The 55688-nt window shown below is 33.1% G+C and overlaps 9 protein-coding genes and 1 non-coding gene across 11 annotated transcripts; 3 read left to right on the plus strand and 7 right to left on the minus strand.

Moving 5' to 3' along the window:
• Positions 1-10544: 10544 nt before the first annotated feature.
• On the minus strand, positions 10545-10618 carry TRNAI-AAU (transfer RNA isoleucine (anticodon AAU)). Its single transcript has one exon. It is a non-coding gene; the product is annotated as a tRNA-Ile (tRNA).
• A 1693-nt stretch (positions 10619-12311) lies between these two features.
• LOC148767758 (transcription factor ORG2-like) lies at positions 12312-13916 on the minus strand. The gene is made up of 3 exons (XM_088824477.1): positions 13546-13916; positions 13058-13420; positions 12312-12409 (listed from the first exon to the last, which is right to left on the minus strand). The coding sequence occupies exons 1-3, from the start codon at positions 13849-13851 to the stop codon at positions 12347-12349; spliced, it is 732 nt and encodes a 243-aa protein (XP_088680603.1). The 5' UTR covers positions 13852-13916; the 3' UTR covers positions 12312-12346.
• A 1969-nt stretch (positions 13917-15885) lies between these two features.
• On the minus strand, positions 15886-18091 carry LOC105949312 (transcription factor ORG2). Its single transcript, XM_012972601.2, has 3 exons — positions 17229-18091; positions 16486-16842; positions 15886-16100 (listed from the first exon to the last, which is right to left on the minus strand). Exons 1-3 carry the CDS (start codon positions 17532-17534, stop codon positions 16038-16040), a joined length of 726 nt encoding a protein of 241 aa, XP_012828055.2. The 5' UTR covers positions 17535-18091; the 3' UTR covers positions 15886-16037.
• Positions 18092-19210: 1119 nt separating this feature from the next.
• LOC105949383 (P-loop containing nucleoside triphosphate hydrolases superfamily protein) lies at positions 19211-27685 on the minus strand. Of its 2 annotated transcripts, XM_012972682.2 has the most exons (29): positions 27338-27685; positions 27156-27245; positions 26619-26737; positions 26360-26473; positions 26188-26269; positions 25754-25821; positions 25601-25675; positions 25227-25372; positions 25052-25154; positions 24767-24847; positions 24498-24566; positions 24332-24391; positions 24091-24252; positions 23839-23895; positions 23119-23355; positions 22982-23047; positions 22729-22911; positions 22349-22453; positions 22112-22189; positions 21859-21993; positions 21540-21653; positions 21369-21455; positions 21093-21296; positions 20823-21005; positions 20481-20684; positions 20306-20395; positions 20069-20209; positions 19731-19802; positions 19211-19607 (listed from the first exon to the last, which is right to left on the minus strand). In XM_012972682.2, exons 1-29 carry the CDS (start codon positions 27459-27461, stop codon positions 19380-19382), a joined length of 3477 nt encoding a protein of 1158 aa, XP_012828136.2. In that variant the 5' UTR covers positions 27462-27685; the 3' UTR covers positions 19211-19379. The 2 variants fall into 2 exon arrangements, with proteins under 2 accessions (XP_012828136.2, XP_088680448.1); XM_088824322.1 differs by lacking the exon at positions 22349-22453.
• Positions 27686-28049: 364 nt separating this feature from the next.
• Positions 28050-30375, minus strand: LOC105949416 (Haloacid dehalogenase-like hydrolase (HAD) superfamily protein). The gene is made up of 6 exons (XM_012972724.2): positions 29908-30375; positions 29409-29515; positions 29192-29300; positions 28941-29102; positions 28666-28839; positions 28050-28295 (listed from the first exon to the last, which is right to left on the minus strand). The coding sequence occupies exons 1-6, from the start codon at positions 30184-30186 to the stop codon at positions 28266-28268; spliced, it is 861 nt and encodes a 286-aa protein (XP_012828178.2). The 5' UTR covers positions 30187-30375; the 3' UTR covers positions 28050-28265.
• Positions 30376-33046: 2671 nt separating this feature from the next.
• Positions 33047-37105, minus strand: SSL2 (strictosidine synthase-like 2). Its single transcript, XM_012972723.2, has 3 exons — positions 36473-37105; positions 34549-34815; positions 33047-33753 (listed from the first exon to the last, which is right to left on the minus strand). Exons 1-3 carry the CDS (start codon positions 36811-36813, stop codon positions 33183-33185), a joined length of 1179 nt encoding a protein of 392 aa, XP_012828177.2. The 5' UTR covers positions 36814-37105; the 3' UTR covers positions 33047-33182.
• A 2614-nt stretch (positions 37106-39719) lies between these two features.
• LOC105949269 (F-box protein At5g07610) lies at positions 39720-41231 on the plus strand. The gene has a single exon (XM_012972555.2). It carries the CDS (start codon positions 39744-39746, stop codon positions 41091-41093), a length of 1350 nt encoding a protein of 449 aa, XP_012828009.2. The 5' UTR covers positions 39720-39743; the 3' UTR covers positions 41094-41231.
• Positions 41232-42471: 1240 nt separating this feature from the next.
• On the plus strand, positions 42472-44933 carry LOC105966932 (E2F transcription factor-like E2FE). Its single transcript, XM_088824375.1, has 6 exons — positions 42472-42695; positions 43399-43469; positions 43551-43626; positions 43724-43785; positions 43877-44240; positions 44653-44933. Exons 1-6 carry the CDS (start codon positions 42611-42613, stop codon positions 44655-44657), a joined length of 663 nt encoding a protein of 220 aa, XP_088680501.1. The 5' UTR covers positions 42472-42610; the 3' UTR covers positions 44658-44933.
• A 641-nt stretch (positions 44934-45574) lies between these two features.
• LOC105949270 (F-box protein At5g07610) lies at positions 45575-47065 on the plus strand. The gene has a single exon (XM_012972556.2). The coding sequence runs from the start codon at positions 45689-45691 to the stop codon at positions 47063-47065; it is 1377 nt and encodes a 458-aa protein (XP_012828010.2). The 5' UTR covers positions 45575-45688.
• Positions 47066-47150: 85 nt separating this feature from the next.
• Positions 47151-48708, minus strand: LOC105949398 (Calcium-dependent phosphotriesterase superfamily protein). The gene is made up of 3 exons (XM_012972700.2): positions 48355-48708; positions 47980-48243; positions 47151-47886 (listed from the first exon to the last, which is right to left on the minus strand). The coding sequence occupies exons 1-3, from the start codon at positions 48639-48641 to the stop codon at positions 47316-47318; spliced, it is 1122 nt and encodes a 373-aa protein (XP_012828154.2). The 5' UTR covers positions 48642-48708; the 3' UTR covers positions 47151-47315.
• Positions 48709-55688: the final 6980 nt, after the last annotated feature.

The following is a 55688-nucleotide window of genomic DNA, read 5'->3' on the forward strand; positions in this document are numbered from 1 at the left end:
AATAAACCAAATTGCAGTTGATTTATATTAAACCAAGTCTCATAACCACAGATTATACTTTAAATTGATAATATACGGTTTATATAAGATATATATATTACAGTCACCTCCCGAGGTAAAACTAAATTACGAAAAAATCCTTATTGTGTGGTTAATTATAACCATTCCTCAACTATATATTATCTTACAAAAATTCTCCTAATTCAATAGATAAGTTTGACTCTGTAAGCGCAATCGTATAAAATAATACATAGTTAGCAAATATGAGAGAATTTTCGTAATTTATTTTCATACAAATACGTGCGTACTCTTACGAATACATGTAAATAATAATTTATTCCCAACTCACTCATCCTTAAAATCACATCCACTCCAGAAAATAACATTTTATTTCTTTCCATTCTTCGGGCTCTCCATACTCGTCCCAGACCTCCGACAGTCTAATTTCTGTCACAACTATTTTCAGTCAAATTTTTATATTCTCATTTATAATATCTATTTTCATTCAAAATTAAATTCTCCAATTAATCTGTCAATTTTCAGTCCAAAATGTCTATTTTTAGTCTAAATTCTTGGAATTGTCTATATTCAATCTAAGCTGCACGAGGGACTTTTAGCAAATTCAAAATATCCGAACAAACGGTTCGCTATACAAAATATTTTTTAACGAACTTTTTGCCAATTTTTTCAATAAAAATATATACAAGTAAATAATATGTGGAAATTTCCAAAGAATTGCTTATAGCTAGGCTTGAAAACGTTAGTACATCAAACTCAGAAGTGTCACCTCTAAAACATCAAGCACACATTCACCATGCTAATCCGAACTTAATTTATTTATAGAACCTTAATATTTATTTAATTTTCTCAAAAAATATTTGGATAAGTCAAAATTAAAATTTGTGAACTTGGAATAATAAAAGACAAATGTTTCAAAATTGACTTTAATTCAAAATTGAAAATTGGAAGGAAATGAATTTTTAAATATTTGACTTTTATTATATTCAATAAAAAAAAAAACAAATCATTTTAATTTGGCAAATATATATAATAAGGAAAAAACCAAGAAACTTTCAAATATTTTCTGTCTTCTTAACTAACTCGTTATCTTGCTAAAACGAATTCATATTTAATTACACAATTAACTATATGATTAATATGAATTAAATTAGAACGGTGGAACAAAAAATAAAATAAAAAAATAAAAATAAAAATAAAAATTGTTACATACAATGCACCTGGAAAACTGATACATTTCCCCTCAAAAGGGTGGCATTACGAACATGACTTTTAGCATTAATCATTAATTAATGCGTAATTAAAGTATAATTATTCAACAAGAACACTAATTCAAATCTTGAATTAATCCCACTCTTCAAGCCCACACTTAATTTTCACCCAAATTATAATCTTAATTTATCCGATAATTAGAAAATCTCTAAAATCAAAACAATTTCAATCGTTACACGATAAAAGATGATTAGCAATTAATTAATAACAACATTAAGACAACAAAAAAATAAAAATAAAAATTAAAAGATGATTAACAATTTATATATATCTACCTAAAGAAAATCGTCTAAGCATCTACTAATTAATTTTTTTTTAATTTTTTTTTTTTTTTACCGTCAAACGGAGTTAAAAGCGACATTGGGCAGCTGCGGCGGCGTGAAGGCCAGGAAAAGTAGAAACGCCATGATGGCGACGGGGAGGAGGAGGAGCGTGAGCGGCGGCGGCGGAAGCGGCGGCAGAACGAGCGGCAGTAACAAGAGCGACGCCGTGAAGAGGGCCATCAAGACTAGCCATCTCTTGCTGAAATACCTGAACATCAGATTAGTAGTGCTATTCAACCGCCGCGGCGGCGGCGGCGGCGGCGGCCTCCGCCTGATCTGCAGGTTGTATTCGGTGGTCTTGTTCACACCAAATGATAGCCTTTCTTCAATAGTACTGTACATCTTCTTCTTCAACCATTACACTGAAATATGCTTCACAATATATATGAATATATATATAATATCTGTATGTATATATTATATGTATAGGCTTGTGTGTATATATATATATGTTTCAGTAGAGATGTTTTTATTTGTGGGGGGTTGGGGTAGATAAATGAAGATGCGAATTTTTGACTTTTCCATATATTGGAATTTATTATTAATTAAATTAATTAATTCAAATACACTGAACAAGTACAATATATTACTAGTAATATTTAATAATTATTTTCAGGTGTGAGAATTGTTAATACTTTATGTTTCAGGTTAACAGTGGATGTATAATTTTTTTTCTTCGTAATTTATATGTCATTATAAATTTTTAATTGATTCATTAATTATTATTTTTTCAATATTGCTCTTATAGTCATTAAATATAAGTTTGGTGTGTGTAGGGGAGTATTACGCTTTTGGTCCCTCATATTTGGTTCGGTTCCACTTTTTGGTCCCGTTATTCCAAAGTGAATAAAGTTCACCTCCAAGGTTTAATTTTAAACACTTTTGGTCATCGCCGTTATATGTCCGTCTACAAGTAACGGAAACACTATTTTGGGCCCATAATTGGTATATTAAATTTTTTTGGGGCTGGGAAATAATTAGAAATTAAAAATATACCAATTATAATTTTTTTTTAATAATATTAAGTATAAATGAAATTTGTTTAGTTAATTTAAAAAAAAAAACTATAAGTAGTATAATTATAATAATATTAAGTATAATTAAAACTAATTTGTTTAGTTAATTTTTTTATTATTACAAATTTAATTATACTTGGTATATTTTAAATTTCTAATTGTTTTCCGGACCCAAAAAATTTTAAAATTCAATTCTTGGTCCCAAAATAGTAATTTTTGTTACTTGCTAACAGGCATGTAACATGTTACGGCGACCAAAAGTTTTTAAAATTGTACATTTGAGGTGAACTTTGTTTGTTCACTTTGAAACAATATATAGGGACTAAAACTGAAATGAGGCCAAACATTAGGGACCAAAAGTGTAATTCTCTCGGTGTGTAGTGTGTGTATTTTGATGTCAAAATGACACGTTAAGCAAAAACCAGACACAGACGTAACGTCAAAGTTTGGGGGGTGGATTCATAGTACCAAAAAAAGGGGTGTGTTTTTGTATTGTTTTGGGGTGACAGAAAAAACTTACCAGATTTCTCAGGGGGGGGGGGGGGGGGGGGGGGGGGGGGGGGGGGCGAGGGGCTGGGGGCCAATCGGTTTTTCAATTTTGGTTGAGAATTCTGCATTTTTTCAAAATATCAAAATATTAGGGATTTTTCCTAAATTCATCATACCTTATAGAGGTAGCTGTAATTATAACTAAATAAAAATAAAAATAATAATAGGGTCTATTAGATATAACCTCCTTAAACATTCAAATAATAGGGGTAGACCCAAACTTAAATTTGTCATTTTGATAAAAACCCAAACTTTTCTAAATTACATAAGTACCCTCAATCAAATCCCACAAATCCCGTTACTTTACCTTTTGAAATAATATCAAATCCCACCCTATTTTCCCGTTAAAACACTATCCCCACAAACCCACTACCAAAAAATCTGCAAACCTCTCAAAACCAGAAATTTATACGGATCTCGCGGACGGTGCCGGGGGAATTAGATGAGGAAAGTACTTGCTCCTCGCCGGAGTCCGACGGAGACACCGTCCGCTGTGGTGCAGCGTCGTAGCAATTTTCCGGCGCTGGATTTCGCACAACAGCCTTTTCTCGTCTTTTCGAAAGCATTCATTGGAGAACTCCCACCGATCAGGCATAACCTTCCCAAATCCCTAAAAATTCATCAAATAAACAACTCAATCGATAACCGAAAAAAAAAAAAAAAAAACCTAAATTCCTCGTTACAGATCGAAGGATTCGATTAGCAAAAGCTCACGTAAGTATTCAGTTGCCGAACGAAACTGGAGAAATTGTTGTGCTTGAAATACTTGGGCAGCAAATCTCTGGCAAACTCACGTAATTTGGCCCAACGAAACCGACAATATACGAATAAACTATCCCACTGATATAATTTGACTATGGATCTCGTTAATCGACTATGGGCCGCCCTCACTGCTCCAATCTAGGGTTACTCAAATCTAGGATTACTCAAATCTAGGGTTTTGATAATTCTTCGGCCCATAGTTGATTAACGAGATGCATAGTCGAATTACATATGTGTTAATATACTATTCCATATCATTTAATAGACTATCCCACTGGTATAATTTTACTATGGATCTCGTTAATCGACTATGGGCCGAAGAATCATCAATACCCTAGAATAATAATAATAATAATATATATGAAAACTGAATAATATGTTTGTTTGAAATACTAATCAATTAGGGTAATTTTCCTTATTATATGAAAACGATTAGGGTAAATAATAATATATATGAAAAAATAATAATATAAATGGAAACTGAATAATATGTTTGTTTGAAATACTAATCAATTAGAGTAATTTTCCTTATATCATGTAATAGACTATCTCATTGATCTAATTCGACTATGGATCTCGTTAATCGACTATGGATCCCGTATTATTCAACCACATAGTATATTAATAATTTCAATATAGTACATTAATCTGCTATGATAGTATATTACGGTTATAGCAGTGATATGAAATTGTGTTACAAACAATACACCACTGAAATGACAAGAACATTGAGAACACAACCAACGTAAAGTTCCAGCATAACCAATAAAATAGTACATTAATAATCTCATAATTTCAATCTAGGGTTTTGATAAAATACTTAAAACACATCATAACACAATCAAACCAATATGTCGAGTTAAAAAACTCTAGTACATTAATAATCTCATAATAGTATAATAAAATGATAATGGTAGTATCATATGGTATTCATAATAGTATACTACTGTATTACAACGGTTTAACACTTAACCGACGTTACCGAGCCATTACATCGTAAACACCTCTTTATAGCAACCAACCCACCAAACCTCGAAATCATGTCCTCATCGTCAGCCAAGATACATTCACCAACGCCTTCTAGCCTATATGTCATGCTTATATCCCACCCATCGAGTTGTGGCCACTTTGAAATAACAAATGCAACCAATGAACCGCGAGTAAACCCATTCGAACACCTCTTTATAGCAACCACCCCACCAAATCTCAACAAGATCCGTACAAAATTCGCCATCGATAAAAACCTTGAATCAGGATACGATATTAAAAATGCAGAATACTAAAAAATATATTAATATGATCAAAAATAAACTTAAAATGCAAAATTCATACGATATCCCAAAAAAATACTACAAAATATATTTTAATGTACTACCCAGCGTCCTAAAATCCGCTGTAATAAACAAATAAACCAACTATCGACCGGGATCAGACTCATTAACTCCACGACAGCGGACAGTTATTTCAATTAATGCGTAAACCAACTACGATGTTCATATAAAACAACTCTGGTCCGATATGCGTGAACCATCCTCATCTAACTCTGTCAATCCTCTTCCAAACAAACATCATCCGCCAAAAATAACGATGTATATATGACGGAATAATTTTGTTAAAAAACGTTCTACTTAATAGAATTAAGTATCAACACAAATTTTAAAAATTTCTAACCACCGTAATCGACAATCCTAGACATTGAGCGAAAAATAAAAACGAATAACGCATTCATACCCGGTTAACAACGTCCAACAACGAACGCTCAAATTCGATCCTATTTCAACGACGGTGCAGAAATCTTCAAAGACGATAAAAAACCGCTGGAACGCTGAAGAGAACCTTCGAAAAATATTGTACACGATTTGATATAACGGCCAATGATCTCACGTAATTTTATTCCGTGATTTTAGGCAACGTATCAGCAAATCTCAAATCACGTAGTAAAGGAAATAAATGCCGTTTAAAAATAAAACAGGGGTATTAAAGGAAAATTATATAATATATTTTGCCATGTTGGCAAAATTGGGTCTATCTCAAAAAGGGGAAAAAAAATTGGATCTACCTCATTAGAAAATATGAACAAGGGGGTTATCCCTAATAAACCCATAATAATAATAATACAAAGAAACCTTGAGTAGACAATGGTGTCGGAATATATGGGGAAGTGGATCTAAGGGGTTGCTGGTATAATTAGAGACATTGCGTGAACTGAAATATGAAAACAATATAATTAATAATTAATTACTTAATTAATTAATTAATGGAAAACTTGGAAAGTCTTGCAGGTTCATACAACATTGTCAGGGAAATTACAGTTTTCAACCCTCAAATTTGCATGGATTTCACATTTGGTCCCCATATTCTAAAAAACACATTTTGCCCCCTAAGTTCCAGTAATTTAACACTTTTTGTCATTTCCGTCAATTTACCGTTAGTCCATTAGTTCAGAAAGTCGTGTAACACGCTTCATTCCGTTAGTTTTAACGGAAAATTGACAAAAATAACTACAGTGTTGTTTTTTGAAAAATAAGGGACCAAATGAGTTTTTTGTAAACATAAGGGGACCAAATGTAAAATCGGTGCAAACTTGAGGAATGAAAACTGCTTTTTCCCTAATATTTTCTTTTAAGTAATTGGTTAACCCTCTCTCTACTTATTTGTCATTAATGCATTTTACCAGCCGTAACTTGTAATTGAATTGATGACATTTTTTCCATAAAAATAAAAAAAAATACATTTTATTATTTATATTTCTATGATTAATAGAAATTCATAAGTAGAAAGATGCGTAATCATTTTGTTTACATGCTAAGTAAGCACAATGTATGAAGACTAAATCTTTTTGTCTCATTAAATTCTCAATCATGAAAAAATTTACTTTTCTTGAGTAGCTAGGGTTGGTAAATGGTACCACTCCCCATGCCATTTTCTTGTACCTTATCACTTTAATTCACATTAATTATATTTCTGAAAAAACAAATAATGTAAAAAAAAAAAAATTAAAATAGTAACTCAAAATATTGAAATTCCATTAAGAATATCTGAACATATACTAATGAATTAAAAAAATAATAAAAAAATTAAACCTACTAGAAATCCATCAATCATACTCTAATGTTTGAGATAGCAAAAGTAATTTCTCATTTTAATTAATAATGATAAAAAAAATATATATATAATTAATTAATTAGGACAAATTAAGGACACTATTTACTTTACGTACACAAACACTTTGTTGGGTGGAAAATTAAAACCGAGACTTGTGCATGCATGTACTGCACGAGAAATTAATATGCATTCATGCATCTTTTTCAAAATGTACGTACAGAAAATTAAATCAGCACCAGCTGAGAATTCATATCTTCATTCAGTAGTCAGTACTAATTAATAATTAGAGTAAATTACAACTACTCTATGTCCAATTTACAAAAAACATCTCTTGTTTGGATAATTACATCCAACCCCCTCAACTATGATTTTTTCTTACATCTCCTCCCTTATGGTGTCAAATTCAATATAATCATCTACGTTTCGTGGAATGTGCTCTAGTTTGTACTCGTTTTGTAAAAATACAGTTTCTGATGCACCATAATCTGATATATACAAGCCAAAAAATACATATTATGATTATCTTGCTTCAAAATTAACGTGGAGTTCGAATGAGATAAAACGGGTACAAAAGTGATAATCTTTCATATAATCTCGAAGATTCCACTAAATTTGAAACCGCAAGGATGGACGTGTAAGAAGATTTATAGTTGAGGGGTGATTGTAATTACCCAAACAGGGGGTGGGGGGTTTGTAATTTAACTATACCTCAAGGGGTGGTTGTAATTTACCCAAATAATTATTATTATTAATTACAGTACTGAAATGGCGTTCTTGAATTTCTTTAATCATGATTTTCAACTACTCTAATTGTTACAGTGCTCGATTTTCGTATTAAGTTCTTGCAAAAGAAAATTTCTTTTATGAAAAAATTAAACATGGAGTTGTTATAAACAAATTTATCAGATTTTCGTATTAATTAAGTTCTTGCAAAAGAAAATTTCATTTATGAAAAAATTAAACATGGAGTTGTTATAAACAAATTTATTAGATCTCCGCTGGAAAGCAGAATCTATTTGGTTGAAATTAATAATTATTTTATTAGAAAATCGTGTAAATTACGGTTACCCCTAAGGTAAGGTTAAATTACGAAAAAACCATCTTGTTTGGGTAATTACAACCATGCACCCCTCAACTATGATTTTTTTTTTACATATTCACCCTTATGGTTTCAAATTCAACATAATCTTCTAGATTATGTCGACTATTCTCTAGTTTGTACTCGTTTGTGTAAAAATGCAATTTCTGATGCACCACAATCTGATATTTGCAAGCCAAGAAACACATGTTATGATCATCTTGTTTCAAAATGTGGAGATCGAATGAGATAAAACGGGTGCAAACTGGAGAATATTCCACAGAGTCTAGAAGATTCCACTAAATTTGACACCGCAAGGGTGGGCGTATAAATTGATTCATAGTTAAGGGGTGGTTTGTAACTACCCAAACAGTAGGGTTATTTTCCGTAATTTGACCTTATCTTAGGGGTTGGATAGTAATTTACCTAGAAAATATTGTTGATTCTATGTGAAGTTATATATATGGACATGATTCAGTGAATGTTGATGAATGTCATTACATATTAGGCCAGACAGTCTACTCACAATTATTTTGAATTACTTAATTATATAAATTAGGTTAGTTTCTATTGTGACAAAATTGTAATATATTTAATTTTAAGAGTGTCATATTTTAGGGGTCATGGTTCATTCTTGGTCAAAGACCAAATACAATGAACTTGCCATGATAGCTATATATAATATAATGATAGATACATGCTTTTTGTCATAAAGTTTCAACAATTTCATAGATTGTCTCATCCACTAGCAATTTGATATTAATTGTTAGCCTCTAAATATTTAATAATAATACTATATATTAATTTGTGAACTAGCTAAATGGATAATATATTAGATATATTATTAGAGGACATGTAATTTTTAAACTTTTATTTTATTAGAGAACATTTTTTTGAGAAAATATATTCAATTTCAAAAAATAAAAATAAAAAATCACAAACCAGGTGTAGTGTGGCACTCCTTCTGTTCCGAATTAATCGTCGATTTTCAACTTTGTACAAGTATTAAGAATCTTAATAACCGTGTCTTGATTTTAGAAAAAAAAAGACATTAAAAAAACTAAAATAACCTTGATCACTTAATGATGTAATAAGAGAGTAAATTAATTCTTAGAGTTCAATTACTAAGATTAAAACGAGAAAAAATGCAAAATTGAAAATCTAAAATTGCTGTTAATATGTTCATGGAATATTTATTGAATAATTATTAATTATTTAATCCTTATTGCACAATTAATTTTCAGGGTACATTTAATTTGATGCACCATAGTCCAACATGTAATATACATTAGTACAAAAACAATTATGACTTCTTGGTCGAGATTCAATGTTCATTGCCTTTTTATAAATTCTCCTGAAATTAATAGAGACTAATCATTATAATTAAGGAAAACCAGATAATGATTATGCTCCTAACCCAGCCTTTTAATCCAAATTTAGATATTGAAAATCACATTTGAACAACTTTTTTATTGTTGGTAATTTTGTTGTTTATCCCAATTTTGGCAATTGGAAAACCATACGTAGTATCAAATTAAATAATTCACTAACATTTATTAGAAGGCCGGAAAGCAAATGAATTGAACTGATAAAAAATCGACATACACTATTTTTTATTTAAGTTTGGTTCTTTATATCGATAAATACAGCTTTTCGACATAGAATTTTGGGTCGAGTAGCTTGATTTGATTTTCAGTTGTAAATTATGCGTTGATTGCTTAGTCGAATAAACTTACCCGAAAACCCGACAAGTTAGTGCAGAATAAATTATTTTGAACATTTTCAATAAAGTATATTTTGGTACAATAATTTGTGGTTGATTTATCTCTTATTATTCTTCCAAATGGGAGGCATACAGAAAAAAGTGAATGGCTAGAAATGATGAGACAAAAATCAGACAGCAGTATGTATATTCTGTCTTAATATCGATGTGGAATATTAAAACAAATTTTTATTTTTAGGAAAAATACAGTTTTCATCCCTCAAGTTTGCCCCGATATTCAAAAAAACCCTCATATTTGAAAAATTCAATATTTTCGGTCTTTCCTGACAAGTTTATGTTAAAACTGACGGAATCAATCATGTGTCCACACTACCTTAACTAAAGGAGTAACGATAAATTGAGGGAGAGGGCCAAAAATGTTAAATTACTGAAACATGGGGATCAAATATATTTTTTTGTGAACATAAGGGATTGGATGTGGAATAGATGCAAACTTAGAGGATAAACTATAATTTTCCGAAACAAAGCATTATTAATAAAATTGGCCCATAAATTGAGGGAGAGGGCCAAAAATGTTATATTATTGAAACATGGGGACCAAATGTATTTTTTTGTGAACATAAGGGATTGGATGTGGAATAGATGCAAACTTGAAGGATAAACTGTAATTTTCCAAAAAATAGCGTTATTAAATAAAATGGCCCATGCAGGTCTCGAACCTGCGACCTTCGCGTTATTAGCACGACGCTCTAACCAACTGAGCTAATGGGCCAGTTGATATAATAGCGGAATGTATCTTATATATAATATTAGTAACAAAAAAGACCCGGTTACAGCTTCTATTGAATAATGGGCCAAACAAGTGGGCTTGTTTGTGGGTAGACACCTAACTTGGACCCAATTAAAGTTATTTTTAGTTTTTATAATCTAACTTGGACCCAATTTAAATTTATGCCAATTAATTAGTGATTCGCATCTCCAAAATTATTTATGAAAATAAAACTTATACATTTAATTGCATGCGAAGTTATAATGCCAATTAGTAGAACCGTCAATTGAGCCGGACATACCTGAAGCTTCTCGATAATTTCACAATTTCAAGAGTTGGGATTTATTCGACCCTTATACCTAATTGATATGCATAATTGGGCCAACCCAATGGGCCTACAAATTATTTACCTACTGGGCCACGAGCTCAATATCGAAGACCACTATCACCGAGGCCCAATCACCTTCAAGTAAGGTTTGGGCTCGACAATCTCAACTAAGCTATAAATAAATGTTTGAATTCATTCCTTAAGGTACGTCCTATTAACTGAGCAATACTACAATACGTATTCTCTGGACTATTTCTATGATCAGCACGTCTGACTTGAGCGTCGGAGGGGTTTCCGCCGGATCAAACCCCGGCTTAGTTCATGTGTGCTCATTTTGCAGGGACCTCAGGATCATCAAGTTGTTAAGCTACTGATCTGCTTTGATCTCCCAGCTCATTTTCTACACCACCCTAGGTGAGCTATATTTTAGCATCATCACTAATCAATTCATTGACCAAATTCCGGATCTTGATCCGACCCGACCGAAGCTTGTTCAAATGCATCTATTTAATTTGTGGCTCTACTGTCTGCAAGTCTACAACGTAGCCACTAATTAATTAAATAAACAAATATTTGCAGTTGTTGGATATATGCAATATGGTTTCCATCCACAAGATAATCTTTAAAATAAAACCTAAAGTACATTAGATTTAATTAATTAATTAATTATTAATTCATCACCTAAGTCAATTACATTAATTAATGGGAACCGTACAGAATTTGATACAAAAGTTGATATATTTTCTAATTGTTTATATATAACTAATAATTACTCCCTCCGTTCCTAAATAATTGTCACTTTTCATTTTTCACAAAGATTAAGAAACTCAATAAATATATCTTAATTTTAAAAAAAAATCATATAAAAATTACTAAAACAACCTTCAATATTTAATGATTTATAAGAGAAAATTAATGAATAGAGTTTCATTAATAAGGTTAAAACAGGAAAAATGCATTTAATGCAGTATTGGAAATCTAAAGTGACAGATAATATGGAACAAAAATATTTTAAAAAAGAGACAGTTATTATGGAACAGAGAGAGTATATTGTTGGAATATTTTCAACATAGAGAGAATATTCTTTTAAGTAATAGTATTAAATACTCCCTCCGTTCCTAAATAGCTGTCGTTTTTCACTTTGGCACAAATCTTAAGAATCTCAATAAATATGTCTTGATTTTAGGAAAATAGATATTGATGGACCAAAATACCCTTGTTTATTAATTAATGCAGGAAGAGTGCTATAGAGTTAATAAGGGTAAAATTGAAAAATAGCAATTAATGCAGCATTGGAATTGTAAAGTGACAGATAATATGGAACAAAAAAAATTCTTAAAAGAGACAAATGTTATGGAACAGAGGGAGTACATGTTAAGTGTAATTTAATTCTTCCACTTGTCTCAAAATGGCCACAATTTCTCCTTCAATATTTCGGCATTCATTACTTGATGACTTCCTTGTGCCTGTTGAATAAAAAAAGAATAAAAAAAATTATTAATAATAATAATAAATAAAATAAATAAATAAATAAATAAATAAGATAAAAATTATAATTTGTTTTACATGATCTACATGTAATTATCATTTCAAATTCATAACCGAAAGAACAAATCACTGTTTTCCAAAATTGAAAACTAATTTTCTAATTCAATTTCAAGAAAATTGAAAAATAAAAAATGAGATCAATTTTCTGTTTCCTTCCGACATTGAACGTTTTCGAATCGAAATCAGCGGAATATGAAAGTTTTATACGCATATTATATTAAAAATACATGAAATCATATATGTGTATACTAATGAGCTTCACTTGATAGTTTGTCAAGAAAAAAATGGAATTAATTTTGATTATTAAAATCAGAATTAATCTCATATATATATTTCCAAAACCAATCCGAAAAATTCAATAAAGAATCAGAAATTGAAATTTCAGATATTGCAATGAAGAATTTTTTTCCAAATTCGAAAACTTTGGATAAAAAGATTTTATTTCAAAAGTGCGAACCAGAATAATTTCAAAAGAATATAGACTTAATTAAAGTTTTTAATGGTTTAATTTGTATATAATTGAAAAAAAAATAAAGTGCAAATGATTAAATAATAATAATAAATACCTGAATATGCAAATTAAAGAAAATTCTGCCATCAAATGATTGAAAAGAAGTGGCATTGGTGAGAAGAAACCCTTGTTCCTCAAAAGTCGTTACAGCTTCAGATATTTGTAAAGCACGCTTTTGATAGTCAACTTTTGATATCTGAAACACGATTTTCTCTCCTATCTGTGTTGCCGTTACTGCTGATGAATTTATATTATTACTCCGATTTTGTTTCTTCTGACCAAATGATGACGATGCAGATGATGACGTAATCTTTGACGTCAGCATTTCTTTCTTGTGAGTTAGCCTTTCAACTTCTTTCTGTATTTCTGGTATGTATTTCACTACTCTTGAAACTGTGGCTGGAATGCTCAGTTTTCTCTGTCATCAAATAATTAATTATTGATTATTAATTATTTATTTTAAAAATGTATAGAAATGCAACCAAACAAAGGAATAAAAAAAAAACGAGAAAAGTAAAATAAAATAAAATAAAAATAACTTACAGAGCGATCGTCATTCGGGAGAAGTGACCTAAGAGAAGAGTAAAGATTGTTAATTTTCTTGCGACGATCACGTTCGCTCGCGTTGTGGTTGAGCTTCTTGACGGTCTTGTTTCCATCAACGCCGTTGATTTTAGGGTTTGTTCTTGATGAATTCGGAGAATGAAGATCGATGGAATATTCCGAAGTATCTTGTGGTCTATCTGCAGACAAATAGTTGATCATATTGTCTTGTTGATGATGATCATGGCTTATGGATTCATCCAAAAGCCATCCTACAGAACAAAATTGATGAGATAATCCCAGCATTTTAATTCTCACTCACTTAATTAATTTTTTTTTTTTAATTTGTGATCTTGGAATTGTAGTTATGATTAACAAGTCATGTTAGTATATATATATATATATTTGGATAAGTTTAGCTGGCATATGACGTCATCAGCACCAATTCTAGCTAGATTACTGTAATAAAAATATTTTGGTGTTGTTTATGTTGGTAATTAAATAAGGGAAAATTAATTAGATGGAAGTAATCAAAGTAAACCAAGAATCGAATATATTGCTAAATAATTAATATTATTTATTTATTATTACAAGAGTTTGGAGGGAATATTTACATAATTACATCCATTAATACTATTTTTGCTAATAATTAATCACGAGAGAATTTTTTTATATATATATAAAATGAGAAAATATTTTTTTAATTATCAACAACAAAAATCCAAACATTTATTTATTTATTTTTTATTTTTAGTGCTGATGAAAGAAGATTATTGTTGTGGGAACCAATTATATGATGACACATAATCGTCATGGTAATATTAAAGTATTAAGAGCACACGATGGCTTAAGGCTAACCCTAGTTAATTAAACTAATCACGCGATTAGTGCATGGCACACACGCCACGTAGACCATTGTGCTTGAGTCATCCACGTGGAAACACACTCTTCCTGCATTCTAGTGATTTCAACTTTGCAAATTATAAAAAAAATGGGCTTCATAATTTTTTTTATTTTTTGTCATTTAATTTCTCTCTCTTGTAATTTATATTCAACTGTTAGCTAATCATCTATCTATACCTAATATTTTATTTATTGAATATTTTATTTCTTCAGGAAGAAAGGAATCTATGGGTATTTAACAGTACTGGTATCAAGATGAGTTTATATATATATATATATATATATATATATATATATATATATATATATATATATATATATATATATATATATATATATATATATATATATATATTAGCCTCTCCAAATTAAATTTGTACCGTTCGTTAAGTCCAAGTGATCAGCCAAAAACTCCTCGTAACTGACACGAAAAGTAAAACGAACTTTATTTTCAATCAAAGCAGCCCGATGAACAAAACTCACGAGCTTATTAATTTTCTGACGACCCGATATTGTTTAGACTCAAAAAAGTCACTTTTTTCCCGAGGATTCCGTAACTTGGCATTGTTCCCAAAATTACGATATCTATAGTTAAAAGTTTAATCATTTGACGTATTTTGTAAAAAAAAAATCGTGTTTTTAATTTTAGTTTTATTAGGACTTTTTTTTTCTATTATAAATACAGTTAAACCTCTATAAATTAATACAATCGGGAATGACAAAGTTCTATTAATTTAGTGTAATATTAAATAATCGAACTACTAATTTAGAATATTTTTACCGAATCGTAGTTCTTGTGTACGTTTGAAATTGCTAGGTTTTAGCAAATTAAGCTTTGATTTTAATATATACATCTTTTAGATATTTCTCTCATTTTCGGTGGATTACGAACGTTTATCTATTCTAAAGGATTAATTCGACCAACCGTATTTGATCGAAAATACGAACTTTATCGCAAGAATAATGTCCCAATGTTAAATTTCATGAGAAACACTCACTTCTGATCTCGGTGATCCGACAACATATAAACTCTCGAAATTCTATTTTTGCCATTTTAGAAAAGTTACCAAAAAAAAAAATCATATCAACTCATGAAAAATCAGACGAGTATTGTTTATTTGTTCTACAAGATTAATTTGACATAATTAATTCTTTAATACATACACATACGTATCTTGAATCACGTCAGATTTCAGCGATCCGACATCGCTTGGACTTCCGAAATAACATTTTTGCCATCTTAGGGAATTTAAAAAAAAAAAAATCATAGCAAAATCATGTGTGTGTTCCGTGAATTAAGTTGTTCCCAAAATTACGAAATTTACTAGAATTAGGGTTTAACTCGTTTTTAACGGCTTACGTGCACCGGCAAAGGTAAATTCCTTCTATTTATGTGTTATTGTTTGTTGGTGAAACCTTTTTTTTTAAATATATATATAACTTCAAAACATTAGATTTAATATATATTAACACAAATTGATACACAAGTTGTTCGAACTTTTACACATATATAGAGAATTAATCTCCTTTTAAGTAAGTAATTAATTAATAGTTAAATATTAATTAGTGTAATTTTCTTCAAACTTGTCTCAAAATGGCCACAATTTCTCCTTCAATATTTCAGCATTCATTACTTGATGATTTCCTTGTGCCTGTTGAATCAAAAATATAATAGGATTATAATTAATTAATCTTATAGAATCTAATATGTAATTATCAAGTTTCGAAATTATTTATATTCCAATCGGAATAATAATTTTTTTCGAAATTGGGAAAACTAATTTAACCTCCTCCACTCCGATAAAAATGTAAATTCGAAATTAATTTGGTTTCTATATACACCTATAATATAAAAAAAAAACGAAGGAAAAAAAAAAACATGATCGTATTGATATAATAAGTATAAATTTTTACGAAAGGTGGAATTACTTCGGAAATTAAAATCCAATTTTTTAAAATTATTTTTGAAAATTAAAGTTAGTATATAATTGAAAAAAAAAATAAAGTGAAAATAATTAAATAATAAACAATAAATACCTGAATATGCAAATTAAAGAAAATTCTGCCATCAAATGACTCAAAAGAAGTGGCATTAGTGAGAAGAAACCCTTGCTCCTCAAAAGTCGTTACAGCTTCAGAAATTTGTAAAGCACGCTTTTGATAGTCAGCTTTTGATATCTGAAACACGATTTCTCTCTCTCCTATCTGTGTTGCTGTTACAGCTGATGAATTTATATTATTTTGTTTCTTCAGACCAAATGATGACGGTGCAGATGGTGACGTAATCTTTGACGTCAGCATTTCTTTCTTGTGAATTAGCCTTTCAACTTCTTTCTGTATTTCTGGAATGTATTTCACCACTCTTGAAACTGTGGCTGGTATGCTCAGTTTTCTCTGTCATCAAATTATTAATATCATATTATTATTATTTATGTTATTATAAATAATGTATATAATTTTTAAACATTTAAAAAATACATTACACGAAAAAAAAAATTGTTTTAATTTATAGATTTCATTAGGATTTTATTAGGATTTTAAATATCTATGTAATTCAAACTGAGAGAGAGAGAGAGAGAGAGAGAGAGAGAGAGAGAGAGAGAGAGAGAGAGAGAGAGAGAGAGAGAGAGGTATTTTTAATTCATCCAAACAAAGCTCAATTTTTTTTAATAATTATTATGAATTTTGAAATATTTAGTCGTGTAAAATGATTCTTCTCGAAATGCAACCAAACGAAAATAAAACGAGAAAAAATCTAAAATAAAATAAAAATAACTTACAGATTGATCCTCGTTCGGAAGAAGCGACCTAAGAGAAGAGTACAGATTATTGATTTTCTTGCGACGATCACGTTCGCTGGCGTTGTGGTTGAGCTTCTTGACGGTCTTGTTTCCATCAACGCCGTTGATTTTAGGGTTTGTTCTTGATGAATTCGGAGAATGAAGATCGATGGAATATTCCGAAGTGTCTTGTGGTCTATCTGCAGACAAATAGTTGATGATGTTGTCTTGTTGATGATGATCATGGCTTATGGGATCATCCAAAAGCCATCCTACAGAACAAAATTGATGAGATAATGCCATCATTTTAATTTCTGATCACTCACTTAATTAATTTTTTTTTTTAATTTGTGGTTTTGGAATTGTAGTTATGATTAACAAGTTATATGTTAGGTTAGTTGGTAATGAGGTCTATTTATATAGTTTGGATTATAAGTGTTGCTGTCATATGAACTAATCCTACATCAGCATTCATTCCTAAATTATTGTAATAAAAAAATTTGTGTTGGTTTATGTTGGTAATAAAAGAAGGGAAGTTAATTAGATAGTGGAAGTAATCAAAGTAAACCAAGAATTGAATATTGCTAATTAAAATCATTTATTAATTGTTACAAGAGTTTGGAGTGGATATTATTTACGGGGAGTGGAGTTCGATGTTGCACATTGAATGAATTTAAAGAGCATATTTGATTAATAACTATCCAATAAGCACGCATACAGATGAATTTGTGTACGTGTGATTATGTGCAGATCTACGGTTCAAAATTCATCCAGTGTAAATAACCGGGCGTACCATCTAATTTCGCGATGTTATTTACATTAATACCATTCTTTTTGCTAACAATGAGAGAATCTACTGTGAAAAGTTTCCCATATATACAATCTTTTTTATCAACACAAAAGAAGAAAAATAATATTTTAATCTTTATGGGCCAATAATATATAAATAATTCCCATATGTTTCCTACACTCGAAGAGCACGCGCATGGCTTAAGGCTAACCCTAGTTAATTAAAGTAATCACGCGATTAGTGCATGGCGCACACGACACCTGGACCACTCTGCACGTGGAAACACGCTCTTCCTGCATTCTCTGTATTTCAACTTTGAAAAATATAAATAAATGGGATTCAGATTTATTGTTTTTGTCCTTACCGTTATAATTCAACGGTTAAGTCAGCTATACATATACATATTCTCTATATGTATATGTGTGTTTCGTTATAGGAAAAAGGAATCTGTTGGCTTTTAGCTAACCATTGAAATCAAGATAAGAATGTGCATTTACTCCTTTATAATTCTTATATTGTCGGTTTGCACCAGGGTTAAGGATCTGTGGCTTCATTTTAAACAAATATATATTTTTAGACTAAAATATTCTTGCCAAGGGATGGCAATTTAACCCGTCCCACCGGATAACCGCCCTGCCCCGGATTTTCCGGGTAGTCCCCGTCCCATTAGTTAATGGAGCGTGTACGGGTTTTTTAACATATCCACCCTTACCCGACCCGTATCCAACCTGTTTATATATATATATATATATATATATATATATATATATATATATATATATATATATATATATATATATATATTTTTAGTAATTTTATTTATTTTTTGGATTATAAAATACTAAGTTTTAAATATATTTTCATTAAATAAATTACAAATATAAAAAAAACAAAAAAAACTAATTTTTACGGGTCCGAGGCGGAGCGGGTTTTACAGGGGGCAGGTAAAATCAAACCCGAAACGGGTATGGGTGAGAAATTTTGCTAGGAGTGGGGGGCGGGTGCGAGTTTTCCAAAACCCGCCCCATGGCCATCCCTATCCTTGCCCACTAATTAATATAAGATAGAGTGTTGGAGGTAGTTAATAAGGGTAATATTGGAATTCTGAAATGACGGATAATATCGAACAGAAAAGAGGTTTTAGCTCGTAAATTCCTTATCCTTAGTTTCATATAAACATAGAAATGACAACTTAGTCAAATTTTCATTGAGATAAATAAGAAAATGATTGCATTACAATTTACAGCCTTAAATTCTTTTCCAAAGCCAAAAACAACTTTCGGGGGATAAAATTTACAATAAATAATTGGTGAAAAGGTTAAATTCCATCGACAATGCTCGAAAGTTGTTTATTTATTGTGTTATTGTCCTTTAAAGCCGGCAAGTTGTTTCTTAAGATTAAGGATTTCGATACCGTATGAAGCTAATTGTTTCTTGAGATTTGATGAAGCCTCTCCAAATTTACGGTTCATGTACGCCAACTCATCTACAGACTCTTCGTATCTAACACGAAAAGTATCCAGTTTCGTCTGAGCTCCCCTCAGTCTCATTCTCAGTTTCGCCTTCTCTAAGTTGTACTGAACTTGATCCTGTTCAAAATCACCAGAAAAAAAAAACACGTTTTCGGTTATGAAAAAAAATTGCTATATTATTTCCGTTGTGCAGACATAAAAAACATCAAGAAAGTAGCGTTAAGGTGTAAGATCCCTTACATTGTGCATCTTGCCTTCCATGCTAGCAATTCTATCACTCTGCTGCTCTAATTCGTCTTTTAACTTTGATACCTACGCAAATCAACATCATGTCATCTTCGATATTAACATAATGTACTAACATAAATCAGTCGGCAATATTTCTGACTGTGCTATTATATCGCATGTATAACAGAGGAGAACAAATAAAATCCCAGACGAGTTAATATCTATTTTTTGGTACTAATCATTGCAATTTTTCGTACAATTTCCAGAAGAAAAAAGTTTGTGGGCATTCGAAATCTTAAAACGAAATACTATTGTATTTTAAGAATTAATGTGTCTAGTTTGAAGATTACCTCTGACAATTGTTTAGATAACGAAGCGATTTCAGCAGTATATTGTTTTTCCTTTACTCCAATGACCTCTACCGAAGCTTTCTCCTTGGATGACCATATTGCTTTCTCCTCTTCCATTGTCATAAGGGCTTCAGTGAGTTGCTGCAAGAAAGAATAATAGCATAAAAAATTTAACACAATTATTAATTATAGATTGATTTGTAAAAAAAAAAACGGAACATTATTTTACTTCAGTACCATCGACAAGTCCTCCTTTTCTTCCGACAAAGTTTGAAGAGAACTTTCCATTTTCTGAACATGAAAGCTAAATTCTTCCAAACTTCTTCTCTGAAATATTTTGACGTAAATTCGAATAAGCCAATCATAATTCAAGATTTGTGGAAATGTGAGTGTAAACTAAGAAAAAGCTTACAAGAATTGGAACTTCTTCCCTCAGTGTAGTCAACTCCGACTTTGACAAGTGCAATTCGTCAGACAATGCCTGCAAATCGGAAGCCAATTCCTCAGCTCTGGAAGTGGATATATCCTTTTCATCGTTTGCCATTGCCAGTTGTTCTTCTAAAGATGCAATTGTGATCTCCATCTCAAAAGCAAGCACTTCCAGCTTCTTGTACTCCTAAAGTTAAAGGATCGATTAAAGGGAGAATTAAAAAAAAAATAAAAAGAAACAGACAGACTGAGTTGAGTATCTAGTTTCTCTATTTTTCCTATAATTTCTTGATTCCTCTAATTATAATTACTGATAACTAACTACCTCCAGTTCAGCCAAAGCAGCAGAGCCCTTTGCTCGCTTTTGATCAAACACGTTCGAGCTCCTATCAGTCGTTGGATCGCGCATTTTTCCAATAATAGATTCACGTTTGCTCATATCACGTTCAATCTTAGCTTTTTGATTTTGTAGTCTTTTAAGTTCTCTCTCTGCACATGATTTCTCACCCTGGCATCGAAGCAAAACGCATTTGTAAGTTAAAAGATGAAAGGGCATACGAAAATCAAGAAAGCAAGAAAAATGGTATAATAATACCTCAAGCTTAGTTTTCTCCTGCACTGCATTCTTGAGCTTGGACTCCGTGTCTTTTAACTTTAATTTTGTTTTTTCCAAATCTTTTCTGATACTTTCCTTTTCTTTTGCCAAAGAAGAAGATGATAAAGATTGATTTTCCCTTTGGAGCATTTCAAGATGACATAACACATCAGCCTTTTCTTCTTCGTGTTTCTCATTTAGTTCCTAAAAACGAAACTAATGAGAAGTTTTCGACTAAGCGAACAAGAAACTATGAAACAAAGTAAAGTAACGTACCACTAATGCGTTCGTAGAATTCTGAACTTCTGAACTTAATTCTTCTATCCTAGTACGAAGCTCTGAAGCTTGATCGTAAAGAGAAAGCTGTATATCTCAACAGGAAATGTGGGTTTCAATTTTCAACAATTCCAATTATTAAGTAAGTAATTAACATGCAGTGAAAAATACCTTCTCATCCTCAAGCTTATGAACTTTGTCTCTCAAGCAAGACTGCACCTTCTCATGGCTCTTAACAATCGATTCTATTTGAACCAAACTTTGCGAAACTGAAGGTTTAAGATCCTGCACTTGCAGTTAAAACAAAAATAATTTACATTGTCATATAATAATTTACTATGCCAAAACAAAAATATATTTTTAACGATAATAGACGAATAAAACAGCAAGAAGTAAATTTAGTCCATATACTTGCAAGTCATCTCTAAATTCTTTTATTTTCTGAAGGATATACCCAAAAAGAAAAGATTCTCTAAAGATGCCTACTTACGAGCAGGTTTGGCAAGAAACTGAAAAGTTCGTCCACAACTGAAGAGAGAGAAACCACAAGTTGTTTTGAACTTTCAAACTCTTTCTTTAATTCCTCGGATTCTGCTAATAAACTGATCAACCAATCAGATTCTTCCTGAAAAAAGATATAAACAATGAACTTTACATCTCTGCATATAGCCACGGTAAAAATCTTCTACAAATTCAAGTACGGAAAATCGTTGGATGCATAAGGTGAAACGCTAGCCAGTTACCATGCTAGACACTGTTGAAGCAAGGTTTTCACTAGCTAGAGTTGCTCCTTCTTGTGCAAGCATAAGTTCATCATGAAGCTGAATTGAACAAAAATATAATAACTGGAATGAATATATTTCAATTTCAATTATATCAATTAAAGAATCTTAAGGCATTGTAACTGAACTGATACTTTATCTACATGTTAAAACCGCATGGAAAATATAGGTATCCGTATCATAAATTAGAGAATGAACCGTTTCACATTTCTCTTGTGCAGATACAGTCTGCTCAGTTCTCAAGCCCGATTTACAATCTAGATTTTTTTGGCTCGAGGACTTCTCCATCTCTAAAGCTGCAATCTGCATAACAATATTCAGATATTTGCACAATTGAAGATTCAAAGCATGATTAGAAGGGAATTAGTGATACGTCAATCAGACTTCTATATAGCAAGAGCCTTCATGCAGCTATTAAATACCAAAACACCTACTCTTTGCAGCTATAAATCTTACTTGACAAGCTCAAATAATAGGAGGCTTTACCTAGTTGAGTTATTCACAATATTTCTACTGAGAATAAATGAAGTATCAAGTGAGGCAAAGACTAAAATAAACGCAATAAATAAGAGGAAAACCTTTTCTTGAAGTTGCTTGATCACAAGAATAGCATCCAAGTCCCTCAGACTGCTATTTTCCTCTGGATTAGATACAGGATTGATGTTCTTTGCAGCACACTCTCTGCATTTCTCATCCACAAGAAGATCGGCCTCAACAAGCTTCGTCATCAAGTAATCAATTTTGATGTCACTCATCATCCTCTGCAACGAGGAAAAGTTAGTAATAAAAAAAGGTTTAATGCAACATTGTACAATAGTAGGAAAAACTAACATGAGTTTCGAATTCTAAGAGCAAATTTTCGTATTCCGCTTGCATTTCAACTGAGTTGTTGCTCTCCTGCATGAGAATAAATTAGTCCCAGAAGCAAATTGAAAAAGGTAAGGAAAAATATGTGACAAAGTATGAACCATTGGTAAACTTCTTTTTGATGGAACTTTTCTCCGACTGGTAACGTGCAGCAAAGCATGTGGGTCAGGAAGAATACAGTCCTCCAAAGCACTCTTTTTACAATCTTGATCTTGTTTGTGAAGTTCAGAAGTACTTGTTTCATTTACCAACTCTTCAAAAGGAAGAAGTGGCCCCGTTGTGCAATTTGCTCTTCTTGGTTTGACTTGGGAAGAGTTTTCTTTAACCGCAGTAGGCAACTAGAGCACCAAGTAAGAACATTAATGAATACTCGTGCACATATAGCTATTGTAGTTTGAATGTTCTGGGGAAAAACGTTATGCATAAAGGGCTATATGTAAGTCTTAGAAACCGAAGGTGATAAGTTGCTAACATAAAACAAACTTACAATGTTAAACCTAATATTTAGTACCACAAGTTCGTCTATACAAGTATGTCATGGGCATTTGCAAATATTTCAAATAAGCAGCAAAGCCTTATATCTGTACCAGTAGACTGTGTATACTTCTGAATAGCATATATTATAATTTCTAAGCAACTCTAATTGAGGTTGTTTGTCCCAACATTATACACTTGACTTTTCCTGGTGGTTGACCATACATATCCGTAATAAGAAACATTCATTTTAATTAGGGAAAAAAAAACGATCATCATTTCTGTCATACATCAGTAGATAGTCCTAGAAAATGTGAATTCCATACTATCTGAAGTACAAGTATTACCTCTTTTATTTTTTTCCTTCCAAGATTTCCAGGGCACCAGGTATCACGCCGTTTTTCCTACATAGAGAACCACCCAGAATTAAAAAAGAAATATGGACATAAAAATTATAGTTTTTAGAGGGTACATGTAGCAACAAAAACACATTAAGCAAACTAGAGCTACAGTAATAATAGCTTCAATATTACTTCTACTCATGTTTCTAAGAGGCAAAGTACAAACAAGCCAAAAGAAGACAGCACAAGATAGCAGACCTTTTTATAGTCATCACCGGTTTCTTCTCTATTTGCACAGAATACCATAGAACTCAAGTTCTCGATTTTCTTGGCTTGCACTTGCAATATCTTCTCTCGTTCAGCCTGAGTTCTCTTTTCTTCCTCCAGCTCTAGAGCCATTCTTTCTCTATCCAATTCACTCTACAGATGGTTAAAGTAAAAAACAATCTTAGAACATATACATGTACCTTCATGTGAAAGAATAAGTAAAATTAGTAACCTTTAGCAATGTATTTCGCAGGTTCAAGATTTCTTCTTCAAGATGCTCCGAGTGTAAACCCTTGAAAATCAAACAAGAATAAGCATGCTATCATACACAGTAAAAACTAATAAAAATCTTAGACCTTGACCGTGATTACACATATACACCTATACCAAGTATTAACCTGCAATTTGGCTCTAAGTTCCTCAATCTCCTTCTTTTGACGTTTTAGCAGGGCAGCATCAGTCAAAATCTGTCATTATAAATAGATTATGTCAAGCTCAAATTAGAACATCGAAGAGAAGGGATATACAAATTACTTACTTCTTCAATGCAAGCATAAACAATGTGTGCTTACAAAAAAAATCAAGAAACTTGATTTAGAACTTCTGAAATGGTGAATAATGCGTATGTAAATACAACTACGAGGAGGATACCAGTCAAGGGTAATACCTCATTTACATGAGCACAGTTTGTCACACGGAGTGCTCTGCTAGCAAACTGAAGACTACTTTTAGTCTCATCAGCATGGATCTGCGATTAAATAAAAATCGAAATCCATGCATATGAATATGTTAGATACTTCTTACTCAGACTGTCGAAATAATATTTATACCCAAAAAGGAAAAAAAAAAAAAAAAAAAGAGGCCAGTACAGATCATCACATCACCAATTCTTCCAGATATCAACACAAATTTTCAAATTTATTTAAGGTTTTATGAAGCTCCAAATATTCACCTGTGCAAGCGTAATATTGCATATCATAGCAGTATTTGCATTTCCACCCAATGCAGGTTGCAAAATACGCGTGAGTTTGCTGTCTCGGTACGGAACATGTCCTCTGAAATATTATGATATATGTCATCATTATAAAATCGCTGTATGTGATTTTTAGTAGTATATTCATACATACCCTTGGCTTTCAGCACCTTCACTGAGTTTCTTTATGACAGTTCCCAAGGTCATCAGGCTTTTATTGATGTGGGAGCCCTCCTTTAATCGAACACCTTCTGCTCCAGTCTTTGCAGCACGTTCTGAACCAGCAAGATCCACCAAATTCTGCAAAAGTTCAATCAGGAACCAAAAAACAAATAAGGAGAAAAACAGGACAATGTACAGAAAAGTGATGGTCATACTACTTTCTTCTTGAAAGAAGAGGATAACAAGATAGGAGAAAGAAAACCAAAAAAAAAAAGAAACAGAACTCAAGAAGAATAGAGTAAAAAACAGAAACAGAAATCAAGACTTTGAATTTGTATTATGGATGAAGTAGAATAAAGATAATACCAAGACAGAAACACGAACTGCATCACATGAGAATTCTGCTTCCGAATCACCAGTTTTCTCCCTGCTCTCGATAATCTATCTTGAACAAATTCTTGATTAGCTGAATCAATAGGTCACACAACTACGAAATGAACAGATAAATAATCTACATACCATGCGGAATATTGTGTGTGATCTGCTACTGTAGACATTCATATTTGTTTCTCCAATATGACGATGAGCTGTAAATAAGAAAGAGAAGGCGTCAATTTTTTTGTGCAAACCCTTTTTCGTAAAGACAATGGACTCTATGTGTACATAAAGATTTTGTGCAAACCCTTTTTCATAAAGACAATGGACTCTATGTGTACATAAAGATTTTGTGCAAACCCTTTTTCATAAACATCAAAAACTGAAACAAAGGTTCAATTTCTTTTGATTTTCTCTTTCATTCTCATATTTAGGATGGAAAGAAGTTGGCAATGACTTGGGCTGTTAAAGAAGCTATATGTAAGTCACACTTTAAGCAGAAAATTTATCCTTATCATAAATAACAAGAAAAGGAGTACAATGTTTCTTAAATTCAGAATATGAAGTTTAGAACTTACATTCTCCAAACTCCATAAGTTGAAGGACTTGATCAGCAGATGCCACGATTTCTTCTCTCAGCCCAGCAACAAAGATTCCTCGCTTCATTTTCCCAAAACGCATTTTAACATACACTAAAAATACAGTTCTCCGTACAATATCCAGACAAACAAAATAATAGCCAATTATTACCTCGATACTTTCATGAATCTGAAGTTTCCTCTGCTCGGGGGCTAACAAATCATTTATTTCCTCATTGTAAATTTCCATATACGACATACGTAAAAGAAACTCTCGATCCATTTCCTTAAGAGAAAGAAAACAATATTAGACTGCATTAAAAAACAAACCATGTATGTAACAAAAATTAGATAAAAAATATAGTTACTACTTGCTTGATCTATGGCCGGAAAGGGCATAGTTAACAAGAGGGTACGAAATGAACGAATACCTGATGTATAATGTTAAAAACATCATGGACAGAAAGGGGGATAACTCCAAGCTCAGAACTTGATCCTCTCATTGTATGCGTTTTTCCACTACTTGTTTGTCCGTATGCAAAAACAGTTCCTTAAAGAATCAACCAGTAAGACATACAAATACATACGACTTCTAAATTATTGGAAATTGAATGCCCCATAAGAAGTTGAAAAACATGGATAACGGTATAAAAATGATAATCGCAGTTGCACAACTTACTCAGCTTAACTAGTTGTTAATCCATGTGGCCTATTTTAACATTGTCATATCATGGATTAGGAGAAAATTTAACTTGTCATACATAAATGGCCATGAATTATCTCTAGAATAATGAATTTGAAAACTATTCATGACTCAAGCAAGAAGACGTCCACATAAATTCTTACTCATTGCCTCAAGTTTCTACTTTACTGCATAACAAAATCGTAATTCTTTCGAAAATTTCGTTGGAACAATATCATCAAAATAAGCAAAGATAAATAGTTTTGTTTTAGGGGGAGAAAAATACCATTGAAGCCCCGAACTGCAGCAGCCACAATATCTCTAGTCCGAGCACTGTATACATCTCGAGTTTCGCAATCTTCCCCGAATATCTGGTCTACAGATCATCAAAATCGAATAATGACACCGCGCACAAAGTTGTAAATGTCGAGCAAAAAAAAAACCTAAAATACAGAATCGAAAACGTACCGAATTCAAATTTGGAGGGTTGGGTGGGTATGGAGATGGAATTGCCGGAAATTCGCCATGGGCTGGCCTTGGCATCCTCGGGGGAGAGTGGCCTAGCTCTTACTGACACGTGTATTCTCTCCATTCTCTCTCTGTACCACTCTCTCTCTCTCTCTCTCTCTCGATAGTGTGTGAGAACGTGAGAGAGAAAGCAGAAGAGTGGAAAGGGGCTTTGGTGATTTTCCCGCCTAGTAATTGTTGTACTGCTATTTTAAATTGTACATTGTCCCAATTCATTTTGTTCTTCGATTTATTTATTTGTTGAGATTCTCAGGAGTCGAACCTTGGTCATTCGACTTATTAATGACGGCAATAATTATATTATATATTTACACAAATATTCGGGCCTGAAGAATTGGATTACTTCGAATGGGCTTGATGGGTATTAATGGGCCTTATTACGTCATTTAAATTTTATTACATCACCTATTCGTTTTGCTTAAGAAAATTATATATTTTATTTAAATTTGTTTCATTTACCCATATAGGTAGATTTGGAAATTCATAAACGAATATGCAATTTTCAAAATTCCGTTACTCATAATTTCGTTAGATTAGACGGAAAAATAGCTCGAGAGGATATTTGTAATTAGCAATACTACAGGGGTCTGTAAGTTATGTAATCTTACCTCAGGAGAGGAGGTGCCCGTAATCTACCAAAAGAATAAAGATATGAAACCGAAACTGAAACCTTAAGCAAACCTCAAATATTTCCTAAAAATATTTACAAAAATATTTAAATAGTTTTGCAATTTATTCTATTTAAAATTGCACTCGTACATAATACAAAAAAGAAAAAGAAATTAAGAAAGGAAACTAAAATATATACAGAATCTGATTCCTCCTCCATACAAAAAGCCTGCATCTCTACAAATTGTGGGGAGCCACTTCATACCTGAACTCCAATTCTTTGAGCAACCTGAACAATCGAATTTCGAATTAAACCACCTTCCAAACACAAATCTATTAAAAAATAAAATGAGAAAAATATTTGGAGAAAAAGTGATTCTATATACATATACAAGAGATGTATATTCGATATCAATAGTGTAACATTCGATATCTCCGAAGTTAGCTCTCTTACTAAATTACGGAGTCCTAGTAACATGGTATAATTATTAAACTGAAATGTGAATATATTCACTTTAAGAGTCTGCAATTGCCATGATTTTTTCAAGAAAATATATGAAGAAAACGATACATAGTTCACAAGAACAATCACGAGTATAAAGACTTTTAGTGTGTGCGTGTGTGCGCATGTGTATATGTATTAAAAAGAAATTCAATACCTCTTTGAAGGATTTAACATCACTTCCCCAAAGCCAAGCATCACAGCCAGCATCTCTAGCACCCCACACATCGTTTCTCCGATCATCTCCAACATGTACAACATCTTCCGGTTCTACCCCCAAGAACTCGCAAGCTTTCAAGAATATCATAGGGTTTGGCTTCTCTGCTTCAACCTATTTTTTTAAATATAGAGACATCATGTTTAATATAAGTTAGATTGCATACATTTAAATAAAAGTTACGGAAAATCGAAAAGAAACGAGCTCCCACTTACTTCAGCAGAAACCGCCACAGCATCGAACCAGTGATCACATTTAAGTGCTCTCAACAAAGGTCTTAACCTAGTATCGAAATTGGACACAACAGCTACCTTAACTCCTGCTTTTCTAAGAGCTTTGAACACTTTCTCTGCATCTGGATCGCATAGATGCCAAGCCTGTAATATATTAGCTCGTATTAGATACAAATAAAACGTATCTAACACTACCCCTGTTTAGGATTACAGAACACACGATAGATAACAACCTTTTCGGTGGTGTAATAGTTATAGAGTTCTTCGAAGTACTGAGAATCGGAACAGCCCGTCGAAGAACTGACTATGAACTGCCAAAACGGTCTTCCGTCATCCACATATCTGCGCGTTAAATCAAGAATCACCGAAAATCGTTAACGAGTACTGCTATTGATCATTGAAAATCAAGAATGATTATAACTTATAATCAGAGACAAGAATTTAATTAACCTGAGACGCGATCTACCCCAAGGCTGTCCATACGCCCATCTGTATCTGTTCAATATCTCGCATTCGGAGTATTCGACTCCATACTTTTCACCGATCTGTCTATATATCTACACATCGAAAATTACGGCGATTTTTAGTTGAAATTCGATATGAACAAATGCAAGGATTAGTTTCAATAAGCATGGTGACACTGTAAACAGATCTGCAACAGTAATTGAACAGTGACTGCTGATTACAACAGCAAAAGAGAACAGTGATTTATCCTTGTCAAAAACCCTAAGTCATAATTACTTTCTTCGATTATCAATTATCATCATATTCATATGCATGCATAACTAATTTCAGGCGAATCATAAAATTCATCGGAAAAAATCTAGGGATTGCAGATTCGCAATTACTTCCTGTATATTTGTTAAGGCATCAAATCCACTCCAGAAATACCATAAATCGCACAAATGGAGGAAAAACAAAAACAAAAATTCAAAATTCAAAATTAAACCTGAGCCATTGGCTGGGAAGGAACAACGAGAGTACCGACGGCGTCAACGAGTAAAGCCTTGTGCGTCAGCCCGCCGTACAAATTCCTCCGGTAATCCTCGTACTCTTTGACCATCCCCAAAATTCTCGGCCCGCTCAGCACCTCCGCCGGCGGCGGCGGCGGCTCCGAAGCGACAGCAGCTGAGGTCGAGAAATGCGGAGATCCAGGCCTCGGAGTCAGGGAAAAACGGCGGCGATTGAAGAGTTTGCTGATCGTAGTTCTCGCTGAATAAGCCATCATTTTTTTTGTTTTGTTTTTTCACCTCAAATGCTCCTACATTTCACGCTGCCTTTTAAAGGTGTGTGAAGCTTTGCTAAAATAGTGCAGAGTGTTCTCTCTCACTCACAGTGCGTGTATGTGTGTGTGTGTGTATAAGTGTGTGTATATCCAGTATATGGGTGCTCTGTGCAAAAGGAGACAAGTGGCATCAAGGCATGGGGTGAAGATGGAGGAAGAAAATGACATGAAATTACTATTTACCCCCTTTATTTGATACTGGGATTAAATTATAGTCGGTATTTTAATTATCAATTTATCAAAATAATATTTATTATGATATTCGACCAAATAATTAGACCTTAAATCACATCGGTCAAATTTAGATATGAATAAGTTAGATTTTCAATAAGAAATTATTACACTCAGAATCTCGATAAATTAATAACATTGCTTAAATATATTTTTTTTCTAGATCCGATACGGTAAAAAGTTTATGAACAACATATTTTTCGATTTCAATTAATGATTATACCACTGTATTTTAAAAAAATATATTATTGCAATTTTATTAGTCTATTCGATGTCTTTTGATTAAGCTAAGTTACAATATACGCACCAACGTATTTGTCTTCTCGATTTCAGTTGAATGAACTGATTAAAATTGATCGAGTCAATCTTAACTCATTTAACTCAGTTCTAACTTAATTGACTCGGTTATAAATCAGTCGACTCAATAAGAGTATACATGATAAAAAAGAAAGATGATGTAAGAGAGATAATTGCTTGAAATCAAACAACACAAATGATTTGTAAGTGCAAATTTGACAAAAAAACTAATTAAAATATACATGAGAATCTTAGCTCGAATAAAAAAAATTAATTGATAAAATAAATAAAGCTTCTTTTTGTTAATTTTTATCACAAAAAAACAAGAATGACGTGGCATAAGTTTGAATCCTTGTCAGCAAAATTCTAACACATCATTATGAAAGGAGGTCAACATCACAAAGGTGAACAAAGTTAACTATTCTAACAACCAATCACTGTCATACATTGATCCACTAATGACTATTCGGCTACACCAAGGGGTGATTTTAATTTTAGCCCATGCCCAATAGTATATATATATATATATCTTATATATAAAAGAAAAAAACGCTCGACAACTCTAAAAAATCATAACGGTATTTCTATAATTATTTATTTTTAATATTTCTTCTTTACTAATTTGAAATTTCTAACTATAATTTTAACAATTATCAATCTCCGATTTTTCATCAATATATTCTCAAATCTTAAGCGATAAAGATATAAAATCTTAATCTATATATTTGGATTATAAATCTTAATATGTAAGATTTAAAAAAATCAGTGTTACATAAATATGAATAATACTATATTATTAAATTTTACTATGTTAATGTACGATATTTTCTTATTATGTATTAAATTGATTATTTTTTTCACTTTTGAAATAATATCCCGTGCATCGCACGGGGAAAAAATGCTAGTATATAATATTTATTGCAAAAATAAATAATACACACTTTTTAAATATTTACCAATATTTTAATCAAAATATTAAACCTCTCTAAAAAAAATTATGGAATTTATGAAATAAGACAAAATTAATGGAGCAAAGAGCAATGGAATGTTCTATGCATTTTGAAATTCAACAATAAGTCCAAGACATTGTTAAAAAAAATTGAATTTAATTAATAGTTTGGATGTCTATGTATGAATGATCCAAAAGTGCCAATTTTATATAAGTTGAGAAATTTGTTATATATTATTGAAGCAAGTGAGTTTGTGTCAATTGACCTAAGTTCGAATTCCTTTGCCGACAGTCACTAGATCGAATTTATCACATATGGTTTATCCAATATGACTTACGTCTCCCATATAATTTACAAACTATTTTACAAGAGTACAGTACAGACAGTAGACCTTTATAATTAGTTGCGGGTTTGTTCAAATTGAAAAAGAAGACAAAGACAAGAGATATTTAGTCAAATAATTGATGGATCCATAAATCTTGTTGTGGAAATTAGAGGCTTCAAATTTGAACCACTCAAATCATAGACAAGCATGGGCCTGGGCCCAGACCCACCACCCACCCACCCCATACCACAAATATTTTCGGTCAATGTAACTTATGTGTGCCACATATTTATTTCATTTATTGTTTTTATTTGTGTAATTATTTATAGGGCACATTACGGTCATCCCAAGGTATCTCCATATTACGAAAAAAAAAAAAAACTCTTTTGTTGGATAATTACAGTCACCCCTTCCTTTTAAATATTTTTTACATAAAATTTATGTAATTCAATAATTTATCGAACCAAATTGTATATTTAGTTCAGTAAACAATATAAAATGTTGGCGTACCGAAATTTTCGTTCGGTTTCACCGATTTAACATTCCTAAATTTACTTATGAAGGAGTATTTTCGTAAAATAATACATAGTTAAGGGATGGTTGTAATTACCCAAATAGGAGGGGGTTTTTGTAATTTGACCATAACTCAGGGGTGACCTTAATTTACCTTTATATATATATATATATATATATATATATATATATATATATATATATATATATATATATTTCACGTTAACTCGGAGTCTATACGATACTACATTGGGTAGATCTTTATCATTCATAAGCACACAAACACCACATTGGTATATGTAGATCAATGATAAAAACTCACCTGATGTAGTGAACATAGAATTAACATGTTAACGCGTTGATCGTTTCACAAGTCGCATTGAATAAAATTGAAAATTTGGTTGTGATCTATTTATATTTTAAATTCAAATCTTTGTCACAAATCGAAAAAGTAGAGAATGGGCACGAACTGAATCACATATCTCTATTTTAATAGTAGATGCTACGTATTAACTCTCTTAATAAAGACTCGTCTTTGTTTTCGATCGATATTTTTTAAAACTTCAAACATATTACACATAATAATTTAATCTTTTTTTTTTTTTACAAAGAATTTAATTTCCCTAATAAATGGAGATTTTTTCTCTAACAACAAAATCCCTAATTACAGAACCAACCCACAAATTCCCATTCTCTTCATCAACTTCACTAACAAACTTCCATCTAGAATCCAATACCTCCACCACATTCCCATTCCCATCCAACCTGATTCCCATTCCGGAGTTCCCAATCCAACGAGCCAAACGCGAGTACAATCGCGTGATATCCACCGGGATTAATCCAACCACGGCATTCCCAATCCCGGGTTTCGATAAAACCCATTCCAATAGCTTCCCTCTCTTTGAATTGATTCCCACCCAAAACTCGCCGTTCCGATTCCGCTTTATGTTATCTGGGAATCCTGGGAATTGAGCTAGGGATTCGAGATTCCCGGATTTGGGGGTTTTGAGCCAGAATTTGAATAATGTACAAGTTGTGGTCTCCACGAAAAGTAGGAACTCACCGTTTTGACTCAGTGCGACGCCGTTTGGGAACTTGAGATTGTCTAGAAGGAGAGTGGTTTTGTTTGTTGTGGGTTCGAATTTCATTAGTCTTCCGGTATTGTCGCCGCTAATGATTATTGGGAGATGATTCCTGCACAATAATTTCATATTTTTTTATTAATTAAAAATGATTAAAGAATAATTTTGTAATAAAATAACAACTTTTTCGTCTAAAATTAATATCTTTTAATATATATATATTTTTAGGACAAATTACTAACAAGGTATCTTCTGTCCGAATAATTACAAATACCTTCTCAATTTTGAATTTTCTTACGACAATTTTCTTTATTCAGTAGATAAATTTAACACTATAGAAATTAACGTATAAAATAATACATAGTTGAAGAGAAAATTGTAATTTTTAAAACAGAAAAAGGATTTATTCTTAATTTAGAATTTCTTAGTTGGCACACATATTAAGCACTTACGAGTGGGATTGCAGAGTGGAAGATTTAAATGCAATTTATTATTTAGCTTCCCAAGAATATTGGATTTGGATAAAATAAAAAGTCAAAATTGTGAGTGAAACTGCAAATGGATAAACGTTGACTTATTTTGAGCAGACTTTTGTTCTGACAAAAAAGAAAGATGGAACTTTCTGGTACCGTTATCTTCATATTCATTAAGAAGATAGAAGAAGAAAATTAAAGGAAAAGTAAATAAATAAAATTTATTATTTTTAAACAGATTTGCACAAAAATACGTACTTAAACTCCACTTAATAAATTAATAAAATCACTTAAATAATAGTAATTTATTCTAGTTTGATTCGGTAATGTGTTAAATTACTAATTCGATAAGTTAATATTTCACTAAATTAAAAGATTTTGCTAATCATAAATATATTAATTTATAGAGATTTAACTGTGTAATTTACGATTACCTCCTTTGGAACCTCGTACTGCTATCCGTAAAATATACGACTCCACTATCTTGATCGATGTCTAAAGAATTGGTGAAACGAAGAGCAACCCGATTCACTTGTTGGGCCACCGGGCTGGCCCGGCCACCATTCGGGCCGACAACAAGAAGGCCCATATAAGCATCCGCAATATATAGATCACCACTCTTTTGATTGAAACGTAGGCCCAATGGCCTACCACAAATATGCTCCATTTTAGAGTGATCATGACTTCCTTCACAACCATTCCTACTTTTATTTAAATATAAAAAAACAATTGGCATAAATTAATATTATTCTCAAAAAAAGAAAAATAATACAAAATTGATTATATTGTGAATCTATCCCATGTGGTTCATTAATTGCAATTTGTGGATTTGGATGTTACCACCCTCTATTTCAGCTTACATATCATTTACCGGTTCAGCACGTCGATTAAGGAAATTAATAAATATGTATGGATCTTAGTTAAAAATATACAATATGACTATCAGTATAATATTGGAGTTCTAAAGTGACAAATAATATTAACAATTTTTATTATTTATTTATTTATAATTAACATAAATTTGTATTGTAGTAATTATATGAAAAATGAATAATAGGCATAATAAGTCCATAAGTGTGAGTTCACATCCTTGCTTGTACATTTTCCAATTGTCCAAAAATTAGGGGTCACCTTTCCTTTTTCTTTTTCTCTACCACATTCTTTTTTCCTCCTATATTTGTGAATATTTATATTTTAAATAGACAATAATTCATATTTTTGTTTTTACCAATAATTCCCCAAACACTTGATATCACCGTTAAATAAAAAAAAAAAACTTTATAAAAAAAAATAATAATAATATAGAGACTCCCAATATTTGATTGGTACGCGTCATTTTTCAAAATTAAGTTGATTCCCAACTTTTTGTTTATCATGTATTAATAGAAATTAATATCTTTTAATTAGAAGACAAGTTTAATTAGTATATGCAAATCATGTTCAATTGGGCCACTACTTTTTCAAGATTGAAGAATAACAAACATACATACAATAAAAGATAAATAACACATGCCACGAAAAGCACATGACTATTACTTAGGTGGTTTTGTCAAAGCTTTTAGAAAAGCAAAAGTGGCTAATTATAATTTAAGTTAATGATAAGTGCTTATTTCTAACGGTTGGAAGTGTTTGTAAATACTATGAAAAATCATGTTTCAGCCACTTATTTTAAGAGAAGTTGGCCGACAGTGCTTCTTACATTTTATCTTAAGACAACTTATTTTAATAGAAATAGAAGCAAAAATTAACATTACAAATACACCAAAAGTATTTACGATCCCAAAAAATTCCAAAATCACTTTTTAAAAGTTTTTGCAAAACCATCTTAATACTTCAAAATTGCGTGTTAGGAAGCCAATACAATACTTGTGGTTGTGGATATCATATGATATAACAACCCATTTTTATTTATTTATATTATATAACAAATATTATCTATATATACTTTGCAAAGTTGCACACACATTGTTATGAATTTAATATTTAAGACCCCAAAGTATTGATTTTTAATCCACTATATATTGTGATTAAAAGTATAGAAATTAAAATTAAATATTGATTAATTAAAAAATAATAATAGATAAAAAAAAAAATGGTCCATGTACTAAAAAGAATATAAAAAGAAACTATAGGGGTCGTGGGGAGTGATGTGTTTAAATTATGGACCACTATTTGTCAATTATGCCTTTTGTTGTTAGAACCATGAAAAAAAAAAATATATATATATATATATATATCTTAAAATACACATTTCCACGCAAATATTTAATATAATATATTACGACGCAAATTAGTCGTGCAAAAAAAGAATTAAAAAATATAATTAATAAAAATAATAAAAAATGTTTTTTTTCTGACCTGTCCGGTGACGTCACGGCGAAGTCAACCCACCGGCTTTCGTTATCCCGCCACCGTATAATCCTGCCGTCGGAGACACCGGTGTAGGGCCCACCGCCGCTACCGTCAAACGCGAAGCTCTCCGGGCCGACGGCGCCGCCGGGCATCGGTATAACCACCGCCGTGGAGTTTCCCTCCGGCGATGCCGACGCCGTCGACGTCGTCGCTGCAGTATTCTTGCTGACGTGTTGTTGCTGCTGTCCGATGATGGAAACCTTAGTACCGTCGAAGGAGACAAAAACGGCGGCTGCAAGTACTGCAATGAAAAGGAGGGTGGTGCTAATTGCTCCGGCCGTCGACATGATATTCTTGAAAAAAGAATATTAATGGAGGATTTGGTATTATTTTTTGTGTTGCTAATAAAATTTTAGGGGTGAAATGGGAATAATATATAGATAGGTTTATGGTTTACACTTGAAGAAATTCCCAAAGCTAAGTAAGCTATATGTGTGTGTGTGTGTGTGTGTGTGTGTGTGTGTGTGTGTGTGTGTGTGTGTGTGTATGTATAATGTATATTGCGTTTGAGGCACTAATATTATTTTTGTACGGTTTATTTTTGACAAAGTGTCCCTACTTAGTTGCTAGTTGGTACCCATTGCCTAACATCTATTGGTAGAATATATTGTGCTACATATCACAATTTCAAAATTAATAATAAATAATAATAATGTATGTATGTATGTGTGTGTGTGTGTCAATGAAGTTTAAGTAAAAAAATGTTTCAAAGCGTCAAATTTAGTGGAATCTTTAGGTTATGTGGAATATTCTCCACTTTGTACTCGTTTTATCATATTCGAACTCCACATCTTGAAACAAGATGTATCTCTTGGCTAGTAACTAGTAAGTATCAGATTGTGGTGCAATATCGGAAACTGTATATTTTCACAAAACGAGTACACAAACTAGAGAACATTGCACGAAATCAAAAAGATTATGTTTAATTTGAGACCATAAGCATAGACGTGTAAGAAGATTCACAATTGAAGATTCCAATTATCCTATGAAGGGCTTTTTCGTAATTTGACAGTATATCATCGATTAGGGGTTGCTGTAATTTTACCCTAATTTAAAAGAAGGGAAGTAGTAAAGTATAATGGCAGAAATAGGAAGAGAATTAATGTTGAGTTAATAATATTAGAAATATGATGGAGATATTTGTTCCCAAGAATTGTAATCATCAACAGCCAAAAATACAAGCCTCAATTATTATACCGCATCTCAATAATAATTAATTAAGGGAAACAAATAAAATAAATAAAAGAATCACACATGTGATTTCACAGTTCTTTTAATAAAGTAAAAAAAAAAATTAATTATTCAATTTCCTTATGCTAATTTTAACAAATATTAATTCCAAGTTAGTATATGAAAATTGGAAATCAAATTAGGTAATGGGCTTCTTACACTCTCCAAACGGGCTGGGCTATTTCTTGTTATTTAAGTTTAAAATTTATTTTTTAATTTTTAATTTTAATTTGGATTAATCCTTCTACAATGTAAGCCAAATAATATACCGCAAATTCAACATAACAATATTAGGTAATTGTGAAGTTTCTTAACTTGAACATATATTTAATTTTCAGTTACATGACTAATCGACCTTGAATATATATTATCGTTCGATTAATATATAAGGGAAAATTGGTTAAAACTTTCTTAAACAAATTTGTATAGTTTAATAGTTCGTCCGAATATCTTGAATTTACTAAAAATAAATCCATCGGGGTAGCTTAGTTGACTGAGAATAAATTGAAAATTGACAGATTAGCTATAGAATTTGAACCCAAAACTAGACATCTTAGATTAAAATAACATTTTCCAACAATTAGTGAATGTGGTGTTGAGGACGATAAGATATTTTTCAGTCTAAATTAACTATTTTTTGTCTAAGATTTGTGACTAAGTTGCAAAATGAACTTCTGACAAAATGTGATATAAATCAGTAACTATTCTGATTTGAAAAGGTAATAATGCAAAAAGTAAAACAAAAATAATAAGTAAATAAATAGGGCAAATGGCAAATAGGCCCATGACAAGTGAACTTAATTAAAAGAGGAACATCTAATTTTTTTATTTTTCAAATAAATCCAGCTCATTCAAACTTATTTGCAAATAAGAAAATTCCTTAAATATATACTAAAATTACCGCCAATTCAACTCCAATTTCTTGATTTACACCCCAATATAGCCCAATTTCATCAATTAACCAATTTTAATCATAATTTCACTTTTGACCCCAATTTTTGACCCGCCACCACAGGAGACCGCCGGTCAGCCACCGTTGACCGCCGGGTCTTCGGCGTTGACTTTTTTTTTTTTTTTTTTGTATATATATATATAAATTTTTTCTTAAAAAAAATATTTCAATTAATATTACTGTCTTGGCTGCTAAATTATTGTATCTAGCAGTTATTTAACTGTCGGAGACAGTAATTTAACTGTTAATTGATTTTTTTTTCTTCAAAAATATTTTCATTAATATTACTGTCTTGGCTGCTAAATTACTGTCTCCAGCAGTTACTTAACTGTCGGAGACAATAATTTAACTGTTAATTGACTTTTTATTTTTTGATATTTTAATTAATATTACTGTATTTAATTTGTTGCTAAATTACTGTCTCCAGCAGTCATTTAATTGTCGGAGACAGTAATTTAACCGTTATTGACTTTTTTTTTCTTAAATAAAATATTTTAATTAATATTACTGTCTTGACTGCTAAATTACTGTCTCCAGCAGTTATTTAACTGTCAGAGACAGTAATTTAAATATTAATTGACTTTTTTTTTTGAATTTTTTTTCTCAAAAAATTATTAAAATGTGGGTTAATGTGATATATTTGTTTAAATCCGGGTGGTCAATGTGTAATATAAAAGAAGTTAGAGCATAATAGATGGAATTGACAAAAATTATACTATGGAGGTATTTTTAACTAAATTAATGGGAATGTGTGTATTTGAAAGACTGATATTTTTGTAAACACTAATTATGATTTATTTACAAGGAAATTCGCAATGATCATATATTGTTTTTGTAGGTAAATAAATAAATAGTTAATTAAATAAAAAGACACGTAGGCACGTATAAATCGCTAAAGAACTGCAACCCTTGCATGCCAAGACTCTTTTATATAATAATTAATTAATTAATTAATTACATAAACCCCAATATTATATTAATATATATAGAATTCCGGTCAAAAACCCTAAATTGATCAAAACCTAAAAATTAGCCATGAACTCCACCTTCATCCATTTTTTTCTGAAGCCATCGAAAAAGAATGCTACAAAATTCAAGAAAAAAACAAGAACCATAAAAAGAAAAAGAAATACAATAATCCCTTCACAATTAAACGACGCCGTTCATGCAGAATCAGAAGAAATCATCATCGGAGCCGATAATCATGCAATATCAGAATCAGCAGAAATCATCGGAGCCAATCAAGATCTTCTCAACATCATCCTCTCCAAGATCGGAGATAAGCACCGCCACCGCTGCAAAATCATCTGCAAAACATGGTACGAGTACATCTCCGGCCGCCGCTACGTCTACAACTTCAAACTCCCGCCTCCCTCCGCCCTCCTCATCCGCCGCTACACCCGCCTCCGCCGCCCCGATAATATTGTAAAGTACCTCACAGTCCCACTCGTAAAGAACACCACGGCGGCGCCGCCGCCGCCGAATCTTGAATTCCTCCAGTCGAACCGCATCAAACAATCGTGCAACGGCCTCCTCCTCCTCTGCCCCGCCGACGCACACACACGCAGTAAAAACACAGCCAACGTGGATCACTACGTGTACAACCCAACCACCGGCCGCCGCCGCCACATCCCTCTCCCCACCGCCAAAAACACAAAAATCGAGATCAAATCCATGAACTTAGCCTTCGATCCGACAAAGTTGCCCCCCCATTACAAGATCATATCCCTCTCCACAGTCCACCGGACCTACGTATCCTACACGCGCCTCCACATATACTCGTCAGAGACGCACAGCTGGCGGCCGTCGAAGGCGGAGCTCCCGGCGCCGAAATGCATCTCCGTCGACTTCAGCAACGGCGTCTACCTCAACGGAAAAATCCACTGGCCTTCCCCGAAAGGCGCCACGTCGGTCTACTTCGACGTGGAGAACGAGCGGTTCGAGACGATGCCGATGCCGCCGGTTCAAGACTCCGCCACGTCGAGGAGGACGATACGCTACTTCGGGGAGTGCGGCGGGAGGCTTATCATGATCGACTCCGGCGAGGCCTCCCCGGCGAGATTCTCCGTTTTCGAGATGAAAAAGGACTATTCGGGATGGACGGTGAAATACGAGGCGAGGCTAGGGTGGTTGTTCGGGTGGAGGGTGGAGAAGTACCGGATTCTGTCGGTGATTCTCGACGGAGAATCTTTGGAAGGCGATTTGGCGGTGGTGATATACTGCCCCGGTAGAGCGAGGTCCGGTAAGGGGTTGCTGACGTGTAATCTGAGGACGGAGAGTATCAAGAATATACATTCGCCGGTCGGCGGTTGGGATTTGAAGCTGTTGGAGGAGAAAGGATATTCTGTTGTTCATCCTTTTTATAGGACTAAATTTCAAGTTTAATTTTCCTATTGAGAAGAAAACTTTTGGCATATACATTCCTTTAATTTGTTTTTTTCTTAGTATGTATTTGTGTTTTCTTTGTTCATGGTTGGTTATGAAGTCATGTAATACAATTGTGCAACCATGCATGACAAATTGTATTTTTGCACAAAACAAGTACAAATTAGAGAACATTTCACAGATTGTAAAGATTTTGTTAAATTTGACACTATAAGAATGAACATGCAATTGAGGAAATTATTGTAATGAACATGCAATTGAGGAGATTATTGTAATTACACAAATATGATTGTGTTTTCGTAATTTGACATTACCTCAAGGAATGACCCGGATTATAAGAATTTATGCGCCACAACTAAAAGAATAAATTCGCAACCTTGATCTAAGTTAAGAAAGATGCCATCGGAAATTCCCAAGACAAAAATGCCTTATATATATATATATATATATATATATATATATATATATATATATATATATATATATATATATATATATATATATATATATATATATATATATATATATATATATATATATATATATATGTATATATATGTATATACATATATATATGTATATGTATATACATATATATACACTAGGCCAAAACAGCTCACTTGCGACGTTTTTTTTGGCGACGATTCCGGAATCGTCGCTAGTTTGCGACCATTTTGACTAAAAAACGTCGCAAGATATCGGAAAATAAGATTTCGATGGAATATCTCGCGACGATAAAAATAATCGTCATCAGTATGCGACTAATATCAATAAAACGTCGCAAAGGGGAAAAAAAAATAATAATACACTCTCGTAGCGACGTTTTTGGCGACGATTCCGTAATCGTCGCTAGTTTGCGACCATTTTGACTAAAAAACGTCGCAAGATATCGGAAAATAAGATTTCGATGGAATATCTCGCGACGATAAAAATAATCGTCGCCAGTATGCGACTAATATCAATAAAACGTCGCAAAGGGCAATTGTGAAAAAAAACAAATTATTGGGTTGGCGACGAATAAGGATAAACGTAGCGTAATAAAGAGGAAATATGAAATTATATTTATTCGTAGCGACGAAAATAGTGTATTCGTCGCATGTAAAATACTTTGTTAAAAGAATTATAATTATTATTTGCGACGATAGTGTATGAATCGTCGCCAAATAATTATAGAAAAAATCTCGCATTTCTATAGCGACGTTTCTTACAGAAACGTCGCAAATCTATTTAATTTTTTTTTGGTTGCGACGAAAGTGATTAAAACGTCGCTACGAGATTCATTTAAATCTGAATTGGCGACAATTTATTAGGAATCGTCGCAAAAAATTGAATTATAAGTCAGGCCCTAATCTGATTTTCTTCTCGTTTCTCTCTCTCTTTCAATCTTCCCCTCCGCCGGTCCTCCCCCTCCGCCTCCGCCGGTCCTCCCCCTCCGCCTCCGCCGACGCAGTCTGCCGCTGCCGCTGCTCTCCGCCGTCCGCCGTCCGTCGCTGCTCTCGGATGATGAAGAAGATTCGATGTCCTCGGATATTAACTGCTTAAGCCAAAATGATAAATCGGATACTAGTTCGGTTCTTAAATCTGCTATGGCATCCAAATCTGGTACTAGTCTTGTTCATCGTATGATACAATTGCCTTTCTTTTTATTGAATTTCTGCAAATATGGTGATGGATTGAAGAAAGAAAAAGAGATTTTTTTTTTTATTAATTATTGAAGAAATTGATTCAAAGCAGGTGGAGCATATATGGGGGATGGGAGGGCGGGCAATTCGAGCAGTAAGCCGGAGTAGCTCGAGCAATACGATGTGATTGGGAAAATCGGAGAGGGAACATACGGTTTGGTTTTCTTGGCGAAGATTAAGGCGAACTGCTCCAAATCCATTGCGATTAAGAAATTCAAGCAGTCCAAAGATGGCGACGGCGTTTCCCCCCACCGCGATTCGTGAAATTATGGTTAATTGCAAAACCCCCCTTTTTTAATTTTTAATTTTTTTTGGGTGTTTCTGCGTTTTACATGATTTTCTCCAGCAATGTATGTATTATTGTATACGACACGTGTTTCTGGTTGTGCTATGTTTATGGGGATTCTCTGTTGATTAGATTGGCTAAGAAGAAAAAGAAAATGTTATTTTTCTTGTGGTTGGGTCTGGAGTGTGTGTGTGTGTGTGTGTGTGTGTGTGTGTGTGTGTGTGTGTGTGTGTGTGTGTGTGTGTGAAGTGTGGTAGATTGATGATTCATGTTATTACCATGTTTTTGTATTTCTTTCCTTTAACTCTTTCCTTAGAATTTTCATTTTCGTATATAGGTGAGAATAGGAAGGAAAAGTCTCTTGGGTTTCTTACACATAATTTTGTTAAGCTGTTTCTCTGCACCGATGTAAGTATATTTCATGTCGAACATTAATATTGATATTTGTTTGGTTTGCATCTTATGAATATAAATTGTCTTCAAATTCAGATGGATTTGATTTCTCTCGAAGATGCAGCAAAGCTTTTGCTCGGTGACGGAAAGCACACTTCAATGACTACTAGAAGTAAGATACCTTTACCTTATTTATTTATCTTGCTTTATTGCTTAAATGAAAGATACAATAATAAATTTCTTAACATTAGTTTCATTCAACTCTCCAGCAAAAGTCAGAAGACTGTACGATATTGCCAATGTGTTATCTTCCATGAAATTCATCGAGAAGGTGATTCATCGTATATCCTAATTCTACATTAATTTTATGAAACTCGTTATGTGGATTTATAATTTTAACACTTATTCTGTACAATATACAGATTCATCACCCTGAGACAAGAAAACCTGCTTTTAGATGGTTAGGGCTGAATGGAAAACCCGATAATGGAATTGTAGACTCGAAGAAGAGGATTTTTGGGACTGATTTAACTAATACAGCAAAGAGGTTTAAGGTTGATGAAGATGGGCTTCAAATCTTGAAGCCAGTTAACCTAATGCGAGTAAAAAACGAGACCGAAAACGAGAATGATAGAACAACTACAATGGGTGCAAAGAGTTACCTGTTTGGCCCTTTTGCACCTGCAAATGTACCCCAAGTTGGAGTGTCGAACGATTATAAGGGAAAGCAGGTTGTTGATTGGGAAAGCTTGGCTTCTACTTACCGGCCTAAGTATCACAACCAAGGTATTTTCTTGAAATTGTTGATTTCATCATATCAAAATATTTTTTCTTAGTTAAATAAATTCCAATCATTTCTTTCATTCGAAGTGTCGTGTTCGTGTTTGTGCTGTGTTTATCAAATAATAGACAACAAGATGCAAGTGATACAAATAGTATATACATTCATTTTCTTTATTTCAAGTTCCATACTGTCTAGGCACGCCATTTTTTCCAAGAAACAACTATGTTCGTTTATCTAATAATTCGTCATCGCTAAATTCGTGTCTGGACAACAGTTGAATAGTTGCTTATTTCTCATGAATATTTGTTTTAAATAATGTTGTTGCATACATGGATAGTTTTTTTGGGGATGTTCATTTATTAGTTGCTATGCTGTCGAAATTTTTGCTAAACAAGTGTACTTAATCATTTTCAGGCTGATTTGGAACGAGTGTACGATGAGACAATTCGTGATGGAAGTGACGAAAGCACGGCCAACTCAATTGCGATAGAAAAAGTGCTCGGAAAAAGCAAAGGGCTTGGAATTAAGATTGCAACCACCACAAAGAATCGGTTTTAATATTTTCGATATAAGTGTTTTTTTTTTGATATAAGTGTATTTTTTTTTATATAAGTGTATTTTTTTTATATAAGTTTATTTAATCCGTATAATTGGTTTTAATATTTTCGATATAAGTGTATTTTTTTTTTGTACAACTGCTGAATACAGGTTGAATTTGTTAATTGAAAAAATAAATAAACCAGAAATTATATTAAAAAAAAAAAAACCTAGCGACGAATAAATAAAACAAATCGTCGCAAATAAATCGTGGCCTTGCGACGAAAAAGACTATTAGTCGCAAACATTTTTCACAAACGTAGCGACGAAACCGTCACAAAACGTCGCTGAATATAGCGACGAAAATATAATTCGTCGCCAATGTTTGCGACTTATTCTTTATTCGTCGCAACTGGGCAGCGACGAAAGTATAGGATCCGTCGCGAAAATTAAAAAACATTTTTTCCAAGAAAATACGAATGTTGTGACGATTTATGAAATTCGTCGCCAAACGTTGCGTCGAAAATGACTTTTCGTCGCCGACCTTGCGACGGGACGTTTGGCGACGTTTTTGGTATGATTTGGCGACGAAAATAATTCGTCGCAAACAGTAAAAAATCGTCGCCAAATAGACATTTTCGTCGCCAAAATTCGTCGCCAGTCGACCATTTTGGCCTAGTGATATGTATATGTATATACATATATATATATATATATATATATATATATATATATATATATACATATATATATATATATATATATATATATATATATATATATATATATATATATATATATATAAGAGTTAGAAACAACTAATCTTGCCGGCTAATTCTCTAATAATCATCATCAAACAGATTCAAATATTAGAAAACTCTTGTAACCCTAATACTTTATAAAAGTCCCGACCATGATAATCGCCTCCTCCGGCGAACCTTCCCTTAAGTTATCAACCAAGAGCAGAACCAAGTTCAAGAAAACCACCACCACCGCCGCCACCAAAACAAGAATCCACTGCCAAGATGTCCAAGAATCAGATCCAACCTCGTACTCTGCAGAATCCATCGGCAGCAATCAAGATTTGATCAACTTAATCTTCACCAAACTCGAACCAAAACACCGTCAGAGGTGTGCAATCATATGCAAGTTTTGGTACAGCGTGATCACGAGCCGTACCTTCAAGTACAAGCTTCCACCACTGTCCCACCTCCTCGTACGGTGGTCCGCCACCCAAAGCCGCCAGCGCTCGATTTTTCCGGCGATCAAATACTCGATCGTCCCACTCCACAACGACCAGACCTCAAATCGGCCGCCACCTCAGATATTATTTCGGCCCGCTTTGGACTTTCTTGAATCCAATGACCAGCATGTAAATGGCATCAGGATTATCCAATCATGCAACAGCCTATTCCTCTGCTCTCCTGATTCATCAATCAAGAAAATAAACAAAAACGGAGCAGAAAAAAACAACGGGTTGTTTCCAAGTGCAGGCAATGTCGAACATTATGTGTATAATCCTGGTACAAACAAATTCAGGACTCTTCCTTGGCCAGCTGTCAGAAGGAAGACAACTAGGGAGGTCATAGCAATGAACTTAGCCTTTGATCCTACGAAATCGCCTCACTACAAGGTTGTTAGTCTCTCTACAGTGCGTAATTCCTGCAGTTCGTACAATCAGGTCGATATATACTCGTCGGAGAAGTGGCGGTGGAGGGCAACAAAAGCTGAATTCCCACCAAATTGGGCACACGTGGATTTTACCAACGGCGTTTTCTTGAACGGTGGGGTCCACTGGGCTTCTCACACTGGGAACACTTCGGTCTACTTTGACGTCGAAAACGAGCATTTCAAGATTATGCCTATGCCGCCAGTTCAGGGCGGCGGTCAACGGAGGTCAATACGGTATTTCGGTGAATCCGGCGGGCGGCTGCTTCTGATCGACTTGCAAGAGCAGTCTCCGGTGAGGTTTGCGGTCTTTCGGATGAAGAAGAGCTACTCTGAATGGAAGGTGAAGTATAAAGTCGACATGTCTTCTTGTTTCTTCTACAGTGGAAGGATTTTGAACAAGTACTATATTCTTTCTGTGATATGTGGGGGCGAAAAGGGTGACTTACTTGTGATATATAGTCCCGGTAGAGATGGTAAAGGGCTAATGACTTATAGTTTATGGGATGATAGACCAGACAAGATACATTCATCCGTTCCTGGTTGGGATTCGGGACTGTTGGAGGAGAAAGGTTATTCAGGTGTCCATCCTCTTATGAGTACTAAATTTGAAGTTTTGTAGGTTTTCTAATTGTTCTTTATCAAGTAATTTTCTTTACTATTTTCAAAATACCATGGGTGTCCTCTTATTTCGAAACTATCGAGCATTTTATAAACAATGGAATATAATCCTTATTACCGAACAATTGATTACAAATATTACACAATACATATGAACTAGGGGTACTCGAACGAGGGCGATGATAATGCTAAGTGACGATAAAAGCCTAACAAATCTAATATCATCTAGCAAAAAAAAAATTGGTGATTCGTTATTGCAAGGTGTAAATTCCTATGTAAGGCATAAGCACAGAAGAAATCCAGAGCTTACCGTTACGCTCCTCCACTTCACTGATAAACCTCAAAGTCGTCCCTTCTAAATCTTCGAAAACCTGCAAGATTTTCCCCTCACTGCTCAGCTTTATAGCAGTTGCGTGAGGCTTTCCCCCGACTAAAAAGTAATGCAGTTGCTTGAAGTTTAGAGACAGCTTCAACATAGTACTTCCGAACCATGAATAAGAAGTTGCCCATTTTGTAAGAAGCCCCGTTTTCGAGTGCAGAGCAACCCAAAACTCCCCTTCTTGATTTCTTCTAACATTGTCGGGCAAACCAGGTAGCTCAACAAAGGTGTCGTGTTTTCCGATATTAGGGCCTTGAAGCCAATACCTTAGGATTCTCCGGTTAGTTGTTTCTGCAACTAACACAAAAGACCGATCTGTACTTAGTGCCACACCATTGGCAAAAGCAAGTCCTTGAAGCAAAATCGTCACTTGTTTGCTCGATATATCGTACTTCATTAGCTTGCCAGTCTTGTCTATGGTTAGAATTGATGGCATGAATTCCCTTTTACATATCAAACATAAAAGTAACTGTTAATGCTAATTAGAGGACAAACACACACACACACACACATAAGAATACAATTTATACAAATACCTTCTGTGGAAAACTGTACTGGAATCTGTGAAGTAAATCAAATCTTCTTCATCATCAATATCAATGTCGTTTGTAAAGAGTAATTTGTTGCCGTGTACTTGTGTTACTAGCGGAGAAGCCATTCCTCCTTGTGGACCAACTACTTGGAGCCCTAAATACGCATCGGCAATGTAAAGATCTCCACTTTTCCGGTGAAATCTTAATCCCAATGGTCTTCCGCATACGTGTTCCATTGTTGGATTGAATGCCTCAGAACATTCTTCCCTATAATCAAAACAAAATTCAAATTCAAATTTACCAAATCGATTACAGAATATAATCACCGGAACCCTAATAATAGTTGTAAACAATTTGTTTAGATAGGGGTTCAATTACCTTTGGGATGAGGTGACGGCGAATTCCAACCAATTTTTACCGTTCCATTTCAGAATGCGGCCGTCGGCGACGCCGGTGTAAGGGCCTCCGCCGCTTGGATCGAAGACCAGGCTCTCCGGCCCGACGGCTCCAGGGAGGTGGATCCTCTCGGCGAGGTGGAGAACATCGTGCGAGCCTCGTACGGGCGGCGGGGTGAAGAGGCCGGTGGTGGCGAAAGCCACCGCCACCGCCACCGCCACCGCCACCAGTGGAAGCGCGAGTGCAGTCAAAATGAGCTTTGAGTTCATCTGTGTGGCTGTGAAAATACAGTACTCCCGTTATTGATTTCAAAATTCATTCCATTTAAAAGAATATAATAATAATAATATTTAAAATATGATTATTTATTTATTTTTAGTTATATAATTAATAATTTATGAGGTAAATATTTAAACTTTTTAGGGAAAATTGCACTTCACACCCTAAAAAATGCCTTTTTTGCACTTTTCCCACTTAAAATACAAAAACGAGATTGTCCGCCCCCCTTCAAAATATACAACTTGGTGCACTTTGCCTCAAATGTGTATTTCTGGATTAATTCTTGTCAGGTTTGAGTAAATTGGAAGGGCAATTTCATCTTTTAAGGCTTTAAATGCATTTAACCTTTTTCATCCTAATTCCTACATTATAATGATTACGAAGAACAAAGAACAAATTTTGTCAAATTCAGAAGTAAATTTCGTCTAATTTGACAGCGAATTTCATCAATTTGGGAAGGAGAACCCCAAGTAACTCTGAAAGAAGAATTCTCAAGCGGAAGATGTAAAATGACATATACACCCTTAATTCTATGAGAATTAGGCCGGAAATACGCATTTGGGGCAAAGTGCACTGAATTACATATTTTGAAAGGGACAGTCTCATTATTGTATTTGTTGGGGTTAAAGTGCAAAACAAACATTTTTTTAAGGGGGTGAAGTGCAATTTGCCCAACTTTTTATATATCGGCAAAATGGTAAATATGGGCCAACCTGAATTCTGGTGTCCATATTTCTTATTGGGCTGTGTCTTGGGTGCGGCCCAATTGAATATGGATTCAAGAAGTGGATTAGTGTCGTAAATCACGGTTATTTATAGTTGATTATGGATTAATTAATTAACAAATTAATTAATTTTTTTAATATAAACATACACGTAAACATAAAGCAAAAGTGTAGGATTTGGTAGACAAAGAAACTGGCCTTGTGGGATTGTTTGGGACAACACTATCTGCCCCAAAATCTCTTCATAAGGGCACAATTTCATTTGCACATATAATGGAGTAGGGTATATCCGACACTAAAAAAGTATTTTCTTGACCCAACAATTAATTAATTAATATATATATAAATATTAGAAAAAAAGGGAACAAACAATTATCATAATAGTTAAGGGTAGATCTGGAAATTCACATCGAATATTTCATGGAAACTTTAAGATTCGGTTAGTTATTGTTTCGTAAGCGTGTAACTATTAGACGAAACAATAGTTAAGGGGGTATTTGTAATTATCGATACCACATGGGCGTGTAAGTTATATTTAATTAGATTTCAGGGGGTTTTTCGTAATTTATCCAATATCAAAATTATAACTAGCTAGGAGATTGATTGATTTGTGCAATTGAAGGGGTCATTTTCTTTTATATCCAAACCTTAGGCAACAAATTGGTGTAATTAGACCTTATGCCAGTGGTTTCTCGTAATTTACCGTTTATTATTTTTCAAACAACAGAAGGGTAAAATGGGCAGGACATATTTTCTGCGAAGTTAAACTTTTAAACAGTCAAACACCGATGAGAAGGCGATCTTCGTAATCACGCTTTACTCTAGGGGTGTTTTCGTAATTTTCCTAGGGGATTTCTGTAATTACGCTTTACTCTAGGGGTATTTTCGTAATTTGACTAAATAAGTAGGTAATTAAATTTGATTTGTTATGCAGTTTTAAGACATGAACAGCTATGCTCAACCCCACGAGGGACCTTAGCCATGTTCTTTATGTCTAGAAGACCTGACCCACAATACCCGGCAAGAATTGTGATTCAATAATCCAAACCCAAAATAAGTAAATTAAATAATAAATAAATAAATAAATAAATAAATAATAATAATAATAATAATAAAAACAAATAAATAAAGTTAGTTCCCTTTGTTTTTATTTTCTGAGACCAAATCCGTCATTGGAGTGTGAGTTTTGGGGGTAGTGTCCAAATTACAATAGAACTTAATTACCGGCTAATTTTGATTTAAATGATTTGATTGAGGCCTCAAATATTGCATTATTTTTTACTCTAATGTTATTTTAATTACTTATTTATCTTGATTTTATAAATTAATGAATATAATTACAATTTTATTATGGGGAAATATGCAATCCCCCCTAGAATGGAAAATATTATGTAAAAAACTCATTTGACTTTTAAGACTTTTGCTCACACCCATTTCTAAATCTTAATTAGTGAGACCCCCTTATTAAGATAGGATAAGACACAATTACCCTTAACAGCAGTTATTAAAATAAATCAAATATTTAATAATGATAAATTAAGATAACCGTTTCCTTTTTTGTAGAGGGACGTGATATCCTCAACATAATCTTCACCCGATTTTCAGCGTGATTTCAGCAGACACAATCAAATATATTTGGGGGGCGAGATCGAAGTGCATAGTCGTCACTCTGTATTCTGTTTTGTGCTTCGTGTTGAAGAAACGTTTCGTGGAAAAAGGTGAGCGATGAATTAAGTGTTTTATTTGTAATCAAGATAATGATTATGATGTTTTTGATTCGCAATTTTGTATTGTTTTTTTGTTCCGATCCGATTGATATGGGTTTGTCGTGTGTATGTTGTATCTGATTTCTGCGTTATACCGATTTACAGAGTAGTCACATTGCATATGTCGTATCTGATTGTAGTTTATATTGATTTACAGAGTATTGACAATGCTCTGTATGTATGTAGTGATTACATATTCTGTTTTGTTGCGTTATTGTGTTTGTTTACAGTAATTTCTTAGATTTTTAGTTTTATATAATTGAATCAAGAGTAGTCTTATTTTTAGGCAGTTGTGATGATATTATAGGTTTGAGCAGTCATATTCGCCATTTTTTTCTCCAGTGGTGCACAGTATGTCGTCCAGCATGATGGTTGTTCTGAAGTACGGAGGGTCGTTCGGGGTGAAGATATGCCGAGCTGATTTTGTGTATGAAGACCTTATTGGATTTGTGACAGAGAAGTGGTGCAGCTTGAATGCGAGGGATGTTACGATGACATACAATGTTGATGGTTATGGCGAGGGCATGCTGGGTGACAATGATGAGGTAATGTATATGAAATCGTTGGTTCGACAACTAGGTCTTGATCGTGTTGAGATAACTGTGAAGCGCAAGGACAACGTTAATGCAGTAGTGTTGGCGAGGGTTCCACAATCAGTATAATAGTCACATTCGTGCTGGTGTGTTTTAAGCAGGAATGTGGGTATGTAAAGTAAATTTCCTTATAAATTACACCTGTAATTCTAATGATTTACAAGCATAGTCACGTAGAAGTCATATGCTTAACGGTATCCTAATAATCATGATACATTATGCTAATGCCACTGTTATGCACACTGCTAGTCATATTTCTCACTGTGAGGTTATGTGTAAATAATTAGTTGTCTAAACAATAATAAAATGTCAATTCAATAGCATCAAAAATTAGCATTCAGGTCTGTTTAATAATGTCTTGAAATCAATACCAAATTCAAAAGAAAAAAAAAATAGCAAAGTGTGTTCAGCATAACAGAAATGAGATGAAATCCTTGAAGAGTAAAATACAATAGAATAGCATGTTAGAGTTTGCAGTGTAAAAATGCTTCCACAATTGTCCTGCGCATATCTACGACACCTTCTTCCGCCTCTTCTATAATCATTTGCTGCTGCAGGAATGCCTCTTGGATGATGTACAAGACGATAATGCCACAATCGTTTGTGGCAGGCTTTTGCTGAGGCGAGTCAGCAACTGCATACAATGGCGCATTCTGTGGAATTGCGGATATATTCAAGGCAGTTGCATTGAATTCGAAGTTGTAGAAGGGTGTACGCCGTAAGCATTCGTAATGTGCTGGTGCAAGTGTTACATCCTCAAAGAATGTAACAACTGACTTCAAGCTCCCTCTGAATTGTGAGGTCCACGTACCATGGTCAAGCACTTGACGTGCCATGTTTCGAGTTTCATCTGAAAAAAAATCAATTTTCTGTATGTTACACACATATGCAACCATAAATAAGTCATTCTACCAATATGACTACAGAAGGTTACTACATCAATACACCAATTCAATTACAGGTTTTCATTATATGCTCAAACCATATCACATTGCCAATGCAAAAGTTAAAAATTCATAGCATGGAAGGTGGTAATGTGGCTGTATAACTACATATTCTGGCCTAGTCACATATAGTTTATGATGGTAATGTGACTATGTAATTAACAATTTACCAACTTAGTTAGCATTATTCATCTATGTCAATGGAAGGTCTTTAAACACCGGGCTACAACATGACTCCATATGAATAGACCGCAACATCTATTGTTGGCAATTAATACATCAACGCATACCCAAAACATGACTAATGCCCCCAAAAATCTGTGTACAAAAGTAAATCTCATCTGAAACAACAAAATTGATCTAATCTGGATCTACGATCACACATGCAGACATTATACCAATATGACTACAGAAAATGACTATAACAATACAACTAATGACATCAACATGCAGACATATATCATACATTATATCAACATGACTACATAAAATGACTATAACAATACACTAATTTAGTTACAAATTTTTTAACATACTCAAATCAGAGCATGTGTTCTGCTGCAAATGTTTAGAAGTCATAACATTTTTAACATTGGTATACAACTAATTACATCAACATGTAAACATATACCATACATTATGTCAACATGACTACAAAAAAAGACTATAACGATACACTAATTTAGTTTCAAATTTTTTTAACATACTCAAATCAGAGCACATTTCTGCTGCAAATGTTTAGAAGTCAGAACATTTTTAACATTGGTATTGAAACTATTTACATCAACATGTAGACATATACCATACATTATATCAACATGACTACATAAAACGACTACAAGTATACACTAATTTAGTTTCAAATTTTTTTAACATACTCAAATCAGAGCATGCTTCTGCTGGAAATGTTTAGAAGTCACAACATTTTTAACATTGGTATACAACTAATTACATCAACATGTAGACATATACCATACATTATGTCAACATGACTACAAAAAAAGACTATAACGATACACTAATTTGTTTCAAATTTTTTTAACATACTCAAATCAGAGCACATTTCTTAAGCAAATATTTAGAAGTCAGAACATTATTAACATTGGTATACAAACTATTTACATCAACATGCAGACATATACCATACATTATATCAACATGACTACATAAAACGACTACAAGTATACCCTAATTTAGTTTCAAATTTTTTTAACATACTCAAATCAGAGCATATTTCTGCTGGAAATGTTTAGAAGTCACAACATTTTTAACATTGGTTAAATTGCAGTTTGGGCATACATACAGAACACTTTTCAATTAAATCCGAACAACCATAGATTCAATGTGTATGTAGTACAGTCACATATAGTCATGAGGCAACCATAAATCATCCCAAGAAACCCTTATAGTGAAATTAAATTGGATCTACGGGCACAAATAATATATTTTTGGCAATATATGGTACAAAAAATTGATCGGCAAAAAATAAAGGATTTAGGTATACAAACTAACCGGCATCAAGATGCATAATGTCCTGAGGATTGGGTCTTCGTTTACGCTTCTGTGACGACTTCTTCTTCATTTCAAAAAGCAGACTCGAATGTGACTATCGCAACTGAAATTTACGGGATTTTGACTACCGAAACACCACCAAAATAAAATACGACTGTGAATGGGGAAGGTGGGTTAACGATTTTGTAGCAACAATCTTTGATTTTCGAATGTGACTACTGATTCGCTGCTAGTATTTTGATTTTTTGTCAGTTTTTTATTTGGGGAAAAATCCCAATATGTGGGTCTCCTTCTTCTGGGTGATGCGGTTTAATTTTTTTTTCTTTATAAATGTTTAATTAAGAGCAGTTTATTAGAGAAACTAATTAATTAAACATAAATAGCGGGATTAGGTCCCTTATTAATAGGGATTTTGAAAATAATATATAAAATATAAAATAATCGTGAGATGCTAGTAGAGGGGTAAGATGGGAATTAAATATTTTAGGGGGTTTTCACAAATGAAGATTTAGGGTATGGACTTATCACTAGTTTTTATCTATAAGAGGGGTGTATTGCTAATGACCCCTTTTATTAATATCCATTCCACTCTTTTAACTTTGATAAAACAAGTACACCAACAAGATCGGAATTCATAATCTTGGGCGAAATTAAAACCTACAAGAGTATTTATTTTTAAATACTTTAATAATTGGGCAAGTTGCACATCACCCCTGTACATTTTTTCTCGCACTTTACCTCTCAAAAATTTTAAAAGTGAATGTCCCCTTTTAAAATATTATTCTTGTTATACATTGTCCCAATAACAAAACTCTGATTGATTATTCACCGCCATTGAGTATTTTTATTGCACGTTGCCCCTTTAAATGTCATTTTTGTTGCACGTTACCCCTTAAAACACTACTTTTTAGCACATTGTCCCTTTAAAATGTTGTTTTTATTACACAATGCACTCCCAAAATTGGCTTATGGGGCAAAGTGCAACCAAAATAGTATTTCGAAGGGAGAGTATCCCTTTTCTGAATTTTTAGGGGGGGAAATGCAAAAATGGAGAATTTCTAGGGGTGAAGTGCATTTTTTCCTTAATAATTACATATTTTTCAATTATGCCCTTATTAACTCCACAACATTCATCATGCATTAATTAGTAAACAAACGTATTTTAGTCTAACAATCTCTATTTTTCTAAAATCAACCTTTGCCAAGGTAAAATAAAAACGACACTTATTTAGGAATGACGAGAGCAATATAGTACGTGGATAATATGACACGTGTGATCAATTTAATCCAAATTTATGTGTGTGTTCGTGTAAGAAGATGATAATAGGGGGGAAAGAACAAATGCATGTTGTAAGTTGTTTGCATGATTAATTACTCACATTTTTGAATGAATGTTTGGGGATGGGGGTGGGGTGGGTGAGGTGGGGGTTGGTATATATTATTAAAAAAAAAAAACAATAGATAATATACAAAATTTTAGTTAAATAAATGAAATAT

The sequence above is a fragment of the Erythranthe guttata genome, chromosome 10 (genome assembly GCF_056151865.1).
Source record: "Erythranthe guttata isolate IM_541 chromosome 10, IM_541, whole genome shotgun sequence".
In the NCBI taxonomy this organism is placed as follows: Eukaryota; Viridiplantae; Streptophyta; class Magnoliopsida; order Lamiales; family Phrymaceae; genus Erythranthe; species Erythranthe guttata.

Bases quoted from the DNA above. Each gene is read 5' to 3' on its own strand.
- LOC105949312 (XM_012972601.2), bottom strand. From the start codon at position 17,534: ATGATGGCATTATCTCATCAATTTTGTTCTGTAGGATGGCTTTTGGAT. The intron at 16,843-17,228 runs GTAAGTTATTTT...ATTTGATGACAG, and splicing joins TTCCGAACGAGGATCAATCT to AGAAAACTGAGCATACCAGC. The intron at 16,101-16,485 runs GTATTTATTGTT...TTGATTCAACAG, and splicing joins TCTTTAATTTGCATATTCAG to GCACAAGGAAATCATCAAGT.
- SSL2 (XM_012972723.2), bottom strand. From the start codon at position 36,813: ATGTCGACGGCCGGAGCAATTAGCACCACCCTCCTTTTCATTGCAGTA. The intron at 34,816-36,472 runs GTCAGAAAAAAA...AAATAAAAGTAG, and splicing joins GCCGTGACGTCACCGGACAG to GAATGGTTGTGAAGGAAGTC. The intron at 33,754-34,548 runs GTAATCGTAAAT...ATTATTGTGCAG, and splicing joins AGTACGAGGTTCCAAAGGAG to GAATCATCTCCCAATAATCA.
- LOC105949383 (XM_012972682.2), bottom strand. From the start codon at position 27,461: ATGGAGAGAATACACGTGTCAGTAAGAGCTAGGCCACTCTCCCCCGAG. The intron at 21,456-21,539 runs GTATTTTTCACT...TGAGATATACAG, and splicing joins ATAAGCTTGAGGATGAGAAG to CTTTCTCTTTACGATCAAGC. The intron at 21,006-21,092 runs GTATTATTATAC...CTTCGATGCCAG, and splicing joins AGGAGAAAACTAAGCTTGAG to GGTGAGAAATCATGTGCAGA.
- LOC105949416 (XM_012972724.2), bottom strand. From the start codon at position 30,186: ATGATGGCTTATTCAGCGAGAACTACGATCAGCAAACTCTTCAATCGC. The intron at 29,301-29,408 runs GTTAATTAAATT...TTTAACGCGCAG, and splicing joins TGGGGTAGATCGCGTCTCAG to ATATGTGGATGACGGAAGAC. The intron at 28,296-28,665 runs GTATTGAATTTC...TCGATTGTTCAG, and splicing joins ATGTTAAATCCTTCAAAGAG to GTTGCTCAAAGAATTGGAGT.
- LOC105949269 (XM_012972555.2), top strand. From the start codon at position 39,744: ATGAACTCCACCTTCATCCATTTTTTTCTGAAGCCATCGAAAAAGAAT.
- LOC148767758 (XM_088824477.1), bottom strand. From the start codon at position 13,851: ATGCTGGGATTATCTCATCAATTTTGTTCTGTAGGATGGCTTTTGGAT. The intron at 13,421-13,545 runs GTAAGTTATTTT...ATTTGATGACAG, and splicing joins TCCCGAATGACGATCGCTCT to AGAAAACTGAGCATTCCAGC. The intron at 12,410-13,057 runs GTATTTATTATT...TTTATTCAACAG, and splicing joins TCTTTAATTTGCATATTCAG to GCACAAGGAAGTCATCAAGT.
- LOC105949398 (XM_012972700.2), bottom strand. From the start codon at position 48,641: ATGAACTCAAAGCTCATTTTGACTGCACTCGCGCTTCCACTGGTGGCG. The intron at 48,244-48,354 runs GTAATTGAACCC...TTTTGATTATAG, and splicing joins GCCGTCACCTCATCCCAAAG to GGAAGAATGTTCTGAGGCAT. The intron at 47,887-47,979 runs GTATTTGTATAA...GATATGTAAAAG, and splicing joins AGTACAGTTTTCCACAGAAG to GGAATTCATGCCATCAATTC.
- LOC105949270 (XM_012972556.2), top strand. From the start codon at position 45,689: ATGATAATCGCCTCCTCCGGCGAACCTTCCCTTAAGTTATCAACCAAG.
- LOC105966932 (XM_088824375.1), top strand. From the start codon at position 42,611: ATGTCCTCGGATATTAACTGCTTAAGCCAAAATGATAAATCGGATACT. The intron at 42,696-43,398 runs GTACTAGTCTTG...TTTCGTATATAG, and splicing joins TGCTATGGCATCCAAATCTG to GTGAGAATAGGAAGGAAAAG. The intron at 43,627-43,723 runs GTAAGATACCTT...TCAACTCTCCAG, and splicing joins CACTTCAATGACTACTAGAA to CAAAAGTCAGAAGACTGTAC.